General features: G+C 43.8%; 2 protein-coding genes and 1 pseudogene across 2 annotated transcripts; all 3 read left to right on the top strand.

Moving 5' to 3' along the window:
• The first annotated feature begins 9,619 nt into the window (after window positions 1-9,619).
• Window positions 9,620-10,343, top strand: LOC125549320 (glutathione transferase GST 23-like). The gene is made up of 2 exons (XM_048712761.1): window positions 9,620-9,787; window positions 9,869-10,343. The coding sequence occupies exons 1-2, from the start codon at window positions 9,752-9,754 to the stop codon at window positions 10,241-10,243; spliced, it is 411 nt and encodes a 136-aa protein (XP_048568718.1). The 5' UTR covers window positions 9,620-9,751; the 3' UTR covers window positions 10,244-10,343.
• Window positions 10,344-15,294: 4,951 nt separating this feature from the next.
• Window positions 15,295-16,915, top strand: LOC125547250 (annotated as a pseudogene).
• A 4,124-nt stretch (window positions 16,916-21,039) lies between these two features.
• On the top strand, window positions 21,040-23,164 carry LOC125547251 (glutathione transferase GST 23-like). The gene is made up of 2 exons (XM_048711202.1): window positions 21,040-21,354; window positions 22,784-23,164. Exons 1-2 carry the CDS (start codon window positions 21,040-21,042, stop codon window positions 23,162-23,164), a joined length of 696 nt encoding a protein of 231 aa, XP_048567159.1.
• The last annotated feature ends 48,925 nt before the right edge of the window (window positions 23,165-72,089 follow it).

Here is a 72,089-nt window from a genome sequence, read left to right on the forward strand (position 1 = left end):
TCTTTGAAATATGAACGTAGGAAATGTCGTACTTGGACGACGACAGTCTCCCGGGGGAGTGCAGCTGGTGCCACGACGATCGAGGTATGTGCGACAGGTTCGTTGAGCTGGACGAAGATCGGTGCTTCAGCATTAAGCTCGAGGAAACCTTCGATGTTGAAACGGTACGCAACAACGACAAGTGTTTTTTTTTCGTAATTAAGCATGACTTCAACTATTTCAACGTCTAATTTTCATCTTTTACAATTCGACTAGCTTATCCTATGCCATGCAAGACGCTATGCCTTGGAGAGGATGGGTTTTGAAGACCATGAAAATTTTCAAACAAAGAAAATACACCTAAGGACCCATCATGATATCGATTTTGAAGTAAATCTGTACAATTCTCAGAGCGTAACCCATTTTGGTTGCCAAAATTGGGAAGCACTTTGCAAAATGTATGGTTTTTATGAGGGTATGATTGTCACCATGGATCTTGGTGATCCTGACATCGAGCAAGACAATATGGAGATTTGGGTCTTTGTTGATACGCTTCCGATTCTACCGCAATGTGAGTTTCTCAAACATAGTTATTAACTAATTTATATTGTTTATTTTAAAATAGTTGACAACTTATTTCCATTGACAGCTTATTTTGAATCTTCAAAGAATGTGCAGAAGATGGTAGACAAAACCCACTACACTGATGGCTCCGAATTAACTTATAAGGAGAAAAGTCATCTGATTGCTTATTGTACTTATCTTGAGAATTACAATACCTATTATCGAACTCCTCCAAATTATGGTGAATACGTGCCACTAGTGCATATGTTGAACCACGGTAACTTCTATGAAGATACCCTGGTAAGATTTTTTTACTATTACGACATCCGTGCATCTTTTGCATACTTTTAAAACTAGTACATCATTGCTAACTACAAACTTATTACTATGTTTTTCAACAGGAAATCCCGATGGATTGTGTGCCTCATCTGATGTAGCAGAATGGTCGCCTTGCAGTTCTGAACATACAGCCAGGTCAATCTAAGGAGCTCACCTGTGCATATCGGATTTCTAAAACCGGTGAACACATGCTAATCAAAGAATGAAAAAAATGTTTGGACATTCGCAAGGAGGTTCTTGAAAGTAACATTAAGCGAAAGGCAAGACTTGAAGACAGGACAATCTCCATTCTCCATAATGGAGAGTCAGGGGCTATCTTGTTTTTTGCTATTTTACTTTAGAGAATATAGTAGGTCCTAAGAGAATGTAGTAGATCCTATGAGGTACAATATGTTTATTATGTGATACAATGTGTTAGAGTTGATGATGAGGAGTACTTGTGATTACGACTAGTGACCAATTTGCTATGTGATGTTTTATTGATGAAAACGATGATCTTGAGAAGGTGTTATATGACAATGATGTAGTATGATGATAAGTTGTTAATGATATGATGATGATGATGATGATATTTATTATATCATTGGGTGAAAGAACCGCGAATTAGTTTCAAGTGGATGGACATCCACTTGAAACTAGTCCACGGTTCTTTCACCCTGTGATGTAATAACTCATTATGATGTAAAAACAATTTCTAAATTTCTGTTGTATGAAAACTTGTGTAAAGGTGTACGAATACAACATGAAATAAAAAAGAAATAAAATACGAAATAATAGTAGCAGCGCGGGCAGGGAGAAGCGCTACTACTAATTACCAGTAGCGCTCCTCCGGGAAGTCGCTACTACTAAGTCGATTTAGCAGTAGCGTGGGCGGAGGCATGCTACTGCTATACGTTAGCTGTAGCGCCTTATCAGTAGCGCATCGCCCCGCGCTACTGATAGGCCTAAAACTCACGCTGCTGCTAGGCTTTTTCCTATTAGTGTATAAGTGAAGCAAGACAATCCTAATCTTTTTCTATATAAAGTACTTAATGGTATGACAAAAAAGATAAATAAGCTAGAAAATGCCAGAAAAATAGAAACATCTAGCCATTAATTTAGTGTATCCTCAATTAAATCTATATCTATATCTATATCTAATATTAAAAGATGGGTCCTTTCATAGTTTTTCATAAGTCACGCGTTTATATCCGTTGATTTTATTTTACCCATAAAGATTGACAGCTGAGATTTAAAAATAGATATACAAAACGGGACAGAAAAAAACATGCACCCACGGAATCGAACACAAACCTACCATCCTGATCCCTTTCTGTTTTTTGTTCGAATACTATGAGGAGTCCTAGCTGAACACAACATAATTGCCTCCAATTATACGCCCCAAACCAACGTTTCCTTGCATGAACCGTGTAGGACTTATAGAGACTAAATAACCGATCGCAAGGCGTACCGGAAGCATCCAAGTAACCACACGTGACTATTAAAATATACACCATCGTCGTGTGCCGCACAAACCAAACCAAACCCAACACAAACCGTCAAAGGGATCGACCAACAATGTGTCACCAATCGTTAAAAAGGAGTCGTCGTTGACTCAGGATTAAATCCAGCAACGATCGACTGTTTGTTCTGGAGGCAGCGACTCCAAGTTGCTCTGTTCCCCGAATCAACGTCGGCTTCCGTTCTCGCCGTGCCATCGCTGGATCCTGCGCACCTTCCGCTCCCATCTTCTTCTACGCGAGATTTTCGTCGGTCTCATCCGATCCGGCGCGTCATAGTGGGAGGGGGGCGTTGTTACGAGCGATCTCATCCTCGGAAGCGCCTGCGACAAGCGGATGGTCGCAGTACCGCTGGATCGCAGATCCCAGAGTACCCGGATGGGATGGCACCGCTGCTCCCCTCCCCTGGCGCCACCCCCTCTCCCTCCATGTCGGCCACATCGGCGTTGGGTCTCGAGAAACAGGGACGAGAAATGGCTTATATCAACACCGTGTGTTTCTGTACCAACAAAGATTGTATTGACGGCAAGCTGGCCATCCTAATGGCTACTGCAGAAAAAGAACGACAGCAGTGGAGATGGTAGTTGTGTTTCCAGATAAGTTTGTCTCTTTATTGCTTGACGAGGATGATCGAGGGAGTGGACGTCACCCAGCGGCCCCTGCTCTTCCCCATGATTTTGGGGAGTGGATGTCACCATGGATCGGGCCGCCGGCGTGGGTAGGCCGTTCGCTAAGCATGTGCCGAGGTCGTCCCCGCATGGAAGGGCAGCTGCCGCTGAGTTGTTTGCTGGGAGCTGGGCAGGAACTACGTTATCTGAAGCACGGCCACCGCTTGCCTGTGTAAACTGCAGTGTACAGGGACAAAAGGAATGAAAGAGATCACATGAAGGTTGTGATGGCTTGGCCGAAGAAGCTGCAGGTGATTGGCTACCGAAGCGTGTTGTATCCTGAAAGAACCAACACTGAGAGAGAGACAATAAGAAGAAGAAGAAAATGTGGGCCAAGATTGATAGTTTCTCATCTTGTCAGTGGTCTGACTGTATTATTTTTATGAAAGAAACAGGCACTATAATTTGCAAGACACGGGGAAGTGAAAAATATGAGCTCATGTTTCTTTAGAATTTTATAAAAAGTGTGTTTTATCTTGATGTTTAAAATTAGGGCAATGATTTTTTAGAAGTCCAATTGAGAAAGGTAACATGATGTTTTTTCAGCGGTCCACACAGATTGATGAGTTCACAAGGAATTTGCCTTTTGCAACCATAAGATTGATGAGGACCCGGAACGCATTCAGTGTAGAGCTGGTAGTATGACATCAAATCTTGAGTTAGTTAATTACATGCTATTTGAAATGTTTTGTTGTCCATACTTCACCCCTTTATATCCGCTGATTTTATGTTAATCACAAAGATTGAAGGTCGAGATTTTTTTTTCATCCGCCGTTTCCTTATGATAGACATAGACCAATTCATCCGATAATATTTTTGTTTGTGAAAAGCTAGACCCGAACCAGGATGACAAGTTCATAGACGGCAGCGCACCAACCAACTAACCCAAGAACTGTTTTTGAAAATTTTAAGGAAGATGACTTTTTATTGGTGACGCAAGTTTTCTTTAAAACAAAACTTCCCAGCCCAACGAAAACAAAGTTTGGGCTGACCTCCCGATACCCCAGTTTGGGCTGGACACGGTCGTTCTGCACTTTGTTCTCTTTCCTTTTTTTTTCTTTACTTTTTCTATTTCTTTTCTTTTCTTTTTCATTTTTCCATTTTTCTTTCTTTCTGCTTTCGTGTACTATACAAAGTTCATTGCATGTTTTATATACAAAAGTGTTCATCGTATTTTTAAGGGAATGTTCACCCTATATTGAGCAAATGTTCATCATATTTTTAAAAACTTCAATGTGTATCACAAAAAATGTCAATAAGTATTTGAATAGTTTTCAGAGTATATCACAAAAATATTCAATGTGCATTTTAAAATTGTTCAGCATATATTACTAAATTGTACAATACATTTGTAAAAAAAATATTATATATAAAACATTTCAACAAATGTTCGGGATTTCAAAACTTTGTTCATGTTTTTTGAAACTTTTGATCACTTTTTTCAACAATTGTTCATGTTTTAAAAGTTTTTCAAATTCGGAAGTTGTTCACATTTTTCAAATACTATTTCATATAAAATTAAAACACCTATTATTTTAATATTTGTCATCTGAGAGATTAGGGACAGGCACAAGCGACAAGGACTAATATAAAAAGTCTCTAATTGTCTGCACATAAATGGCGCGCCATGAGGTAGGTGATGGTTGGGCATGCGATACGCACGGGGATGTTTGCCAGTGAAACTAATAACAGCTGCTGGAGTAACTCCCAGACTCCCGTTGTAACGTGGGAAGAAAACCAATCTTCTCTGCCTGACCTTCCTTTGACCTAAACTAGCCACGACGCTCCAACCGTAGTCCGAAAAGAAAACCAATATTCTCCATATGACTCTGATTACATTTCATTCCTCTCTTATCCTCCGCCTACTATACGCAAAGTCTCCTTCAACATGCGGACGGCTGCGCCGCTGGTATTTTTTCCGTAATTGCTAGGTACTATCTGATGCTAGTTAATTGTGTTTCAGGATTTCATATGTTTAGTTCATGATTCAACAAAAATAATTGCTACCTTTGGATCTGCTAGCCAAAATGGTGCCATGCAAGCAAAATTCAGTGGTAGAACATACTGCCAAAGAAAATAAATGCTTATAAATTTTGTTTCCGGGCATTTTAGACCACTAGCGTGCAAGGTGAAGCGAACACTACCATGTTGAGAACTAATCAGCGGTGTGCATCCTGCCAGGCATGCTACAGGTTGAGTTGCGATTAGTGCTGTTCGGCCGTAACCGTTGCTGGAGTGCTACCGGTTAGCAGCGTTCGGCCCGAGTGCTGCTGGCTGTATACTACCAGCGGCGCGGTAGTAGCGTCGCTCCGGCCAAACGCTGCTACAAGGCACGTCTGGACGCCACTAATGAGGGGGTCTTGTACTACTGAGACACCGTCTCACCACCCCATCCCTCTAACCACGTCCCCACCTACCTCCTTTTCTCCAACGCTGGCAGCCTGTGCCCACTCTCCGCCGACCCTGCACCCCGAACAGTCAACCTCTTGTTAGAGTTTTTTTTTTGAAAAGGGGGATTTCCCGGCCTCTGCATCAGAAAGATGCATACGGCTATCTTATTAATCAAATAAAGTAGTGCCAACATGGTTTTAAAGGTTTTCAAAAGTAATAAAAAAGCATAGAAAACTCACACAGAGCCAATAAGGGCTAGAAACACCAACTAGCCAAGAAAAGACGCCACAACCGGCTGGCTAAAACTAGATAGGGAAACTAATTGCCTATCCTATTACATGACCGCCATCCAAACCGGTTGAAGATATCCCAAGCTACCATCTCCCAGCGGAAAGACCCAGTAACCAAATGCTCCCTGGCCTCCGTCTGGGTGAGTAGCGACCACGAACGGATCAGAGCCGTAGTTCGGAATATGACCTGCAAAAAATGTATACATGATATTCTGTTAAAAACCAAATCATTTCTGCAAGTCCAGATATTCCACAGCAAAGCACAAACTCCAACCCGAATATGTCTCGCTAAGTCAGGCTCAATCCCATTAAGCCATGTCCCAAATAACGCATTAACAGAATCCGGTGGATTGATATTAAAAGCAATGTGGACCGTCTGCCAAAGTACCTTGGCCAACGGGCAATCAAAAAAGAGGTGTTTGATAGTCTCATCCCGATCGCAGAAACTACACCTAGTAGGTCCTGTCCAATTACGCTTTATCAAGTTGTCCTTAGTTAAAATAACTTGTTTATGGACAAACCACATAAACACTTTTATTTTCAAAGAAACTTTGACATCCCAAACATGCTTGGACGTAGGAATGGAGTTCGAATTAATAACATCAATATACATTGATTTAACCGTGAATACTCCAGACTTAGTCAATTTCCAGTGTAATTCGTCGGGTTGTTGTGAAAGCTGGACCTCCATCAGTCTCCTAACTAGACGGAGCCATTCTTCCCAACGATTGCCCGCTAGCGTTCGTCGGAATTGAATTTAAGGGGGGTAGATCGAAAGACCGATGCGACGAACACCTCACGTTGTTGAACAATGCGGTATAAAGACGGATATTGGATGGCCAAGGGTGTCTCGCCGAGCCAAGTATCCTCCCAGAAACGTGTACTCATGCCGTTCCCAATAACAAACTTCGTCCTATTAAACATGTGAATCGGTCAGCCTGACTGTAACCTGGGACAAAGTTTTTGTCTGGAGGTACTTGCTGCGAAGGATTTGAGCCCACATAGCATCATTTTCCGATGAGAGCTTCCACAACCACTTGTTAGAGTTAATTGCTCACATTATGCTACTGGTAATCAGATCTTATGTAATACACATGAACACTATTTGATTTGATGCGGAAATTAGTGGACAGTAGAGTGATTATACCTCCGTTTGAAGAGGCCATCTCGGTGGAGGAAGTAGAGTCTGATGTTGGTGATGAATTGCAGCAGCGTAGTCGATCACAACTCCGGCACCTCACTAGAGTAAGGCCAAGCCTTCACGTTAACGTCCAATGCGGTCCTGATTAAAACAAAGTTGGAGTAATTATCGGAGTGCATTGTTACCCTAAGAGATACCATGATCAAATAGGTGCAGGGATGCCCTCATTTATATATAGCGTTGTATATGACGTGGGACCTAACCATCATCGTAATTAGGCCCCCCATCATAGGTGCAAATTGCTAATTACTGTTATTTACTGTTAATCCCATAATTAACTCATGGACCCACTTTAACTTACGGTAATTAACATATTAACCATTTAATCACTTAATATTTCTAATGTTCTTCCACTTGATTGAATCGTTAACATCATTAGTGCATACTTCGACAAAGGCATCACACCAAGATAATGTATTCACAACAATAGATAATCATTACTCGAACCCCCAAATATATAGCGTAAGACTTCATCTCGGAAGAGATAATTATTTATGGTTGGCAGTTTGTATGGGCATGCATCATGCTCCCTAATTATGGTCTTAATAGTTTGTTTCTTTATTAATCATTATTTGCACTTAGTATGCGAAACAAACTTCCTTATTCCAAGTTGAAATATTGAGATCTCATTATTTTAGTTACCCGGATAGTTATAGGCTTTCCATTAGACCGATGCTACCAATATGTTCTCAAAAGAGATTTGGTGGCAAGCCTTTAGTCAGGGGATCAGCAATCATCAATTTAGTACTTATATGCCGGAATTAATTGTTTCATCTTGGACTCTATCTTTCACAACAAGATACTTAAGGTCAATGTGTTTGGCAACACCACTTGACTTGTTACTCGAAAAGAAAACTGCAACTTAATTATCGCAGAATAATGTAAGTGGTTTATTTATGCTGTCTACCACTCTAAGTCTAGGAACAAAGTTCTTAAGGCATACAGCTTGCCCGGTAGCCTCAGAACATGGCACAAACTCTTCTTGCATCGTTGAAGATGCAGTAAGTGTCTGTTTGCAGCTTTTCCATTAAATTGATTCCCCTGCAAGTGTGAAGATATAGTCTGATCTGGTTTTCTTACTATCCTTAGAGCATGCAAAATCAGCGTTTGAGTAACTCGTAATTTCTGGGTTGTCAGTCTTTCTATATCTAAGCATATGATTTTTAGTCCCTTAAAGATAGCGCTTTACTTTCTTGACAGCTTTACAGTGATCTAAGTCTGAATTACACTGATATCTGCCAAGCATTCCAGTTACATTTGCTAAGTCAGGACGTGTATATACTTGAGCATACATAATGCTCCTGGAGTGGAAGGTGACATCATAAAGATCCCAATATACTATTGAATTGGACATGTGTGGCACCTACACAATTACTAGTGTCTGATAAAGTTAATAGAGATGATAAAGCTGAACTGCTGTGGTAGGTGGGCCATCTAATAATTGTACATGATCAAGTCGTAAATATAGGCATGCCCGCTCCACTTTTGAGCCCCTATCTAACGAGCACTCATGGAGCAGCTAGTATACATGAGACATGATGTTTTCCAAGGAGTTGCCGCTTTACCGAGAGCCAGCACGTCACTAGTAGAAAACGGACCATTAGTACCGGTTTGTAAGGGCCTTTAGTGCCGGTTATGGAACCGGCACTAAAGTTTCGGCACTAAAGCCCCCCCCCCCTTAGTACCGGTTTGGCACGAACCGGCGCTAAAGTGCCACCACGTGGCGTGAGCTCGCGCCCTGGTACGGGGGACCTTTAGTACCGGGTTTTTTTTAATTTTCTTTTTTGAAAATTTTGGAAAAAAAATTTGTTTTTTTATTTTTAATTTTTCTGAATTATTTGATGATTTAGTCTCTAATCACCTCTCTTAACTACTCAAGTGTGGATCACTCATTCCAAATCATCTAACTTCCCGACCGGTCACCCATCCCTCTCACTACTCCAGCCCGAGCACGCTTAACTTTCGGGTTCTATTCTCCCTCACTCCAAGTCTGCACTTGTTGTTTTCCTGACAATAGTAAGATGTCAATCCTATTAATCTTCAGGAATTTTGCTTGAGCATGAAGTGACACATTTCACTGTTTGAGTTTGAAACTATTGTTTTAAAAAACAATAATTATTTAGTAACACTAATATTTCTTGAATAATTAGTTTGACCACAGTTTGACCACAGTTTGACCAGATTTGACCAAAATTGAAATAACTAAAATAATTATTTAGTAACACTAATATTCTAGAATAATTAGTTTGACCATTGTTTGACCACAGTTTGCCCACTGTTTGAATATTTTTCAATTTTTTCCACTCTAGATCTTAAAAGCCCCGTAACTTTTTTCTATTAGGTTTTTGAGGATTTTGCAAATGTTTAAATTCGGATGTAACTTTTCGAGTAGATGATTTTTCATATAAAAAACTTTTTCATCCGAGTTAGTATGCAAAAGTTATGCCCATTTTTACAAATTTCAGAGAGAGTTTGCAAATAAAGTCAAAATTCACATTTGCAAATTTTCCCAACAACTAGACCACATATCACATGAGAAACTTATTTTCTTTTATTTTTTTGACATTTCCATTATTTTCTTTTATTTTTTTAAAACTGAAAAGGCGATCCGGGGGGGGGGGGGTAGAGTTTGAAAATGGGACCTTTAGTACCGGTTCGACCCCTTTAGTACCGGTTCATGGCAACAACCCCGTCCACAAGAAAGTTCCCGTGCTCCTCCACGGCGACCGCGCCGTCTGCGAGTCCCTCCTTATCGTCGAGTACGTCGACTAGGCCTTCCCCGGCCCACCCCTCCTCCCCGCCGACCCCTACGAGAGGGCCATGGCCCGCTTCTGGGCCAGCTTCATCGACGGCAAGGTAGGCAACCAACCCGACGGTGGCCGCACACCTCAGTCCTCGCCCAGCTTCATCCGCTGATTTTTTGCCTGCACCGTGCAGTGCTCGAAGGCGTACTGGTTGGCGCTGTGGGCGGAGGGCGAGGCACAGGAGGGGTTTGTGAAGGAGGCCAAGGAGAACTTCGCGCTGCTGGAGGCGCGGCTGGAGGGGAGGCGGTTCTTCGGCGGCGACGCCATCGGTCTTGTCGACATCGCCGCCTGCGGGTTCGCGCACTGGCTAGGCGTCTTCGAGGAGGTTGCCGAGGTGAGACTGGTCACCGAGGACGAGTTCCCTCGCTTCTGCCGCTGGGCCAAGGAGTACGTGTCCGACGAGAAGGTGAGGGCGTGCCTGCCGGACAGGTCGCACCTGCTCGCCCGCTTCGCTGCCAACAAGGGGATGTTCGTGGCCATCGCCAAGTCCATGCTGCCGCCCAAGTAGCTAGCCAGTGTGTCTATGCCCATCCATGGATGTGCACGAGAGCGCGCATGGGTGTGTCTATGCCCATCCAGCGATCGCCGCTGAGTCAGCTTGTGCTGTTCTGCTGGCCAGAATAAAAAAGGGGAACGTATTGGAGAGGAAGCAATGTGTAGGACAAAGTTTCGTGGGATCCCTGCCATGGTTGTGCTGCCCTTGGAGCATGCACTCCGCGACTTAGGGTGTGTTTGGTAGCATGTATGGACCTAGCCTAGCTGTTCTTTTCTAATACATGTTGAGTGTAGACATGCTGAGTCCATGCATTTGCTGTTGTTTGGCAGCGGTGTATGCATTGAGACATGCTGAGCTGAGACTTTATTTGGCAACCTGCATGTGTTTAGACATGCTGAACAATTTTGAATTTCGAAAAAAAATTGAATGGTGAACAAAATTTAAACAAATTTTGAACATTTTTTTGACAATTTAAACAAATTTTGAAATTCTGTTTTTAAAAAATTTAAACATATTTTGAACATTAAAAAATGAAATTCTGAACATTTTTTGAAAATTTAAACATAATTTGAAATTCTATTTTTTTTGAAATTTTGAACTTTTTTTGAAAATTTAAACAAAATTTGATATTCTAAATATTTTTTGGAAAATTTACATATATTTTGATATTATTAATAGTTTTTGAAATTTTTAATATTTTTTGAAAATTTAAACAAAATTTGAAATTTGAACTTTTTAAAAAATTAAAACAAAATTTGAAATTCCTAACTGCACCCTGTCTGGGGTGCATGAGATGGGCATAGCTGAGGGCCTTTTTTGCATCAGACGAAGGTCGGGGCGAGCATGGCTGCCTCCATGCACCCTGTCTGGGGTGCATGAGATGGGCATAGCTGAGGGCCTTTTTTGCATCAGATGAGCATAGCCCAAGTGAGCTCATGCACTCTACCAAACAGCCCAAGTGAGCTCATGCACTCTACCAAACAGCGAAAAGTGGGTCGAATAGGGAACTTTCAGGCTCATGCACCCTCCGTGCAGGCTACCAAACACACCCTTAAGGTAGGAGGAAGCCATGTCCTCCACGGTGCTACTGTTTGGTTCATAAGCCTAGAACTTTTTTTAGTCCCAACTTATAAGTCCTAAGTCCCTAAAAAGTCTCTATATGTTTGGTTTCCGGGACTTATAAGTCTCTATAAGACCATATTATAACTATAAGTCCCTATAAGTCCCTCCTTGAGAGTCTTATTCCATAAGTCTCAAATGCTCACTTTAAGTCCCTATAAGTCCCTCCTGTTTGGTTTAGATGGGACTTATTTAAGTCCCTAGACCAATAAGTCCCTGGAAACAAACACCCTCGCGTCCAGGCGATTCATTTAGCGCCGACGGCTGACGAGCCATGGACAAATCGCCATGCAATATGCCCCACAAGCATCCACTGAACGCGTTTTCAAAAAAAATCTCAATTTTTCAGACGTGCTGTTTATGCCACAAATGCAAGTGCACCGAATACAAATGCAGAACAACACATATCCTAGCTAGCAGCTTCACCAGCAACTCAAAACAAAAACTGTAGAATATTTTAGTATGGGTCCGTCTATGTTACATCTAGATGTGAGATTATGTTGTCATGTGTTTTGTAATCCTCTCTGCTGGACTTTTTTGTTGTTTGTTTGTTTTTTAGCCTTTTTCGCTTTTGTTTGCTGTCAGGTTGAACACACGCGGCTGCTTGGCCAGCGCTAGCTAGCTCGGCTCCCTCGCTGGCCTTGACTTGATTGATACTGTACAAGTCTGCATGCAATGAGAAGCAGCCCTATTGTTGATAACGCCCGTATCCTTCAGTTTTTTGCAAAGTGCCCTGCAGCTTGTCCCTAGGTTGACATCTTTTAGGTCAATTTACCCCATCCGCAAAACATGAAAAAAGTTTGTGATTTTTTTAAGAATTTGAAATAAAAATAGTGGTAGCTTAAAAAGTGTTCATCAATTCAAAAAATGTTCATCAAGTCAAAAAAGGTCACAAATTAGAAAAATATATTCACGATATAAAAGATGTTCAAGAATTTGAAAAATGTTCGCTAACTTCAAAAGTTTTCACCAATTCAATACGTATTGGTGAAATTAAATGATGCTCGTGAATTTGTTAAATTTTCATGATTTTCTAAAAATATTCATGAATAAAAGAAATGTTCATGAATTCAAAAAAAAGGTCATGAATTTTAAAAATGTACATCGGGACAGAAAAATGGTCGAACCTAGTTGCAAGTTGATGGTGGACTTGAAATTGGGTCAAGAAAATGTTGGGGCCAGTTGCGAGTCAAGGATGGACTTGCAACTGGGACAAATGAAAGGGTCAATGGCCGAGTTGCATGTCAATGATGGACTTTTAACTGGGACGGAAAATTGATTATAGCCCAGTTGCGAGTCAAGAGTGGACTTGTAACTAGGACAACTACACAAAACAACAATACCAGTTGCGAGTCGAGGATGGACTTACAGCTAGGAAAACTACACAAAACTACGCTAGAAGTTGCGAGTCGAGGGTGAACTTGCAACTAGGACAACAAAAAATCTATGTGCCTAGTTACGAGTCAAAGGTGGACTTGCAACTGGGACAACTACGAAATTACGAGCCCAGTTGCGAGTCAATGGAGGACTTGCAACTGGGGATGAAAACAAACTGTGCGTTTAGTTGTTGCAGGCTTAGTTGTGAGGGCAAACTTGTAACAAGGACAACTACACAAAAACTATGATACTATTTGCGAATCAAGGGTGGACTCGCAACTGGACAACAAGAAAATACGAGCCTGGTTGCGAGTCGAGCGCGGACTTGCAACTGGGATGAAAAATAAAATAACCCAGTTGCGAGTCAAGGGTGGACTTGCAACTGGGACAATAAAAACATAGCTTCAGTTGCAAGTCAAGGGTGGGCTTGCAACTCAGAAAATTATGAACCCGGTTGCGAGTCGATGGTTGACTTGCAACTGGGATGAAATAATCTATGGGCCAGTTGCGAGTTAAGGGTGTACCTGCAACTGCGATGAAACTGAAAATACATGTGGAGTTGCGATTCAACAATGAGCTTGCAGCTGGGATGAAACAAAAATGGGCCCAGTTGCGAGTGGAGGATGGACTTGCAACTGGGATGAAAAACAAAAACATAGGCTCCAGTTGCAAGTCGATGGCGGGCTTGCAACTCGGATAACTATGAGCCCACTTGCGAGTCAATGGCAGACTTACAACTGGGACAACTATGAAATCATGTGCTCAGTTGTGAGTCAAGGGTCGACTTGCAACTGGGATGAAACGGTCTACGAAATCGTACGTTTGAAAATTAGATGAGACATTGCCAAATCTCATCTCGGTGAGTAACAACTTTTGTGAAATAGAGGCCCATATACTAACACCGGCGCAAGCATGGGAGACAACGAGAATAACGGCCACCAGAGCGACACCAAAAATCGGCCTGACAACGCAAACACCAGCACGAGACAAGGCACATGCATGTGAACAAAAATAATTTTGCACAAAACATACATGTTTAATCACGTGGTGAACAACTTAAGTGTGACATAGCTAAAAACCATCTAGATGAGAATTAGCTAATCCAAAAAAATAAAAATAGAGATATGTAAAATAGATGTGAAAACAAAAAACTAAAATCATGAATTTAAAAAATGGAAAAATGGAAAAACAAAAACAAAAAACAATCCTGCCCTCGAATTGGTGTCAAGAATAGACTTGCACAAAGGACAAAAACTGATCAAGCCCAGTTACGTATCAAGCGCAAGCCAAAGCCTATCTCTCCACGGAGCTTGTCTCTTCGACATCGAACTTGAATGGAAATAGAAATACACAGCGACAAGCAATAGAGCATGCCACATCCACTTTTACAACGCATGTCAGAAGAAATGGGGCGCATGCAAAAAAAAAAGACCTGACAAGTGAACAAACAAAACAAGGTGACATAGGAATACATGGGTCGCCAACATGAGATCAAGAGTTTGCGGAAAAATTAAAACAATAAAATCCAACAAACAACATCTAGTATGCGCGGAAATTTGATCACGTGGTCTCACTAAGGATATTATTTGGGCGATAGAAAAAAGAAAAATAATAATATATGAAATGTTTTTTAACCTGAATATAAAATGAAATGTTAGTACAAGGAGATAGTGCAACTGCATGGTGCTTAAAAATGTAACAGAAATGGGAGACTAGAGAGTCAATCCATTCATGTGTTTTGAGTTAGACAAAAAAGGATTGGGACACATGGATACGTGGCACTCTCGTGACAAACCCTCGTACAGCCGTCGTGAGTCTTTTTTTTTTCTAAGGATCAACAGTCGCACGAGTCAAGCAAGAAAAGACAAACAAAACACAATCAGCCCATCTAACAATTCCTGCTGGGCCTCGCTACTAATAACATCACGAACCAGAACGCACCGCGACAAGCGACAAGCCAGGCGATCGACCAGAAACACGAATCTTAGCATGTGAAAAATCAACGGCAGGCAAGTTAGATGTGATATAACTAATTCATATCTAGATGTGAAATAGTAAATCTGTTTTAGTATATCTAAAGACAAATAAAAGGGGAGCAGCTCGAAACAAATGCAGAACACCATCGTGGAAAGCACGGATCCGGCTTGGAATCGTCTCACCTCTAGTACTCCTCATGTACTCCTCCAGCATTATATTCGCATTTCTTTACAAAGGGAGTATTATTTAGAAAACGAGACATAAATCTTGTTTTCAACATATACTTGAGCCTACTAATGTTATCTTTACTGCATGCGCTGCTAGACTCGTGGATTGTTCTACAGAAAAAAGAAGGAACGTAAAACATACTTAGTGACGTAGCTAGTTCTTTCAGGTGGCACAAGATATCTTCAGAAGGGTGCATGGCAGGGGAGCTAACGTTCGAAATGAAGCCACCACACCGCCTTCTAGCTAGAAAGATACGCCCGGCGAGGACGGTCGTTGGGCACTGTTGCAGATGAGCCGTTGTACCTACTGCGAAGTCACTAGTTCTAACGAGCCGAACACATATATCTCTTGCTGAACTGTCAATGCGCCGCCTAATGTATGGATACCCGCTTTCGCGCCCAGCCGCAGCGCGTAAATACTAGCATACGAAGTACGCACACAGCACACATCATAGTCAAGCCCACAAAAGCATCACAACAGCAAAACACCGACTACTCAAGGGAAATCCATGGCCTCTGCCGCGCTCTTCGTCGTCCTCCTCGCCCTGGCCACCATGCGGCCGCAGACCACGTCGTCCCAGAAGGAGACGCACCTCAAGGTGTACTGGCATGGCATGACGTGGTGAGCGGACCGGACCTGACGTCGGTGCCGGTGGCGCGCGCGGCCACGACCAACACCTCCAAGACAGCCTTCGGCGTCGTCATGGTCATGGACAACTCACTCACCGCGGGGCCGAGCCTCAACTCATCCAGGCTCATGGGCCACGCCGCCGGCAAGGACCAGCTGGCGCTGCTCATGCTTATGAACTTCGTCTTCACCGCCGGCAAGTACAACGGCAGCAGCGTCGCCATTATCGGTCGCAACGAGGTGTTCACCGAGGTTCGTGAGATGCTCTGGCTGCTGTTGAAACGTTCGCCTCACCACATTCTGCCTTCAGTTATTTTTCTTTATCGCCCTTCTCCACTTCTCTTTTAATTTTTTTTTTCTCCTCACACATCTCTCTCGCATATGTAAAACTCGCTCTTTCTATCTTCGGCGGCATCTAGTTTTCTCCTGTGTTTTTTCCTTACCAAATCAATCATCTCCTAGGCTGCCAACCGTGTCTTCTCCCTCGCCCCGCGATGGCTAGGTCCACTCCCGATTGAATACCTCCGTCATGGCCCCACTTAGACGCCATCGCCGCCTTGCTCACACGATCCTGCCACGACCACCTCGGTCGTGCAAGTGGCATCGACAGTGGAGGAGAGGAGGCATGACCATCGACATACATGGTCTGAAGAACCACAACGACAGGCAATGCTCGAGGGTGCAGGTGGGCGCGGTGGTGGCAGATCCAAGGTGGTGGAGGTTTCCAAGCTGGGCACATGCAGTGGCTCAACCTATTGACAAACAACTTCTGCCCCCTTGACCCAATCTTCATCTACCCATCCACGATCGCCGGGAATTGAAATCATATAGTTGGAGTATAATGTCCGGCCCTCTCTCTCAGATCGGTCTTTTGGTTGCATTGGCTAGAGCATGCACTTCTACATGGTATCGAAGCCAAGAGGTCTTGAGTTCAAGACCCGGCTGGTGCAATTAAAATTGCAGCCCACTTTCGGTTCACGTTTAAGCCTGAGGGAGCCACACGTGAGAGGGAGTGTTGACGTATAATGTGGTGTCTAGTCTTCCATCAGATCGGTTTTTTGATTGCATTGGCGAGAGCATGCACTTCTACACCTATCATCCATTTCATGCATGCAAATCAAATATTAAACAATTTATGAAACAATTATCATTTATACCAAGTCATAAGTCATAACCATGCCATAGCTAGGCAATCCTCGCTTTGGCTTTAAGGGTGTTCACTACGAGCTCATCCTCAAGGACCTCGAGAACGAGAGGGAACTGCCTTTCACGCACAACCCTGTCCACAAGAAGCTGTTGATGCTCCTCCACGGTGACTGGGGCGTCGTCTGCGCGTCACCCTCCATCGTGGAGTAATATGGACAAGACCTTTGACAGCCTGCCGTTCGTGCTGGCGACGTGCATGACTGAGCAATGACCCACTTATGGGCTTAGTTCGTCAATGACAAGGTGAGTATCTCGCTGACAATTATGAACCGTACGAAACAGCTCGCTTTACCGGTGATATTTACAATAAAAAATTTATCAAAAATGGAACAAGAATATATCAGAATAATATCTTCCACATTCTCATCGTGATATGCATTCTGGCTTCAGGGGAATGATTTTTGCTGAAAAATAATTAAAAAACAGTGATGCTGACGCATTGCATACTTGATGATGTGGATGGCTTCCATGTGTTTGATGATTTGTAGGGCTTGCATGTGCCGGAAAAGAAATATGAAGGGATTACATTTACCTGATGACATGGAGTGCTATCTGGCATGTGTGGTAAGGTGAGGTGTGTGCATGTTTAGAAAAATAGAAGTAGTGAGGATCAACTATTCAGGCATATATAATTTATTAACAATCAAGGTTTGTTTTTAACTTTCTACCCATTTTGTTAATTGCTATACGCATATATGGAGTGCTTTATTAATATGGTGGGGGTGCTGATCTGGATGGACCTTGGCGAGGTTGGTGATGCAGAACCTCACACTGCTGGAGGGATGGCCGCTGCAACGGACCAAAAGGTTCTTCGAGGGCGACACCATTGGCTTCCTCGACTTAGGTGCCATCACAATTACACTATGGCTGGAAGTGTTTGAAGAGGTGACTGTGGTGCGCCTGCTCACCGAGGAGAAACAATGTATTATAGACGGTGGGCAAAGGGCTACCGGCGGACCAAACGATGAGGCAATGCCTGCCAGACCGAGACCTCATGGCTGTCGATCTCTACCCCCTCCACTAACTTTGCTACAATTACAGATTGTTTGTTACAAACCACAATCTACAAGCCAATATGCCCGAGGCAGGGTAGTTGAAATGAGTAAACTACAGGGTGTTCATTATGAAGATTAAATATGGGTTGAGGTGGAGGCCTATGGTTAGTTACAGGGTGGAACCCGCAATAAAATACCAGGACGTTAGTGGGATTAGGGAAGGAAATCACGCTCGTAAGTTAATTTTGTAATCTGTTGCCCATAACTTTAGCAATTTCACACCTCAAAAACAAAGGGGGCCGCGAGGTGATGGTGCGGGGGGAGGGGCCGTAATCCTATAATGTCCTATGTACCCCCATTTATAGTTCTGATTCGTCTTTTTGTTCATGAATCATAAAATATATGTGTCCCAACCGATGTAAGTTGCTCGTGATAACGTACCATTTAAACATTTTCAGTAAGGCAATTCTCAATTCTGAGGGGAAAACTAGGAGGTGGTAGCTAGAATCCATTTCACAAACGTGGTTCTTGATATAATCAATTTAGTCAGCACTGCTCTCCTCTGTTTCTTGTGGAAAAACAGGAATAACTTTGAATTTTGGTTGTTGTTTTCTTGGGTGGTTGGGGGCGGGGGTGGGGGGAGGGGGCTAGGTTTGCATTTAACAGTGTGCAATGTATTAAATTAAAGTTTGTGCGGTGGCCCATGGCATTCTATCTTTTGTGTGACCTAGAAAATATTTGTCAAAGATAAGCGCCAGCTTTCTAATTTCAATACTGAAGCCCCCTTCGTGCTGATGGAAATATGCGAGGAGATGTCTCATGCACGATCTGCGCATGCCAGCTGGATGGATCTTAATGGTATGGTGATGGAAACTGACAATCCATCGTCTCTACCAGGAAGGCAGTGTCTTTTTGCGAGATGGCTTAATATTTTTCTTGCTTATTTCAGTTTCACATGCTATATGCGCTGTTATTGTAGATTTTTCTGTTTTTTTTGCTGCTAGGAACATACACTTTGGAGAGATGTTTTTTCTACGCAGTTCTGTTATTTTAATGTGTGTATTTTCATCTATTTTCTCTGTTTTTTTTATTTTGATCTTGTTAAAAATACATGTCGAATTTTCAATACAAGTAGTACATTTTTTTATACACACGTAACATCTTTTTATATGTGTGGAATGTTTTTCAGATACAAGATTAACATTTTTTCAAATACATGTTGAACATTTTCTTAATAAATTTTAACCATTTTCAAATACACGATGAACATTCTTTTGAATCATACGAAACTTTTTTATACTATGCAAACATTTTTTAAATTCTATATATATGAATAGTATCACTATACTAATCGACACCCTGGGTGAGGAATAGTTATTCTTCATCCCTCTATTTTACCGTCAATGCACCGTAATTTTACGTTCCTTAAGTTTTTTCTTATTTCCGAAGAAAAAAAAAGACCGTAAGAAAATATATTATCATTTTAAAATATATGTTAGGTTATGTAAAATTACAAACGTAAAAACATAGTGTAAAATACACATAAACTGCAAAAACAATTGTCTTATGACCTATATTTTTATTTTCTTATGGCAAATTTTACATAGTGAATCAATAGAAATGTAACTATTTGAATTCCAATCATAATTTAATTATGAAATGTTCGTAAGATTACCTCGGGTGAAGCATAACTTATTCTGCACCCTGGGTGAGGAATAGTTATTCTTCACTCCCCTCTATTTTACCATCAATGCACCGTAAATTTACGTTCCGTAAGTTTTATTTTATTTTATACGTAAAAATAGACCATAAGAAAAATATATAGTCATCGTAAAGAATATTTATGTTACGTAAAATTACAAACGTAAAACATAGTGTAAATTATACATGAAATGCATTTTTCCTGATCTTATGACCTATATTTTAACTTTTTATGCCAAATTTTATGTAGTGAATCAATATGAATGTAACTATTTGTATTGCAAACATAATTTATTTATGAAATGGCCGTAAAATTACCTCGGATGAAGAATAACTTATTCCGCACCCTGGATGATGAATAGTAACACTATATGTCATGAACATATTTTAGAAACATGCGAATATTTTTTAGATGTCTTATACATATTTTTGGATGGTATGAAATATTATATTTTTAAGACTTATGTATTTTTTACATTTATGAACATTATTTTTAAAATATCACATACAATTCTTTGAAAACATGTTACCATTTTTTAACGGAACAAAACTTATTTTAAAAGTTACATGGAAATTTTTACATTGTATTCAAATTCTATGAAAATATATAATAAACAATATTTTGAAACACGTGAACAATTTCTAAATGTCATTAATATTTTTTCAATGGTACACATATTTTTTAGAATTGCACGAATAATATTTTAACACTGCTTTAACATCTTTTAAATGCACAGCGAACTTTTTTAGACTTTTTTTAAAAACATGTTAACACTGCTTTAACATTAATATTTTGAGATATAGACGAAAGTTAAAAGAAAGAACGAATGAAAACCAACCAATGAAATAAACAAACGAAGCAAAGCAACAGCTTCCGACTGGGTCGTCCCACTACAGTGGTCTTTGGGGCGAGACAAAGACGCTCCTAGTCATCCTTCGCACTAGTTATTTCCTCATTTTGATTTTCATTTCATGATTTCTTGTGGCTTTTGTCTCCTTGGCGTTTGGCCATATTGTGATTTCGCTTATTGCAAGTTATTATGGAGCAATCCAGTATGGGCCGCACCATGAAGGCCAGTAATTTAAACCCTTTCTTTTGTTGTTTCTTTTCTTTTTTATCTTTTCTTTTTTATATTTCTAATGTTTTACATGATTGTATATTTTATGGTTTTAATAAATCCTTATTACTTTTTAATCAAAAAGAGAACTTCTGTTGACAGCAAATGAGAACTTATTTGTAACACGTAAACCTTTTTTGAAAAATATGAGCATCACTGTAAAATAGTTGTGCATCCTGGATAAGAACGGACACACACACACACACACACACACACAAGGCCACAAATGCACATTCGTTGGATTAAGGTGACATGTAGCGCTACGTTATCTAGTTCTCTGTTGTGTCCGCAATTGTTTAGAGCCGGGCCGTAGCTTTCAGTCGTGAAAAAACATGCGACAAACAAACTTCGTTGCGGAGCTACCAAGATGTGTGTCATCCGAACACACAAGCACGCAATGCATATATTAAGTTTCTCATGAAGATGAAGCCCGGCCGGAGCTAGCTATCTTCCTTCAGACATGTCTGAACCGCTTAAGCTCATCGGCTCCTTCGGCAGCCCGATGGTCCACCGGGCGGAGGTGGCCCTCCTTCTGAAGGGAGTCCCCTACGAGTTCATCCAAGAAGACCTCGCAAACAAAAGCAAGCTGCTGCTGAAGCACAACCCCGTCCACAAGAAGGTCCCCGTGCTCCTCCATGGCGACCGGCCTGCGGTATGTGAGTCGCTTGTCGTTGTTGAGTATGTTGATGAGGCCTTCGATGGCCCGCCGCTCCTCCCCTCCGACCCCTTCGCCCGTGCCTCCGCCCGCTTCTGGGCTCGCTTCGTCAACGAGAAGGTGGGTAAACATATTATCAGCGGGCAGTACTAAGTTCGTTTAGTGGTGTTGCTATTTCTCGGTTCATGTTTCACTTTTGTTAATCCTAAGTCGACAGATATTTTTTTGATGTCTAAGTTAATACCGGTAAATACACTTTTGGTTAAGCAAAAATTTATGATTACAATTTTTTTAATAGTAAAATACAACTTGGTGAAAAAGTGCATTTTTTCCACCACGGCGTGCATATCGCGTTATTGCTCTTGGTCCTGCTTCTATCTGTCCTACCGTGATCCAAGCAGGTTCAAGTGCATGAAGAGGATATCTACCAAAGCAAATATGAGTGCCTCACAGGATTTTCCTTTCATTATTCCTCTATGTTGTTTGTGAAATCTGGTTCTTTTGGGGCCTTAGTCGATGGTTCTCTTTCTTACTTCCATCTCTACTGCAAAACTGCACATGAGAGTTTCTTGTCATCCGGCTCCTCGCGAATGGAATGAGAAAGCATATAAATTTCCCTAATTCATAATATTCAAAAATATTACGGTACGGATAGATACACATTAGTGACAACTTATGATTACAATTTTTTAAATAGTAAAATACAACTTGGTGAAAAAGTGCATTCGCCGACTGAAATTGTGTTTTTCACCAAGTTTTCTCACGTTTATACTTTCATTCATAAATTGTGCTTCATGGACAAATGATTTACTAGCTACTATTGCTGGCAAGGCGAACTGGGACAAGGTCGGTAGGCCAGCCAAAACGATAGGCTAGGATATCATTGGTCGCTAAGATTCGAAGAACTTTGCCATCATTGAAGTTAGTCATATTGGATTTGATTTTTGGCTAGGCCAGCAAAGATCGGAGATTGGAGGAGGGGTATAGGAGATGAGAGGAAACATGGGAAAGAGATAGGGGAGGTAACAGGGGTAGACCAGCCAAATTTGTGAGTGGGATTTGCATGACCCCAGTTATCATGGCTAAAACGACGGATTATATATACTTAAGAGAGTGACCTCACTAACTTATTTATCTCATCAACACGCAAGCATGCCACATCATCACGACCCACCTCAACATGCAACCATGCATCGGAAAAAACCATCACCGCCTGCAACCATGCATGGGAAAAAATTTTCATTCTATTATTCTATTTTTAATCAATAAACATTTTGTCAATATACATAATCAAATATACTATGTCGTGTGTATTTTTAGTTTTGGTCACGTCTTATTAATCTAAATATTTATATTTCACACAATCAAATCTCAGTGAAATATATTGCAACCGATTCCCATAGCAAGGCTCGAGATATCATCTAGTATTAGTAAATGTGGGAACACCTGACTACCAACTCAAATATTTATAACTGTATTTTCTAATAATTATTTACATAAAAGAGAACCTCAGATGACATTGACATGGAAGGGATTTATATATGTGCAGTGCTGGAGGTCTGTATGGATGGCACTCTGGACGGACGGTCAAGTGCAAGCTTCATCAGCGAGGGAGGCGGCAAAGAACCTAAAGCTTCTTGAGGGACAGTTGCCAGAGGGGAAGAGGTTTTTCGGAGGTGATACTATTGGCTTCCTCGACATAGCCATGGGCGGGATCGCGCATTGGTTAGGAGTCTTTGAGGAGATGGCCGGGGTAAGGCTGCTCACCGAGGAGGACCACCCATTGTTGTGCAAGTGGGCGAGGGACTACAAGGCTGACGACATTGTGAGGCAATGCCTTTCGGAGAGGGGTCGTGTGCTTGCCGAGTTGACGGCGAGGAAGGATCGGTATGTGTCCATAGCTATGACGATGGCCGCAAAGAACTACTAGCGCGCTATGTGTTGGACCTGTTGTAATAATGCATATGTAAGTTGCATGTGAGAATTTATATATTGCAATAAAGTGTGTGCACCATAGGAAGATACAAATGGATGTCGAGTTGCCTGGAGCCCGTTTTAGGAATAAGACGAAGTCAAGAAAACTAATATTTTTCCTGATCACCTGCAAAATGTTATAAAGGAATATATATTTTTGCGAGGTGTCATAAGAAAGAATATGCTTATTTTTATTTGATTTTTGTTGTTGCTCATATATAAAAATATTTGTCAATCAATTTTTAACAGGTATAGAAATGAACAAAAAATGGTAAAACAAATTCTACATGCTAATATAGATGTGTATTACGAGCGTGCAAAGTCACGTGATGAAAAAGGTTATTATATAAGCTAAAAAAGGACAATTACGTGGATAGTGGTAAACAGTGAGTGTATTGTTTGTTCTTTCAAAATCATAAATTTGTCTTCAATTTGTGTAATTGTGTCGGGTGTAAGATCGAGTGATCTATCTTCTTTCGTCTATGAGCTGTGCAGTATGAATGTGTTAGAGCACCTAAGCTGGGCGCCTCAAACCGCCACTGTACGCCTCGGTAGATGGCCTGATTACTGACAGGCTCAGAAAACTTACCCAACGGGCTTCTCAAACCGGCACTAGACGCCTGTCCGACACCCCTCATATTTAGCATAAATCTAAGACGGATCTGGGGAGGACCAGAAGCGCCCAAACGCACCCGTCACATCAGCCCGGCGCATCATGGCCCGCAACGACCCCACATAAACCCCAAAGCCTGACGAACCCTAGACCGCAGTCCACTCCACTATCTCTCGTTCTTTTTCCTCCTCTTACCGTCCGTCCACGTACGATCTATGGTGAGCGACAGCAACAGCGCTGCATCCGGTGGCGGATCCGATGCCGACGACGACATGGAGGAGATCGCCGTCCGCATCGCGTTGCACCAGTCAATCATGGACCGGGGCGGCAGCAGCGAAAGCTCATGTTCCGCGACGGCACGTGACGCCCGGCGTCGCATTGTGGGCGACGTCGTCAGCCCCTCGCGTCGGGCGCTAGCTCCAGTCGCTCCGCCACAATATGTAGGTACACACTAACTGTCTTCTCCTACTCTACTAATGCCAGGGTGTCCCCGGCCACCGCTGGGTACTCGTGCCCTCGCTGAGGCCTCCGCGGACGAGGACGCCTGAATCTGAGGCGTCGACCGCTCACCGCGAGAGAGAGAGAGAGAGAGAGAGAGAGAGAGAGAGAGAGAGAGAGAGAGAGAGAGGCGCTCGCATCACGTCGGGCAAGCATGCGCTAGTGGTCCGGGAAGACGCGCTTCTCGTGTCTGTCCTCCGACGCTCCTTCACATCGACAGACAGACGTGTAGCAGCTCTGCCACAAAAAAGCCAAAGTGCTCCGGCTAGCCATCAAGCTGTCGAAGTGCAAGGCAACGACGTAGTCGGCAGCCAAGGCAAGGGCACTCCAGCTGGCCCAGGTGCAGGAGCGCGTTGTACGGAGGCTGACAATTGGCAAAATCTCCTCTAGTGAGGCCTCGGACAACAGCGGCGGATCCAGCGATGACGACAACGATGCCCGTCTGGCTGTGGACGCCTACACGAAGGGGATACAACCACATCGACAACCGCAAAGGGAAGGGGCCGGTGAGGAAAAGGTGATTTCCTCCGCCATTCTCCGTTTTATCTATATTTTAGTAATTTTGAAGTATGAATTTGCGCTGTTCAGTGATGAGCTTTGATCCTTTTGTGTGAGATGACTAATGTAGTTGCTAGTAGTATGTGAACTCGTTCCTTTGTTGCCATCAAGCGTCTTCATGTTATTCATCTACGTAGCATTGCATTTCTTGCATGGATTTGAGGATTTGGATATGAGACACACAGTTGTGTAAGCAACGAAATAAGAGATGCCCAGTCAGTGCCCGTGGACAGGCCTGTGCACAACCACGTGTGTTTGAGAGGCCGTATTAGATACATTCGGCTAAGGATACTCTAAGGGCATGAACTATGGAGGCACTGAAAAATGTTAATCAAGCACTTGGAAAATGCCAAATGTTTATAGAAAAATGTTTGTCATACATACAAAAATATTAAAAAGTACAGGAAAAATGTTAATGTGTATGTAAAAATGTTGATCATGTATATAAAAAAAATTGTAAACGTGTATAAAAGATGTTCCTGATGTACAGGAAAAATTTACAATTGAGATTAGTTAAAGTATACATAAAAATGAAAATTTGGAAAAAAGACAATACTATATTAAAAAATATTGAACATTACATACAAATGTTCCTAATGTATATGTAAAATTTACATTCTGTGTGAAAAAAATGTTAATTTTGATTAAAAACTGCTAACCATATATTTAAAATGTTGACAATGTTTTGCATATTTTTTATCTTGTATATTAAACATGTTAAAGTTTTCTTAAAAAATGTATTAGATATATGCCAAAAAAAGGACCATGTGTATGGAAAAAAGGACACATATTTTTTTTCAAAAAATGTATATCATATATTTTAAAAGCATGTATGTAAAATATGCTTTGGATATATACGAAAAATGTTGAATTTGTACTAGAAAAATTGACATGTGTCGAACAAAAAAGAAACCGATAAAAATCAACAAAGAAACCAATAAGAACCAAAAGGAAAAATAAATAAACCAAGAAAACCATTTCAGAAGAATGGAAATAGAGAAAGCCAAGAAGAAAAAAAGAAAAATGAAGAAAACCGATGAAAGAAACGAAGGAAAATGAAGACAGAAAAGAAAAAATCCAGCAAAATCCAAGAAAGAAACAAAGGAAAATGAAAAGAAAAAGAAAACACAGTGAAAACCTTGAAATTAATGAAGAAACCCGATGGAAAAACTAAGAAACATAGGAAAAAATAGGATGAAGAAACAGAAAAAACTAAAAGAAGGCATAAAGGAAAAGAAAAAAGAAAAAAAAAGAACCAAACCAAACCTGTACGTCCATGGCACGCTAGGCTACCAACGATAGTAGAACCTAGGGCGATTGAAAAATAAAACAAACAAATGGGCGGGCCCGTCTATGTCGTGCGAGAAAAAAAAAGCTTCAGGCATGACTGAAGGATCACTCGCTATAAGGGCGATATATGTTTCGTGGTCCAGGCATATGATAAAGGTTATCCTAGGATACTAGCAATGACGCGAATCAACCTGTGGTTGAGTTGGTTAGGTGGATAGTGGTATCCCCAACCCACTAGGGTTCAAATCCTGGTGCTTGCATTATTCCTGAATTTATTTCAGGATTTCCGGCGATGCACTTTCAGTGGGAGGAGACGTTCCCATCGACGACCAGGCGCTTACGGTGACTTCGTAAATCTCAAGATGATATGCCGGCTCAGTCTCTTGAAGATGCTTATAGGGGTAGGGTGTGCGTGTGTGCGTTCATAGGGGTGAGTGTATGCGCATGTATATGAGCGCTTGTGTCTGTACTGATGCTCAAAAAAAAATAGCAATGGCGGTGGACTGTAATGGAATGATTGGGTTTGATCCAGAAAAAATATATTTAAAATGGTTGTATTATGATTTATGATTTTATATGAACGATTCAAGATGCCCCAATGATGCCTACGGTGACTTCGTAAATCTCAAGATGATATGTCGGCTCAGTCTCTTGAAGATGCTCATAGGGGTAGGGTGTGCGTGTGTGCGTTCATAGGGGTGAGTGTATGCGCATGTATATGAGCGCTTGTGTCTGTACTGATGCTCAAAAAAAAATAGCAATGGCGGTGGACTGTAATGGAATGATTGGGTTTGAGCCAGAAAAAATATATTTAAAATGGTTGTATTATGATATATGATTTTATATGAACGATTCAAGATGCCCCAATGATCATGCGAGATCAAATGGTGCATACGGTTTTGCTTACGTGGACAAACATGGCAAACTATACATAACCCCACAATATGCTAGAGAAAGTGGGAAAATTGTCAGGCCTTCCTGTTACGAAATAAAGGCTGCCAATATTAGTGATCTCAACAACTTTTACATAAACGTTGATCATGGTTACTTGACTGATTTCATCAGGGTAATGCGCAATTCGTGTTACTAGTGGTGATTATTTTTCAGTTATTCGAATGTGATGTTGATCTATTGTCAAGGTAGAAATTGTTATAAATGTCACAGAGATATACATGATTGCCAGTTAAGAACCCGCAGCAATTTTCAGACCCCGCATTTCTTGATTTGTTAGTAATTGCGCAATAGTATCATAGAAATTCAGAGAGGGTTACTGCAGATGAGATGACACGTTGATATCTAGAGATGATGAAATTCTAGAGATAATACTTTCTCTCTGGATTATTGTCTAGAAATGGAACCAACTAATGAAGTTTAGGGTATGTTGTTGCTCTTAATTCATGGAAACAATCAAGCCACTTTTTCAGGTACAACAACTGTGCTATGTTTGGTCACGCTAGCTCTAGGCTGAAGTTGAGTTTCAGTTGACAATGAGATGAGTCCGAGAAGTTGCTCGCAACCAGTGAGCCAAAATGATGCTCACATCATCCTGACCGTTCCTCTGCCGTAGCAAGTTTTCATCTCATAGTTAGAAGCAGACAAAGAATCTGTTGACCAATTTGCACATTTTCTTCCTCTCGCCCATCCATACACCGCTGCTAAAGTTGCTCTTTTGTAACATGCACCGCATCTATCCTCTCCATGGTTTCGGGCGCCATTCGTCTTGGATCGAAACCCGGTCTTCACAAGTCACTTTGGCAAGAGTTGTTCAGGTATGCCGGCACGAAACTCCGCATGAGCACGGCGAATCATCCGAGATGGACCGGGCAAACCGAGCGTGTGAATCAGTGCTTGGAGACATTTCACCGGTGCTTCACCCAAGCCTGTCTGCGAAGATGGATCCACTGGCTTCCTCTAGCCCAGTTTTGGTACAACTCTGCACACCACTTTGCCATTTGGGATGTCGCCATTCCGTGCGATATATGGGTACGAGCCTCGTCAGCGGGGGATCATCTCTTAAACTGCTACTCTCTCGTGGATGGACCGATCATGCAGTCATCCAAGACCTCCTCAAACAGCACTTGCAGCATGCTCGACTCTGTATGAAGCAGAGCGCAGACAAGAAATGCTCCTTCTATGTCTTTGAGGTGGGCGGCATGGCGTTCCTGAAGCTGCAGCTGTATGTTCAAACATCCGTCGCCCGACGTGCCAATCACAAGCTCTCCTTCTGCTACTACGGATCGTACAAGATCGTCGGGAAGATCAACGAGGTGGCGTACAAGCTGCAACTGCCGGAGCATGCGGATGTGCACCCTGTGTTCCACGTCTCACAACTACAACACGCTCTGTCCACAGGTACAAGTTCAGAACAACAACTTCCTCGCTTCAGCGACATTCTGCTGGTTCTAACAGCTACCATGGACACAAGACGTAGGAAGAAGAACGGACGCATGGTGGAACATGTACTTGTTCGATGGTCTGATAGTGTGGCCGTAGCTAACACCTGGGAGGACAAGACTGCCTTGTGAGCCCGCTTTCCGACAGCGAAGGCTTGGGGGCAAGCCTATTCGAAAGAAAATAGGCATGGATCGCGCAAGGAAATAATCAGTAACATTTAGGTGTTATTAGCGCAGGAGTCCAAGATTACATGCATGAGCAGTTCAAAAAAAGTTATTAAAAGGAAAGGTGACAAGTGCGCGGTCAAGGGACAAGCCTACCTACACAAAAGGTTATGATTAAATCAGGACGTACGTGCGTATACATGTTTGGGTCTATGCCGGTTTGGCGTTTGGACTTGATTTGAAGATTCTGTGCAAACTGTGAAAATTCTGGACATGATTTCCGTGAGACTCAACGAAAAGACAATGTCGGGTGATCCAACGTAGATAAAAGGCTGAGGTAAAAGCCTACTCCTGCTAGATAGCTATTGATGATGATGATCTCGATTACAAGGGTCATGTTTCACCATCTAGTCTCGAGAGCTAAAAAAACCCCTCCCCCCTTATATACCAGTCGGGTCCCCGGTTTTCCAACATATCCTGGTTCTACTCAAATTAGGAGTCCTACTCCAAGTACCGCGTGCCTTCCATGTAAGGCGGCTGTCCTACCGCTCAAGGTTATGTAAGTCGGCCCTTCTCCCTTGGGCGGAGTCTCCTTCCTGCCCGCAGTAAGCTGGTGCGTAGTTATCCCTTTACGCAGCCCTATCTGGGCCCCCTTGATGTTTTGGTGGGTCTCGTCCCAGACCGGGTCATACCCTTAGGCCAGGTCCTTCTCTGGCCGGGTCTCGCCCCTGGGGAATATCCCCAACAAGATGCGTGGGCCTCTTTCCTTGGAGCTATGGCCACCCATTTTTAGATTGATATGCTTTTATTGTATGTAGGTATATGCTAGAAAGGTGCTGCTAGGCAAGCCTGTGAAACTTGAAGTTCCAACTCATATCCATTTTGAATTGAAAAAAAAACTCATATCCATTTGGTAGGCAAGAAAAACAATGGTCACTTGGTGATGTTATACTGTTTGGCAGTTTGGTGCTAAAGGCTCATGAATAGTAAAGTTATACCGTTTGGGATTGTTCGTTGCTGCTAAAAGAAGAAAATAAAAAGCTGGCATCGGAAGGGGAGTTGAGATGAGCGAACCCACATACACATGGATGGCCGGATGGGATAACCATCCAGAAGTTGGGCTTCGACTGGGAGCATAACCCCGCAGCGCATATAACCAGTAGAAGGTCGGGCCAACAACCCGGCCTACTTAACTTTCAGGCCACTTTTAACACGACCCCTCGATCGGAGATGTCATGTCGTGTTTACACGCATCTCTTTTGGGCCACTTTTTACTCTTATAGTGGACGATCGATCGACCCGGAGAAGTCCGTCGTGTTAAAGAATATGCAGGCTCGAGAGCCCAAACCCAGAGCCCGCCCCCAAATGCCAGCCCGCCCTCCGAAGCTGGAGTCACAGGCGTGCACCACCACCCCCGGCTGGTGCACAAGACCAGAGGCACGGCTATATACTGGTGCACGCCGTCCACGGCTAGCGGTATGGTACTATATTTATTTTAGCGCCGACGGGAGGCTTTCAACGCCCGAGCGATGCCTGCCTTGAGCTGCAGCTAGCGTCGCTGCGTCGTGCGGGCTCGCCGACCTGTGCCGGCGGCGGCGGGGCTAGTACACCGCCAACGAGGCCGTTCGGCCGAGCCGGGAACAACTCGTCGCCTACTACGCCGACAAGAAGGACGGCTTCGTCATCACATGCAAATCACTGTAGGAGCAATTATGCGACATATTGTAGATACCACTGCTGCTAATCCCCTACTGATCATGCTGTTTCTCTGTGCCCTTGTGAGTCTTGTGACTCAAATAATCGCCTTGCCGATGAATGTGACTTCGATTCCTCGGTTGAGATTTCAGACGTGAGAGTACCAATTTGAGTACATGATTAGTGCTATATACTTGGGGGTAAAGCAAACTATCTGAAATAGGCGCCTACGGAGTAAACAACATTCAGATATCCCCGACATACTTGTAGAACATCACCTCTCCAACATACTGTGCTTTTTTTTCAGAATTTTTACAAACTTTCAAGCATAGTTTTCCCTTAGCTTCACAGGTTCCATCGGATATTAATTTTTCACGTCTCACCTAACAAGGGAGTAATCTTTATATATAATATAAGTAGTTTGTATTATGATTTATGATTTTATATGAATGATTCAAGATGCCCCAATGATCATGCGAGATCAAATGGTGCATACGGTTTTGCTTACGTGGACAAACATGGCAAACTATACATAACCCCACAATATGCTAGAGAAAGTGGGAAAATTGTCAGGCCTTCCTGTTACGAAATCAAGGCTGCCAATATTAGTGATCTCAACAACTTTTACATAAACGTTGATCATGGTTACTTGACTGATTTCATCAGGGTAATGCGCAATTCGTGTTACTAGTGGTGATTATTTTTCAGTTATTCGAATGTGATGTTGATCTATTGTCAAGGTAGAAATTGTTATAAATGTCACAGAGAGATACATGATTGCCAGTTAAGAACCCGCAGTAATTTTCAGACCCCGCATTTCTTGATTTGTTAGTAATTGCGCAATAGTATCGTAGAAATTCAGAGAGGGTTACTGCAGATGAGATGACACGTTGATATCTAGAGATGATGAAATTCTAGAGATAATACTTTCTCTCTGGATTATTGTCTAGAATGGAACCAACTAATGAAGTTTAGGGTATGTTGTTGCTCTTAATTCATGGAAACAATCAAGCCACTTTTTCAGGTACAACAACTGTGCTATGTTTGGTCACGCTAGCTCTAGGCTGAAGTTGAGTTTCAGTTGAGAATGAGATGAGTCCGAGAAGTCGCTCGCAACCAGTGAGCCAAAATGATGCTCACATCATCCTGACCGTTCCTCTGCCGTAGCAAGTTTTCATCTCATAGTTAGAAGCAGACAAAGAATCTGTTGACCAAATTTGCACATTTTCTTCCTCTCGCCCATCCGTACACCGCTGCTAAAGTTGCTCTTTTGTACATGCACTGCATCTATCCTCTCCATGGATTTCCGGGCGCCATCGTCTTAGATCGAAACCCGGTCTTCACAAGTCACTTTTGGCAAGAGTTGTTCAGGTATGCCGGCACGAAACTCCGCATGAGCACGGCGAATCATCCGAGATGGACGGGCAAACCGAGCGTGTGAATCAGTGCTTGGAGACATTTCACCGGTGCTTCACCCAAGCCTGTCTGCGAAGATGGATCCACTGGCTTCCTCTAGCCCAGTTTTGGTACAACTCTGCACACCACTTTGCCATTTGGGATGTCGCCATTCCGTGCGATATATGGGTACGAGCCTCGTCAGCGGGGGATCATCTCTTAAACTGCTACTCTCTCGTGGATGGACGATCATGCAGTCATCCAAGACCTCCTCCAACAGCACTTGCAGCATGCTCGACTCTGTATGAAGCAGAGCGCAGACAAGAAATGCTCCTTCTATGTCTTTGAGGTGGGCGGCATGGCGTTCCTGAAGCTGCAGCTGTATGTTCAAACATCCGTCGCCCGACGTGCCAATCACAAGCTCTCCTTCTGCTACTACGGATCGTACAAGATCGTCGGGAAGATCAACGAGGTGGCGTACAAGCTGCAACTGCCGGAGCATGCGGATGTGCACCCTGTGTTCCACGTCTCACAACTACAACACGCTCCGTCCCCAGGTACAAGTTCAGAACAACAACTTCCTCGCTTCAGCGACATTCTGCTGGTTCCAACAGCTACCATGGACACAAGACTTAGGAAGAAGAATGGACGCATGGTGGAACATGTACTTGTTCGATGGTCTGATAGTGTGGCCGTAGCTAACACCTGGGAGGACAAGACTGCCTTGTGAGCCCGCTTTCCGACAGCGAAGGCTTGGGGGCAAGCCTATTCGAAAGAAAATAGGCATGGATCGCGCAAGGAAATAATCAGTAACATTTAGGTGTTATTAGCGCAGGAGTCCAAGGATACATGCATGAGCGGTTCAAAAAAAGTTATTAAAAGGAAATGTGACAAGTGCGCGGTCAAGGGACAAGCCTACCTACACAAAAGGTTATGATTAAATCAGGAAGTGCGTGCGTATACATGTTTGGGTCTATTCCGGTTTGGCGTTTGGACTTGATTTGAAGATTCTGTGCAAACTGTGAAAATTCTGGACATGATTTCCGTGAGACTCAACGAAAAGACAATGTCGGGTGATCCAACGTAGATAAAAGGCTGAGGTAAAAGCCTACTCCTGCTAGATAGCTATTGATGATGATGATCTCGATTACAAGGGTCATGTTTCACCATCTAGTCTCGAGAGCTAAAAAAACCCCTCCCCCCTTATATACCAGTCGGGTCCCCGGTTTCACAACATATCTTGGTTCTACTCAAATTAGGAGTCCTACTCCAAGTACCGCGTGCCTTCCATGTAAGGCGGCTGTCCTACCGCTCAAGGTTATGTAAGTCGGCCCTTCTCCCTTGGGCGGAGTCTCCTTCCTGCCCGCAGTAAGCTGGCGCGTAGTTATCCCTTTACGCAGCCCTATCTGGGCCCCCTTGATGTTTTGGTGGGTCTCGTCCCAGACCGGGTCATACCCTTAGGCCAGGTCTTTCTCTGGCCGGGTCTCGCCCCTGGGGAATATCCCCAACAAGATGCGTGGGCCTCTTTCCTTGGAGCTATGGCCACCCATTTGTAGATTGGTATGCTTTTTATTGTATGTAGGTATATGCTAGAAAGGTGCTGCTAGGCAAGCATGTGAAACTTGAAGTTCCAACTCATATCCATTTTGAATTGAAAAAAAAAACTCATGTCCATTTGGTAGGCAAGAAAAACAATGGTCACTTGGTGATGTTATACTGTTTGGCAGTTTGGTGCTAAAGGCTCATGAATAGTGAAGTTATACCGTTTGGGATAGTTCGTTGCTGCTAAAAGAAGAAAATAAAAAGCTGGCATCGGAAGGGGAGTTGAGATGAGCGAACCCACATACACATGGATGGTCGGATGGGATAACTAATATAACATTCATCTAACATTAACATTCTAACATTCTTATCTACGTAATTTATCTAACATTAATCTAAACAATAGAAAACAGGAAATAAGTAAAAACAATGTGTGTGTGTGTGTGTATGTGTGTGTACGAGCGGGGGGCGGCGGCGTACGGGCGGCGGCGCGAGACGGCGATGCGACGGGGACGGTGCGACGACGAGCGGCGGGCCGGGGGAGACGGTGCGAACGAGACGACGACGTAGTACGGGGCGGCGGTGATGGGCGGCGGGGGCGACGGCGGTGACGACGACGACGGGTGGCGGGGGCGACGGTGGTGATGGCGATGATGGGCGGCGGGGGCGATGGTGCGCGGCGGGGGCGGCGGGGCCTGCGAGGGCGGCGCGCGATGGGCGACGGCGCGGCGACGGCGGCAATGTCACACGAAGAAGTTGGAGAAGAAGTGGTGGTCGATGAAACTGAATTTTTCGTAAGTGCCATATATGTAGGAGGGGCCTTTAGTACCGGTTGAAGCCACCAACCGGTACTAAAGACCAATTTTTGCCAGGCCAAGGGGCGGGAAACGGCCCCTTTAGTACCGGTTCGTGCCACGAACCGATACTAAAGTCCCAATTATTAGTACCGGTTGGAGCCATCAACCGGTACTAATGGTTGTGCGCTGCCACTGGCGGTGCACAATGTTTAGTCCCACCTCGCCGAGCGAAGGGCAGTCGCACTGATTTATAAACCCAGCCGCGGCTGCTCCTTCAAACTTCTCTATATAGCAGGCTTCTGGGCCTAACTATGGCGCGCTGCCCTGTGAGCCTACTGTGCCTTCTGGGCCTACATTTGCACACCCTAAGTCTGGCAGTGTAAGTGCATCTAGTGCCACCCCTAGTTGGTTTTGGAGTATTGACGACAAACCTAGTTGAGGGACTAACGTGTTTGTGAGAATTGCAGGAAAACACAGGTAGAAGTCCCTCATTGATTCAGTTTTATTACCAGAGATGACCCCTAAAAATGTACGAAGACATTGAAGACAATGGTGGTTTATGAAGATATTCATATTGAAGACAATGACATCTGAAGACTCCCTATGAAGCTTATGGAACTCGAAGATTTAGATCCTTCGTAGTTTCATTTCATTTATGTTGTGTCGTAGGAACCACCGTACTGTTAAGTGAGGTCCAAGAGAACCAGTCAGAATGACTGAAGTGATGCCTAATTCAAATCCTATGTCTTCGAGCGAAGACTTTGAGAGAAAATCTTGTCCAGAGTCAGACAAGTCAGCTTTACTTGTAGCCCAAGTAAAGTTGCCGTGTGAGTTCAAAATTCGACCGTTGGTACACGTGTCAGTTCCTTAGTGACCCAGGGTCATTTCGGACAGATCAGGTCGGGTTGCCAAGTGGCTATAAATAGTCCACCCCCCACAACCATAAACGGTTGGCTGCTCAGATTTCAGTGCACGACTTTTGTCGTTTGAGAGCAACCCACCTCGAAGCCTTTGAAAGAAAAATTCCTAGTGAGGAGAAAAGCCCTAACCACCCAGAGCCAGAGTAAATTGGGCATCACTTAAGTCTTCGTGTCTGTGTGATTTGAAGACTTATTACACTTGAGGACTGTGCATCCTCCAGACGGTTAGGCGTCGCGTTCTGAGCATCCAAGAGAAATTGTGGATTGCCAGTGAACGAAGTCTGTGAAGGTTTGGGAGTCTACCTTGAAGACTTACCTGAGTGATTGGGCGAGGTCTGTGTGACCTTAGCTCAAGGAGAAAACGGTGAGGACTGGGTGTCTTGGACTAAGTGTCCTTGACTGGGTGTCCGGAACTGTGTGTCCTTTGGTTTAAATACCTAGCCGCTCCAACCAGACGTACAGTTGTCACAGCAACTGGAACTGGTCCAACAAATCATTGTCTTCAACGTGTCACTGGTTTCATCTTCACTTCCTTTCAATTACAGTTATTCATTGTGAAGCCATCGCATGCTTGCTTTATCTTTTGTCTTCACAACATGAATGTATGATCTGTTCGGCTTCATAACTTCTTCCTACCTGATCCTTATTACACTGAAGCTGTTTGTCATTGCGCTCTCACTCTATTGAATACATGACCATGGCTGGCCTAGTGTAATCTAACTTCCGCTGCATAGTAATAGGCATGATCTTCACTGCTTGTCTTCACAACTCTCACGTTTTGAAGACTTTCATAAAAATCGCCTATTCACCCCCCCTCTAATCGATATAACGCACTTTCAGGCAGGCCCACTGGGCAGCGCCCTAACAAATTTTTTATATAGTTTTTTCTTTTCTGCATTATTTATTTTCTTCTATTTATTTTTGAGTAATTTTTTATATAGTTTTTTCTTTTCTGCATTATTTATTTTCTTCTATTTATTTTTGAGTAATTTTTTATATAGTTTTTTCTTTTCTGCTTTATTTATTTTCTTCTATTTATTTCTGAGTAGTTTTTTATCTGTATTTAGTTTCTTTGTGACCCTCTCTACTCTTTCGCGCATGCTATGCGGGTGAAATGATAATACCATTGCAAGTTTCAACATTTTCAGAGTTTATTTTGTAGTGATTTTCAATTTCACGGTCATTTAGCTCTCTAAACAATTAGGTAAATGACTGAAAAACAAAAAATGATGTCAGAACATGTTGGAAATCGATGACGTCGCTTTGAATGCTGCATACTGAACACAAAAGAAGTCCGGAGTTCAAATAAGTTTAAAAAACATTGAAGTGCCCGTGTAACAGATGAGTTCTCGTCCGTAACCCTGATACTCGGAAAGAGATTGTCCAGTTTGTACACGAAGTGCGTCCAGTTTTTGCCGTGACCCTCTCTACTCTTTCGCACATGCTATGCGGGTGAAATGATGATACCATGCTAAATTTCAACATTTTCAGAGTTTATTTTGTAGTGATTTTCAATTTCTCGGTCATTTAGCTCTTTAAACAATTCGGTAAATGACTGAAAAACAGCAAATGATGTCAGATCATGTTGGAAATTGATGACATCGCTTTGAATACTGCATACTGAACACAAGAAGTCCGAAGTTCAAATAAGTTATTAAAAATAAAAAAGAGATGCAATGCTGGTTAATGTGCTTCAAGCCTTTCGGAATAGTGTAGACTGCACTGCACATAGCTCAGTGCAATCTATGCTATTCCGAAAGGCTTGAAGCCAATCAACATGCAGGTGAGCATTGCGCCTCTTCATCATTGCCTCTGCACTCACGGCTTATAAACCGCTCATACTGCCTCTCTCTTGGCGAGGTGGGACTAAAAATCAGCTTACTAAGAAACTCTAGTACCAGTTCATGCCAGGAACCGGTACTAAAGGTCTTCCTGGGGGCCCCAACCTGACCACAGCCGCACTGGCCTCATTAGTACCGGTTCGTGGCATGAACCGGTACTAAAGGTTGCCCACGAACTGGTACTAATGATGTCCGCCCGTCTAGCCGTTGGAACCGGCACTAATGGTCACATTAGTGCCGGCTAGAATTCAAACCGGCACTAATGTGCTTCACATTTGACCCTTTTTCTACTAGTGACAGTAAATTCAGAAAAAAAATGAAAACAAATTTAGGAAAAGTTCTGATTTTTTTGTGATAAACTTTAACAAAAAATAAAGAGCCTGTAAATTTTCACTTTGAAATGACAATCGTGGAAGTCGCAACAAAAACATCACTTCAAAATGCTTTTGAAAATGGCATTTTTTGGAGCATCGATTTCTTTTTGCCACCACTTCCGCAAATGTGATTTCCTGATGAAATGTTGCACGCACTTAGAAATTTTGTCAATGTTTCACGTGAAAAAAATTCAGGATTTTCTGAATTTTTTACAATTTACTATTCATGCATGCTCATTTGAGCTTGAGCTCAGAATAGCTGTGTCCCCTTGAGGCTTAATCTTATCTTTTTCTTCAATAATTACAGTTGTGTTGGATGAACCACACCCCGAGTTTGCCCCTATTAGCCTGCACTTGTGCAACACAGGTTGTCTCCCATTGATTTTTGTATTTTGCATCCTGAGTTATAAACTCCAAACTTTAAAAAAAATTATAGTTACTTCTATTTTCTTACCTTATACATATTCTAGTGTTATATCGACTTCAAAAGTATTCTATTTTTAAAATATATGTTGGCTTTAAACCAAGACCGTCTAGTCACATTTCCTTCCCGGGAAACCTAGCTGGAAAAGAACTTAGCCCATCACCTTTCCCCACAATTTTCTCAATTTTCTAATTTTTTAACCATTTTAGGCCTTTCCTGTCCCTGAAAGCCCAATAAATTTTGTTTTCCTCAAAAGGCTAACTTGCTACCGCTGCTCTCGCATGGGATGACCAAAGATTGTTAAATCTTAATCATTATGATCTGAAAAATGGTATGTGTTGCTCTCTGTGCTAGCATATATATCGTCATGATCACCCACTACGCGCTACTAGTAACCTCGCCCAAGCAAACTGACAGAGGATGTATACACCAGTTTTCGGAATCTTTTCCAACCTTCTGCCTTATTTTGGGGAAGGTTCCAGCAGGTTTTTTTTCACCATTTTTATGTTTTTATTTAAACCAGTTCTACATAGGTTTTTTTAGATAACTTTGGTAGGACAAATATGTAGCTTCCCAGTTGCAAAAGTCAGAGCTATACTGTAGTCATTCTTCTCGATGAACTTGTGTTCTCCTTTTGTGGGAAAAATAAATTTTGTCCTTGATATGTGTATAAGTTGTAGTTTGAAAACTGAATTAATATATTCCTCTTTTTTCTGAATTTTTGTGCGTTTACAAAACTAGATTAACATATTAGTCATTTTTATGAACACCAATTGACTTATGTTTGTTCGATAACTTAGTCATTTAGGTTTGTTTTTTAGATAACTTTTGTAGACAAAATGTGTAACTACTACTTGCAAAAGTCAGACTGTCAAAGTTACACAGTAGTTGTTCTTCTTTTGTGAGAAAAATAACTTTTGTTCTTCTTATTAATATATACTTTTTATTTTCTGAATTTATGTTCTGCGTTTACAAACCTTGAGTACATAATAGTCATTTTTATGAACAACTTTTGTATATCAGATGTGTAACTCCTAGTTTAATTACATGGTTTTATCTTTTCGTATATCTTAATATGCTTAACTTGTGCAACTATTAGGTTCGAAAACTAGAGTAACGTAGTAATCCTTTTTCGTTTTGAAATTATTGTTGCATATCAAATTGTTGTCGCAAAATATGGCAGGCATGCACCACATGGGAGGTGACAACTATTGCCATGCGCATCGATCCCTTGAACAGTGACAACCTCACGCTCTCATTCTTCGCACAGCCATAGGGCTGCCGGGGTGCAAGTACAAATACCTCTGACAAGAATCGCATTTTCATGACGCTGCAGTGGAATACTTGAGAGTTTTCACCGTCAATCTCGTCATGTTAGAGGCAGAGCTCGTGCACGAGAGGAACGAGGACCCGTAACCGTACGAGCTACCGCGGCCACCGCCTTGCAGGAGGAGACCCGAGAAAGGATCATGCCATCATTGCCCTCACGGTTCTTACAGCAACTCTAACAGACCCCGCAAAACGCCCCGGTCCATAAAATAATCGTCAAATTGCGGTTCGGAGTCAGAAAATCTGCACAAGCAGACCCCGCATCCCGTCCCGACCCGCAAATACTTTTGCGGGGCGCGGCAAATCTTCTCTCCCAACCTCTATCTTCACGGGCTGGGAGGCCGACCCGAGCTCAACCCCTATCCCGCGCAAGATTTGGCGGGAGGGACATTTTCGCGCGGCCCTTCCCGCTCCCCGCACCCTCCGCCACCATTGCCCCCAGTCTGCAAGCTCCGGCTGCTCCTCCCCGGCCGTCTGTCGCCGCCATGGACGACCCCCTGCTGTCCCCCGTCACCGTCGAGGTCGAGCACGTCCCTTCCGCTCGGGCGGATCTCGTGGCCGGCCATGTTGGCCCCGCCGCCGTTGCCCAAGCCCACGCCGTGCCTGCCCACAAGCGGCAGGGCAACGTGGTCATGCAGGGAGGGAATCCGGCCGCCCCCGCCGCGATGGCCCGCGCTCCGGGCGCCAACGCGGCAGCGCGATCCCGGCCGGCGGCGGAGAAGGTCAGCAAGGTCGCGGGCGTAAAGCGGAGGAAGGTTCCGGCTTCAAAGAAGTCATCTTCTTCAACCTCTCGCTCCATCCCGCCGCAGGGAGGTGCTCCGGCGATGCCGTTCAACGGTGCCACTCCCCCCGCGAGCGAGGTGTTCGACGAAATGGCCGGAAGGTATGCGCCTTCGATCTTGGTGATTCCCTTTCATTTTTCACCATTATTCTCGATAGCGCGTGACTTGTTATCGTTCGCTATAGCGGTGGTTCGAACAATGCAACAACCGAGTTCTGAACTTGTTGGACACGAACACGGTTGACATTTATCAAGCCCCTTTCGAACCATTCGAGTACAATGAAACGGAGGGCGGCGTGGGTGATCATGGTTGTGCGAACGAATTGGAGGAGATCGAAGCGGAAGCGTTTGAGCAATCGCAAGCAAAAACAGGGAAAAGCATTAGATCGAAGAACTACACGATCTTGGAAGATCAAGCTTTGATTCAAGCATGGAGTGCGGTGTCTCTTGATGCATGCACGGGTACATCTCAAACTTCCAAGAGATATTGGCAAATGATCGAAGATCAATACTTCCGCATTATGGCAAAGTATCCCAATAGGACTCCACGCACATTTCGGTCGCTTCAAGGGCGTTGGGAGAACATCAAGCCTATGTGCAGCCTTGGGCATCTTGCTTGGAGCAAGTACGCAATGCACCTTCAAGTGGCACCGTGGAGTCCGACTATGTGAGTTTGTTTTGCCTTTGTTCAAATTGTGCATCATCATATTGCATCATGAGAAATGATTGAATCACTTTGTTCACATTGTGTAGGACAAGATTCCTCAACATAGATACAAGGACATGAAAGCTTCAGAAGGCAAATTTTTCAAACTAGAGCATTGTTGGGAGTTACTCCAAAAGTGCGAGAAGTGGAAGTTGATCGACAAAGAATCCCCACCAAAGAGAGACTCACTTACAAACATGGATGAAGATGAGGATGATGATGGCCCAAGAAATTTGCACAAGCCCGATGGTGACAAGAAGACCAACAAGAGAAGATGAAGAGAGAACAAGAAGCATCAAGCTTGAGGGAGAAGATTGATGCCATGTTTTTTTTAGAAAAGGAGGATGACCCCCGGTCTCTGCATCTGGGAGATGCATATGGCCACTTTATTGATTATTCTCGAGGACCTTACAAAATATTACAACAATGTGCCTGAATCCACCATCTTGGCAACATATGCCGCTACTCCTATCCAAAATGATGAAGGGGTTCTAGCTGGGCCACTACCCAGACCACTCACCTAAGCCTAACATCAAAAGCCGGAAGCCGAAACACATTCCGAAGCCCCAGCCGAGCCACATACCGGGTCTGGGGCACAATCCGGTCAGACGCACTCGTGTCGTCGCCGCCATCTTCCACAGGTCCGTCTTCAGATCAAATTGAGGCTTTTACCTTGTGTGGCCACTCAGCCATCGACGTCACCACGACACCAGACAACTTCGCCCTCCTGCGCGAGTCCATCGCCACACATCGGACGCCGAATCTCCACTGCGCCGCGCCGCCGAGATACGCCGCCATCAATGAGTAGGATGAAGCACCGCTCCGCCAAGACCGTCAGGGCTGCTGAAGACCAATCCACCGCCAAGCAACCAAAGCATCACATCCACCCCAAGCTCACCACAAACGACACCCCCAAAAGGGTGACGACGTCCGGAGCGCCGCTGTCGCTCGATCCGGCAAGGATTTGGGCTTTCGCCCGGCATACGAGCTGGGTGGAAGGAAGAGGGGAAGGAGGCAACCTGGACGGCGCCTACAAGAAGGGTACGGCGCCCTCGGGCGTCGCCGCCGTCGTGACCAGCACTGCTGGCCTGGGATTTCTCCGGAGCCATCTCCCACCTCCAGCCGCCAAACAGGTACAACTTCAGATTGATGCCATGTTGCAATCCAACGAGTCGATGTTGTTGAAATCGTTGGAGATCAAGAAAGAGTTGGCCGAGAAGAAGGTGAAGGAGAAGCAAGAAAAGTGGCAGTTGCTCAAGGAAGAGGGGTTGCGCAAAGCTGCCATCGAGGAGAGAAGAGCACGCGCCGCCGAAAACAAATCTATGTCCATGTTGCTCGCCGAAGAGAACAAGATCATGTCAATGAATCGCAATGACATGGACGACCTCACCAAAACATGGCATGATATGGCAAGGAGAGAAATCTTGAAGAGAAGAATGGTGGCGTTGGCCGGTCCGTGCTACAGCTCCGGTGATGTTTTCTCCGCTCCATATGGTGGCAATGTGGATGATTTCGATGCGGAAGTTGGAACAAGTGCCGGAGGTGGATTCGGTGGCGCCGATGAAATCCAAGGTGGACTCGATGGCGCGAGTGAAGATCGATCCAGATGATGCCGGAAATGGGCGCAAACCTTTTGCAGGGCCCTTTTTTGCGTTAGCTGTAATGAACTTGGCTTCTATTTGAGCGTAAAACTGTTTATGTCATTTGAATTTGAACTTGTTTGTGAAATCCTATGTCAAATGCAAAATTTGCAATTTATCTGTTTGCGGGTCGTCACGGTGGTGTCCGAACAGAACCCGTATAGCCGACTCGTAAAAAAACATATTCCGCGAATATACTTATTTACGGATCCGTTTGGGGGTCTACATCTGTGCCAGCCCGCGCCGACCCGCAAAATCAATTTTGCATGAACTGCAAACGCGTTTTGCGGGCCGATGTTTTGCGGGGTCCGCTATAGTTGCTCTTAGGGTCCTCAAGTAGGGTGCTCAAGCGGCCATCGTCGTAGGTGTGGATGGTGCAGGCCATTTTCACCTTGTGCTAGCTAGCTCCGGTGCATGGGAGGCTTTGTTCACCGTATAGTAAAATTTTAAAGTGCTAACAGGAAATGAAAGCACCACGTCGCTTGCTTGCTTGAAAGTTACGCACCACGAGGACGGTGGTTGGTCACTATTGGAGATGGGCCGTTGTACTACATCTACTTCCTCCCCTATTGCAAGTCCCTATCTCTTGCTGAATTGAAACAACACGCCGTGCATAAATCCCTTGCTGAAGTGTAAATGCGACTCGTAATGGAGTAGGGTGTTTCCAGTGTCCAGGCTCATCTGCACCCGGTTAGAAAAAATTCAGTAAATATTCAAATCAAATTCAAAAAATTCCAATTATCTTTGCGTGGTAGAAAATGTGATGCGTGAGGCCCGCTTCAAATTTCAAGTCATTTGGACTTCTGAGCAGCTCACAGCAAAAAAAGACAAATCGGATGAAAACAGTACATGAACATTAAACATTTTTACAGACCCTTAATTTGTCTTTTTTGCTGAAAGCTTCTCAGATGTCCAAATAATTTTAAAATTGGAGCGGACCTCACCTAACAAATTATCTCCCGCACAAAAAATTGGAGTTTTTTGAATTTTTCTACTATTTGTTTGATTTTTTTCATCAGCGGGGTGCATAGAGCTCGGGTGCAGAGATGAATTTTCCGTCGTAACGCACGTACACATACTTGCTTCCGCGGCCAAACGCATAATAAATACTTCCTCCATGTCAAAATAAGTGACTCAATTTTATACTAACTTTGTATTAAAATTAGTATAAAGTTGAGTCACTTATTTAAAGACGAAAGTTAGTATAAATTTGAGTCACTTATTTTAGGACGGAGAAAGTAGTAGCCTACGCAAGGCACATACTACAGCCAAGCCCACACACGCATCACAGCAGCAAAGCACCGACTACTCAGAAGAAAAACCATAGCCTCTGCGGCGCTCTTGGTCCTCCTCGCCTTGGCCATCATGCAGCCACAGACCGCGTCATCCGAGAAGGAGACACACTTTAAGGTGTATTGGCACGACGTGATGAGCGGACTAACGTAGGCGCTGGTAACGTGCGCGGCCACGACCAACACCTCAAAATAGCCTTCGGCGTTGTGGTGGTCATCGACAACCTGCTCACCGAGAGGCCCAGCCTCAACTCATCAGGCTCATGGGCACATATCTCGCCGTCGGCAAGGACCAGCTAGTGATGCTCATTTGCCTCAAAAGAAAAAAAAAGCTAGTGATGCTCATGCACATGAACTTTGTCTTCACCGCCGGGAAGTACAATGGCCGCAGTGTCGTCATTATTGGTCGCAATGTCGCGTTCACCAAGGCCCGTGAGATGACTGTCGTCGGCGGTACCGGCATCTTCAGGTGGGCTCACGGGTACGCGCAGGCAAGGACGCACACCATAGTTCTCAAGGCCGACGACGCCACTGTCGAGTACAACATATTCATCAGGCACTAGTCTCGGCCATAGCCCACGGTACTTAAATATACCATGAGTAAGAGCTTTATACCCAAGCTGTAGTTATATATTTATTTACAAGCAAAAGAGCCCGTGCGTTGCAACCGGAAAGAATATAACACACACTCTTAGCCCAATAATCATGACTTAAGATCCTAATAGGTTCACATCCTTTATTTTCACTTGGCATCACATTTGTGTTGCCGACAGTAGCCTCAGTGCTCACACAATGAAAACACGTTTCAATGTGGTCAGTCCTAAGGCGTCTCTCTCTCTCACACACACACACAATCGCGCAGAATAAGATGAGAAACATGTTGTTTTCCTCGCGAGGTTTTTTAGATGTTTGCATGTGTTATTATCAATGCTTTCTTTTATCTCAATCTGGTTCTAATGGGTGTTTATTTGCAATTCGGATCGCCGCTGGTACGAAAGAAAACCGGATCATGCACTATATATTAAGTTTGCACTAAAAATAATATTTTAGAAATATTTAACAGCTAAAAATAATATCATATTTAGATTTTACATATTTTCCTAATCAAATTTCATATATAACATGTTAGAATCGGATTTATGGTTTAAAAGATATGTATAATTTTGTTTTAGATAAACCTTGAATTGATTAACCGAATAGTTAGGGGGTTTTCTGTTAAAACAAAAAAAATCGGTTGACTTAAATACAAACAGCGGGTTGATTAGTATAAAAGTCAGGGGTTTTAAAATGCGAAAAAACAATTTGTTTCCACTTAAAGATGGACTGCGGGTTAATTAACAGAAAAGGCAGGGGGTTTTCTGTAAAAAGAGGCGACAGACGACCCGAAGCACTTCGTGCTTTATTATTAGGGGAAGATTTGCGTTTCTTTCGGACAATCTTTCTCAGAATTCGTATTTTACATGCGCATTTTCTAGTATTTTATGAAATTCAAAAATCATTTAAATTTCTAAATCTATTTAACCTCAGCCCTTCTAGTCACATTTTCCATCATTCCAACCTAACTGAAAAAGATATTCTCCGATCCATTTTCCCTGTTTCCCCTCACTGTTCTTTGTTTTCTCTTTTAGGTTCTTGAATATGTGTGGGATTTCCTGTCCCTTAAAGCTCACTAAGATGTTCTTTACAAGCTAACTTGGTGCTGCTTTCCCGTGGGCTGAAAATTGTTTGTTAAATCTAGACCATTATAGTCCATTTCACCTATATATGTTTGTCTAAAAAAACCTAGATTATTTTTTCCTAATAAAACCTATAATCTATTTTTTTTTCTCAAACAATAAACCTATATTCTACTTTTTTAGGTGGGAAATGCTTAGGGATTCCAGTATAGTAATCTTTATTTCTACCTAATATTAAACGTCTTCGTCTGTAATTGCCCGCAACTGAAAAAGGCTTTCTCCCCGCTTTATAGATAAAGCAACAACCACCAACAAATGAAACCAATACAAACCACAACACCACACCACATGAGACACACACTCACCTAGGGCCAGATACATAGGTGCCAAATGGCTACAACAACACCACACTGACAAACTCGACGTAGACTATAAGAGAAGACAATAAGAATCACTATGGAGTCGCCTGTGCCCTTGTGGTGAGATACCACGAAGAGGTGAAGATATGAATCAACGAAACCGTGCGCTCCAGGACGGTGCCGTAGCACCGCCACTGCCTGATCCAGAGATCGGATTTCCACGACAGGAGGGAGCAACCATAATGGAGACTCTAGGAAGATGACAATGCCCAAAGACGTCGCCTTTGTCGGTCTTGCCTAGACCAGACAGGGTTTTAACCCCGGTAAGCATACTCCGCCTTCAACTGTGGTGGAGCACTACTAGGGAAAACCCTAGTAGTAGCGCTTGTTTTATAGCTAGTAGTAGCGCTTGTACCAGCGCTACCATTAAGGCGCTACAGCTAACTAGTAGCAGTAGCGCTAGAAAGGGAGCGCTACTGCTATACCTAGTTAGCAGTAGCGCTTTCTTTGGACCAGTGCTTGTTCTAAAAAGCGTTGCTGCTAACTTTTCCTGTATTTTTAAAAATACAACTTATTTTCATTGTGTGGTTTTATATACAATACTTTCATCATATGCTTTTATGACCATGATTAGTTATTATATATAACAGTGGGTGAAATAAACGTGTAGTAGATTCTAGTGGAGACAACATGTGGTGCATGTCGAAAATAGTACTCTAATCCAAACTTGATCTAGTTTGGATTAGTAGTACTTTCGATATGCACCACATGTTGGCTCCACTTGAATCTAATCCAGGTTCATTTCATCGACTGATATATATATATATATATAAAATAACTCATCATGCTCATATAACAACTTAGCATCATGCATCATCGATCATAATAATAAATAACTCATCATTGGTATCATAATAACGAGTCATACTCATCATCATCGATCATACAACTTCTACTTGATACCACATCATCATCATAGTCATCTAACTAATCCTACTTAGTTGTTCTTAGCACATGATCATGAGTATTATTAACTAGGACGTACTACCTTCTCTTAGGTAAAATAGCATAAAATAAGATAGGCCATGACTCTCCATTATGGAGAATGGAGATTATTCTGTTTCCAATTCTTGCGTTTCGCACAATGTTGCTTCCAAGTACCTCCTTACGACTGTCCATACATTTTTTCCATTATGTGATTTTTCATGTCTCCATTTCTTTTAGAAATCCGATATGGACAGGTGAGATTCGTAGGATGACCTGGCCGTATGTTCAAAACATCAAGGCGACCATTCTGATGCATCAGATGAGGCACACAATCATTCGGGATTTTCTGTTGAAAAACATTGTAATAACTTCGTAGTTAGCAATGTAGTTAAGTTTTAAAAGAATTTATGCAAAAGATGCACGGATGTCGTAATAGTAAAAAATCTTACCATGACATCTCCATGGATGTTACCGTAGTTCAGCACATGCACTAGTGGCACGTATTGACCATAATGTGGAGGTGTTTTATAATAGATATTGTAATTCTCAAGATCAGTACAAAATGCGACACTGGTAGAAAAAGGGCCTATAGTCCCGGTTCGTAAGGGCCTTTAGTCCCGGTTCCTGAACCGGGACTAAAGTGTCGGTACTAATGCCCCAACCCTTTAGTCCCGGTTCAATCCAGAACCGGGACTGATGGGCCTCCACGTGGGCAGTGCGCGGAGCCCAGGCAGGAGACCCTTTGGTCCCGGTTGGTGGCACCAACCGGGACCAATAGGCATCCACGCGTCAGCATTTCTGTGGCTGGTGTTTTTGTTTTTTTGAAGGGGGGGGGGGTTTGGTGGTTTTGGGGGGTTAATTTAGGTGTTTCATATATTGTTAGCTAGCTATAATTAATAGAGAGAAGTGTCCTCTCTTATGTACGTGCTTGGTCGACGCTACGTACTATACATACGTATAGAGAGGACTAGACACGCTGGCTAGCTAGTAAGCAAACGAAGGAAACAGAAGATCGTCATGAACATATATGCATACAGAGAGAACTGATATCGACCACCTCTCCTTCTCCGAGAGATTGGTCGAACAACAAGTTCTCGTATATCTATCTGACACTACCGGCTACATATATACAATAATTATCTCTTACAAATATAATCATACGGACTCAGGGTCTACATAGAATTCTCCGTCTTCAGGGATCACGTGGTCAAGAAAGAATGCCACCAATTCCTCTTGAATTGCTCGCATGCGAGCTGGTGCTAGGAGTTCATCCCGCTTCCGAAACATCTAATTTGAAGAAGGGGGTCAATACATATATATATGAATGAATGAAACTCAACACAAATGATGGTAATAAAATAAAATTGTGAATGTTGTTATTTACGTACTTGATATTGTTCGTTAGAGTACCCGCCCCGCTCACAGGTCGTGTGGCGGATGGACTCGCAGATGTAGTATCCACAGAAATCATTCCCTTGTTCCTGCCACAACCACTTTACAAGAAATAGAGGTCAATCAAACTGATAAGCAAGAATGCTAAATGGTATTGATGAAACTAGCGCTTGAATCACTAGGAGATGTGCGGAACATGGTACTATAGTACTTACTTTCGGGTGTCTAAATTCCAGCTCCTTCGGCAGTCCCGGAACTGTTTTGGTGAATTTTCTCCAAACCCTGCCGGACAAAGAAAACAATTACTTGATATCAGGAAATGAACAAAGTTGCTGATATGGTGGATAATGATCGATTTAACTTACTTCTTGAGGATTTCAGTCATGTCTGCATAGTCCTGGGGATCTTTTCGTTTTGAGTCTAAGACGGTTACTAGAAGAAGAAGAAAAAAGAAGAGAAGAAAGAATAGAGGAGAAGACTTCCTGTTCTTCCTCTCCTCTTCTTCTCCCTCTTCTTCCCCTTCTTCCTCGCCTCTCTCATGAATGTCCGGCGTTCTCGACCCCCCCCCCCACGTGTCGAAGAAAAAAAAGAAGAAAAAAAGAGGAGAAGAAGAAAGGAATAGAGGAGAAGAAGAGAAAAATAGAATATATATATTCTATTTTTCTCTTCTTCTCCTCTATTCCTTTCTTCTTCTCCTCTTCTTTTTCTTCTTTTTTCTTCTTCTTACTTATTTCTCCTCGTCTTCCTCTCCCCTCTCGGCGACCCTAGACCCCCTCTCGACCCTCGACCCCTAGGCGACCGTCGACCCCCTCTCGACCCTCGACCCCTAGGCGACCGTCGACCCCTCCCGATAAAAAAAAGATGAAGAAGAAGAAAAAAAAGAGGAGAAGAAAGAATAGAGGAGAAGCTCCTCTATTCTTTCTTCTCCTCTTTTTTTTCTTCTTCCTCTTCTTTTTTATCCTCTTCCTCTCATGTTCGACGACCCTCGACCCCGATAACATTTTTTCCCCGATAACATTTTTTTCTCCGAGATAGTTAGTGTTCCCGAGTGAACCGGAGGGGGACATTGGTCATATCGGATTCGTCATATTTTCTACGAATGTTCTATATACATACATCCATCGATATCATTCCATACATACATATACATCTACATTATATATGAACAAAAAAATATCAAAATTCATCATACATACATCTACAGTATATATGAACAAAAATTATAAACTTTCTCCCCAACTCATACATACATACATACATACATCTACATCATATCAATATTTTGCAAATTAAGGAGTAGGGAAGGAAGGAAGGGGGGAGGATGGGGCGGTAGCTACCTCTCCCGGAGGGATCGGGGAGGAAACGCTGGCGGCCGGCGTCGGGGGCGACGGCGACGAGGACGGGCTCGGGGTCGGCGAGGGCGAGGGCGACGGCGGGGCGCGCTCGGCGGCGGCGGACGGGCTCGGGGGCGCTGGGGGTGCTCGGGGGCGGCAGATGGGCTCGGCGGCGCAGGGGGTGCTTGGGGGCGGTGGACGGGCGGCCGGCGATGACGGCGAGGCAGGGCGCACTCGGGGGCAGGGCAGGGGCAACGGCGGCGACGGCGAGGCGAGCAGAGGGGCAGCCTGGCGGCGACGTCGGGGCGGGATCGAAGAAACTGAACCAAATTTTTCACAAGTGTGGCTTATATAGATGGAGCATTGGTCCCGTTGGTGGCACAAACCGGGACTAATGCCCCCTTTAGTCCCGGTTGGTGCCACCAACCGAGACCAAAGGCCTCTTTTCGGCAGCCCAAAGGGCGGGAAGCGGAGGCCATTGGTCCCGGTTGGTGGCACCAACCGGGACTAAAGGGGGGCATTGGTCCCGTTGGTGGCACAAACCGGGACTAATGCCCCCTTTAGTCCCGGTTGGTGCCACCAACCGGGACCAAAGGCCTGTGCTGCCCCGCACCCAAAAGTTTAGTCCCACATCGCTAGCTGAAGGGCGCCGGCACTGGTTTATAAGCGAGGCCCATTGGTCCCGGTTCGTCCCACCAACCGGGACCAAAAGGTCCAGACGAACCGGGACCAATGGCCCACGTGGCCCGGCCGGCCCCCTGGGCTCATGAACTGGGACCAATGCCCACATTGGTCCCGGTTCTAGACTGAACCGGGACTAATGGGCTGAGCCGGCCTGGACCATAGCCCTATTTTCTACTAGTGCGACCAGATGATTTTTCTCCTGATAAGTTAACTCAGATCCGTCGGTGTAGTAGGTTTTGTCTACCATGTTCCGCACATTGTTTGAACAATAAAAATAAGCTGTCAACTATTTTGAAATGAACAATATAAATTAGTTAATAACTATGTTTGAGAAACTCACATAGCGGTAGAATTGGAAGCGTATCAACAAGGACCCAAATGTCCATATTGTCTTGGTCGATGTCAGGATCACCAAGATCCATGGTGACAAGCATACCCTCATAAAAACCATACATCTTGCAAAGTGCTTCCCAATTTTTGCAACCAAAATGGGTTACGCTCTCAGAATTATACAGATTTACTTCAAAATCCACATCATGATGGGTCCTTAGGTGAATTTTCTTTGTTTCGAAATTTTCATGGTATTCAAAATCCATCCTCTCCAAGACATAGCGTTTTGCATGGCATGTGATAAGCTACTCGAATTGTAAAAGACGAAAATTACACCTTGAAATAGTTGAAGTCATGCTTAATTACGAAAAAACACTTTTCATCGCTGCGTACCGTTTCAACATAGAAGGTCTCCTGGAGCTTAATGCTGAAGCTCCGATCTTCGTCCAGGTGAGGCATGTCGCACAGAGCTCGGTCGTCGTTGCACCAGCTACGGTCCCCCTGGAGACTTTCGTCGTCCGATGACGACATTTCCTACGTTCATAATTCAAAGATTAAACTTGTACAATTCAATATATGTACTATAAAAATTAAATTAGATCATTATTATTCATCACGGGTTGACTATCGGTCTACCGAGTCTATATGGTGAAGACTCTCCCTCACTGATTCTTCTCTGACATTTGCGACCATCGTTGATGGTCGTTACTCCTCCTTCCCCTAGTGCATAACAAAGGTCTAGCACAAGGAGAAGAAGGAGAAACGACCCCCACGACAACAGTCGGGATTCTTCGTCCTCTCTCATATATGGTGGATACACTCCCTCATTGATTTTTCAACCGTCGGTGATGGTCGTTATTCCTCCTTCCCCTAGTGCATAACAAAGGTCTAGCATAAGGAGAAGAAGGAAAAAGACCCCCACGACAACAGTCGGGCTTCTTCGTACTCTCTCATATATGGTGGATACACTCCCTCACTGATTTTTCGACCTTCGGTGATGGATCCTCGACAGACTTAAAGTCAACCCGAAATGTCTTTAATTATTTTTCAAGAAAATCCAGGCCACTCGATATTTCCTACATATTTTAGCACAAGTCATGCCAGAATTCACGAAAAAATCCGGCATGACCTTTGCTAAATAAGGACATATCGAGCGCCTGAAATTTGCCAGAAAGAAAATTAATCAACACTCCGGCAAAACATAGGCCACTATAGGAGGTGTAACCTGCAAACATGGCCGACCACTTGGGTAAGCACATATCCTATTTGAGCAACACAAGATATTCATGTTTATATCTACATCATATGAGCATTCAAACTTGATGGAGTAGTTTTCCAATTTGGGCATTCAATAAGCAAAATCAAATCATAAAGTAAATTAGTATTCAAATTAGCATTCATTCAATAAGCAAAACTAAACCATCTCTTTCGTCCGTACATCGTCGAATATTATCACTAATAGATCTCAAATAGTATCATACATATAACATCACTAATACAGCTAAAACCATAGCGAACGACGGGTATCGGCACCGCAGTGGACACCCAAAGAGAAGGAACCATCACAGGATCATAGCTCCAGTGAGATCCCTGAAGAACGTCCCAGGTATTGGAGAACATGCCCTCCAACGCAACCATGTAGCGACGGACGTGCTCGTCCTCCTCGCTGACACGGTGACGTACCACCTCCGCGGGGTCCTCAAGCCTCCGCACCATCACTGGCCCACTCGACCGCCACCAAAGAAGGTTCGGGTCAACGACGGGCTGGCTCCTCACCAAGCTACGCCCCCCGGAAGGTAGCACCTCCTAGTACTAGCCCGGCGGAGCCCAGTCCCGGACATGGCTCCTCACCAAGTCCAAGCCTCCTCCGCCGAGTCGACGACGTGGATGCAGGATAGGCATCAAAGACGTCGATGCGGGAATAATTGGTTTAACTAAAAAAATAAACTAGTTCTATTAGTTTTCTTACTAAAAATAAACTAGTTCTATAGTAAACTTTTATTAGATCATCAAATCTCATATACCTAAATTTTGTAACTAAAAATAAACTAGTTTTATTAATTCAACTAGTTAAACTAAGCACTTACTATAAATAAAATAAACTAGTACTTACTAAAAATAAACTAGTTTAACTAGTTCTATTAATTTTCTAACTAATTCTATTAAACACTTACTAAAAACAGTAAAAACCTATATAGAATTTTTCTATAAACTAAACACCACTTCCTAAATTGGCATCTACTTAATTAGTTACCTAACCTACTTCCATAACTAAAAAACATCAAAGTTAATTAACTAAATCCACTTAAGTTACCTAACCTAATGAACTAAATGGAGGGAGGAGGAGTACCTCACGGTGGTGGAGGAGGCCGGCAGGGGAGGAGGCCGACGTGGGGAGGAGGCCAACGGGGGAGCAGAGCCGACACGGGTGAGGGTGGCCGGCGGGGGAGCAGAGCCGGCGCAAGTGAGGGTGGCCGGTGGGGGAGGAGGCCGGCGCGGGGGAGCACTAGTAGAAAAAGGGCCACACTACAAAAAAAGACACATCCATGACATTTTGGGTCGAACGAATTTTTTTTCTGTCATACATATGACACTTCTATGACGATAATTGTGACAAAACCCGGTATCATCATAGATGTGGTGGGCTCCTACTTCTATGACAAAAAATCATGACAGAAAATGGGATTTTCGTCCTGGGCGGGCCGGAGACGCAGCTGCATGACATTCTTTGGGCCGTCCATGACGGAAAAAACCATGGTAGAAGCGAGGGGGAGGAAAATTTCGAGGAGTTCCTGGTTACGGTGGGAGGTCGGGGGCCGAGCGATGCGCGTTTCTCTCGTACACGTGCGCGTGTGTGTGCGAGGCGTTGGCTCTAACTGAACCCGAGTGAGGCGTTGGGGCTTTAACTGAACCCGAGCGATTGCACTGCAGGCTACGCGTTACTGAACCCGAGCGATCGATCGATGGTTGTTAACTGAACTCGATCGAGCGATTCCTTCGCTACTGCTGCTAACTGAAGCCGATCGATGGGATGAACAGTGAGCGTTGCGGGGGGGTTTGGATGAACAGTGAGCGGTGGCGTTGCCTCTGGATGAACATGACCCCGTGGTGTGGTGGAGGGCTGAATGAACAGTAGACGGTGGAGGGGTGCCCGTGGAGGGGTAGATGAACAGGACCCCATGGTGTGGAGGGCTGGATGAACAGTAGATGGTGGAGGGGTGGTTGAATAGGACCCCGCGGTGTGGAGGGCTGGATGAACAGTAGACGGTGGAGGGGTGGTTGAACAGGACCCCGTGGTGTGGAGGGATGGATGAACAGTAGACGATGGAGGGTTGGTTGAACAGTAGACGGTGGAGGGGTGGTTGAATAGTAGAGGGCTGGATGAACAGTAGACGGTGGAGGGATGGTCATAAAAATCTAGGAAATGAGAGGAACATATAGCAATGATGTGGTTATAGACATGCTATGCATTCTAAATTTGTAACAAATGAACAGGCAGTCGTATTCATAAGGTAAATATGAGATGAGATAGAACAATTACACGACGATAGATTCCACCAATATAGGTAGCCAATCTATGCGTCGACCGCGTAAACGATGCCATCGTGCACTATAGCATCAGACAGAAATGTTTCCTCAACTAGATTGATGATGAGCCATAACCATGTATGGCGACCGGATTGTAGATAGGCTAATCCCTTGTTGAACAAGGGAATGAGCTTGTAATCCATGTAGTCTTCTGATGGTGTGGGCACGCTACAAGAAATATGTTAATCCATGACGGATTTGAACTTTCACATATGTGTGCAAATACGTCATGATAGGTCGTTCTTGACGGTTTTAAAATCCGTCATGATAGGTCGTTCTTGACGGTTTTAAAATCCGTCATGTATATCGCGTCATAATTTGACCACCATGCACTGCATGATGGATCTCTAGAACCGTCATGGATCCATGACGGTTCTTGACCGTCACAATTTACTATCAAATAACGGCGTTAATCATGCATTCCATGTCATCATCTGACATGGCGGCCAACAAGGATCAAACATGGCGGCCCATGTTATAGTCGGCCTAATCAGAGTTTTGGCCCACTAAATTTCAACTCTATCCAAGACTGTCGGCCCATCATAATTTTGGTCCATCAAATTTCAGATCCGTTCAAAGCCCATTAATTTTAGTCGAGATATTAGCCAATCCAGTTGTTTCTTTTGGTCCATGGAAACTTGTCGATAAGAATTTTTCTGATTACGTATACTCACTATCTTATATAGATAAAAAGGAAAATTGCATAAACATATCAGATAACTAAATTTTATTTTTACCAAAAGGAAGAAATACACAACAAAAATCTTGGAATTACAGTTTTTTTTCCAGATCTGGCCTACTACTTTTGGCCGGAGCTATTCTGCAGCCACCACATCAAGCGCCGCCGACCCTTCGCGGGATGTCAATCGGATTTCATTGCCATTGTTTTTCTGGCACGGATGTGGCAAACTTCTTTAAAACAATGTGCAAGAAAAAGACACCACCGGAGACACCACCGGAGACGACTTTAGCGAGGTGTTCGCTGCTGCTGCTCGTGTGGGGAGGTGCCAATGTGGGGGCGTCTCCTCCAGATGAGGAAGTGGCCAGCCAGCGGTGGCGCTAGATCCCGAAAGCGGTATGACATCGTCGAGGTGGCCGACGACCCAAGCGAGGCGGGCAGGTAGGAACGGGGCGCTGGCGTCCGGATCCAGCCGGATCCCGACGAATCTGAAGGAGAACGACGGCTGGGAGGTGAGCTCGGGTGATGCCATGGGCGCTCGCCCTCCATTGCTGCAAGGAGGAGAGAGATTAGAGAGGGGAACGTAGGAGAGAGAGAGGGGCGGCGCAAGGCGCGGCTCACCGGCGTGCTGCGGTAGGAGGCGCGGGCGGCGGCCCTTTGCGCGGACGGCGGCATCCGACGGCTGCGAGCACTGGAGTTGTTCGGGCGCGGTTGCTGCTGGCATGATGCTCGTGTTTGTGTGGTTGTGTGAGAGGATAAGAATAGGGGGAAAGCACAGGTAGTGAGTAGAAGAAGCAGGGACCGTTGGATCAGCTAAGGATGGACGGTGGAGAGGCGTGATCCGTGGGAGGTCTGGTTCAGCCAATCAGAAGGCAGCAGGCTAGAAAAAAAATCATCTACTACTATAAGAACGTCCGGTGTGTGTTTAGATTAAAACTGTAGCTTAATATAGTTGTTTTGTGGCCTTAGAAATGCAAATGAGGTCTTGGGTCAAAACCCACGTACGTACCTCTTTTTGTTGTTTTTCCCCTTATTTTCTTAGTTTTATTTTACTAAACTTAATTTGTTCTTGGACATGGATAAATGAAATGGAATTTATTTTTTTGTACTTTATTTGGAGACAAACATCTGAACATATTTTCCAACTGAATTTTCATGCATTTCAGAGTTTGTTTGCATTTTGAAATTTAAAAAAAGAAAACTCCATGTTCGAGACGTCTTAGATTTGGCTCGCAAAGGAAATGGACATGAACAGTGGGAAAAAGCTAATAACTGACAATGTCCATAAATCATAGTGGACTAACTGAAAAGGCACGGTGGTGAAGGATATAGAGGTTGGGAAGGGGAGGCGTGTATGTTTGCCGAGTTGGCATGCAGTGCAAATCATGGAGTCACAGACATCTCTGTTACATGAGTCCAAGAAATCAAGGGGAGAATGAGCTTAAGTAGATGAGCTGGGGGTGGGCAAGTCTGCGATGCCACAAGTAGGATGACTGGACGGTGAGGACCATCGGAGAGGAGCGCACCATGAGTGCTTGAAAACGATAGAGATGGCCTCCACTATTGCACCTCAAGAGAAGGGCCCTGCTGACCAGATCCATCACGAAAAAACCAGCAGGGGCAGATTCCACAGAAACAAGGTTTTCACGAGTAAATTGTCGGATTGAAATAAGGTTCTTAACAATATTAGGCGGGATAAGGATTTTGGAAAAGATGAAACGGGCGAGGGGAAGGAGAGCGCTACCGATGCCAACAATAGGAAGGCAGGCCCCATTACCGACTATTATCGAACGAGAATTAAACGCTCATGGAGAATGAGACAAGGTGAGGCTACCTGAGTCTGAGGTGACGTGAGATGCAGCTCATGTGTCAATTATCCACTCCGACGCCGGGGGAACGCGACGCCGTAGCTGGGCGCGGCGTGCAGCGTGGTGTTAGCGTCCCCCGTGTAGGAAGGGGTGGCGTACGGAGCAAGCGGCACTCTAGAGTAAATAACTAGGTACGCCTACATCTGCGCACCAAGCCGGGACCCGAGGATGCATGCAGAGTTCAGGGGGCACCTAGGGCGCGCGAGGGGGTGGGAACGACGCACACCAGGGGGTGAAGTACCCCAACCAAGGGTGGTGGCCACGACCGCCGGACGCCTCACCACACTCGCCATCTTTTCGGCCATGATCGCCGCGGACACGGCCGCGGTGCGCATTGAGTTCGGTGCGCATTGAGTTCGGGGTTGAGTCTTGCCATTCTCACACTCTTCTACTATGATTTTCTGGTGATTATTTCTAATATTTGCAGTTCAAAATCAAGTTGTATTCAGTAAATGCCCAGAAATATAACAAACTAACCTTAAAAAATATCAAATGAAATCATTTATTAATACTTGGGATTAAATTAATTTCTAGCTTAAATTCCTAATCTTACCGAGTAAGTTTCATGGATGTCATTTGTATATTTTTTATTTAAATTAATTTATGCACTTTATTTATTGAAAAAGATTTCCCATTCAATTAGTTCCCAGGCCAAGCTCACAGTTTTTGTTTTGCTGCAAAAGAACTCACGATTTTCTTTGTGTTTCTATTATTGGTTTTATGTGTTTTACAATATTCATCATTATTTTGGTTTTTGATTTTATGCCCATTTTTTATTTTTTATTTTGAATTTCGTTTTTCTTTTTATTCAATTTTATTTTATTTTAGAAAAATACATCTGAACTTTATCCAATAGTTGTTGTACAATTTTTCTGTGCACACGTAACATTGTTTTATACACGTTGACAATTTTTTTAATACATGATGATTTATTTTTCAAAATACATGTTTGAATTTGTTTTCCGAAAAATGTTAACCATTTTTTTAAATACATGTGGCCAAGTTCGAAGGTGTTAACCTCTTAAAATTCATGTCTCGGGTTTGAGTTCCATTCATGTCTTGTTCTTTTTTTTAATTAAAATGTGCGACTACCTCTATAGAATTGTCACATGTACTATAATACATATATTTTGTTTTATAGGAGTTTCGATAATTTTTTAGATGATTTAATATTTTCTATGGTTTAAGTGAATTTGTGTGTGCTTACAGAAGGTAGTGCCATTTTCTTGTATATGTAAGTCAAATAAGGTTTAAACATTTCAAAAAGATATTTAAGGAATTATGTTGTCTTTTCCGAAAAGAAAAAAACATGTTGTTGCCTCCGCATAAAAAGTACTAAAAAACTTGGCTCGTTAGAACGTAGAGGTTAGTGCTACGCGGTTCAAATCCCCGTTCAATCACCTTTTTTATACTAAAAAACTTGGCTTGTTTTATCTGTAAGTAAGACCTTAAACATTGCGGTAGCGACCTAGGTTATATAAGCGTGAGGTCCCCTAGTTCAATGCCTTCTAGTTTTTTCCGTCGCAGTTTCGCTGAAGCCGAGCGAAGCGAGCGAGCGACACGGGCCGGCCCACTTGCAGCGAGGAAGCGTTTTTTTTTCTCGTTTTGTTTTACAGGTTTTCAATATAATTTTTTTCATTTTATTTTTCCTTTTTTCTGTTTATTTATTGCTTTTCTTTCCATTTCTACTTTTTTTATTTTTCATAATTCAAAATTCCCAGAAATTCTTCAGATTTTTCAAATATTGTTTGAATTTTCAGAAAATGCATGAAATTCCAAAATGTGTTCATGTTTTAAAAAAAATCATGCTTCAAAAAAGTTCGGCATTCCTATTTTGTTCACCGTATCGAAGAAATATGTTCACCATACACTGAAAAAATGTTCATTGTGTATAAAATGTTCATCTACAATTTTTGTTTAACGTGCATTTGAAAAAAAATCCTATATTTTAAAAGTGTTCAGTGTATTTGAATAATGTTCACGGTATACTAAGAGAATGTTCAGTGTATATTCCCTTTTTGTTCAAAAACCTTGTTCAGATTTTGAAAATTTGTTCAAAATTTTAGAAAATGTTTATGTTTTAAAAATGAATATTCGATCTTTTAAACGATTGCCAAACATTGATCGCATTTTAAAGAAATTTTATTCACAATTTTTTCCAAGAAATTTTGAAACACCTCGGATCTGCCGCTTTTCTCATTGGTACTTTTAAATATGGTGCTACATATGAGACGTAGTCCTTCCCTAGCTCAGCTGGCTAGCATCGCTCGGAATAGGAATCATTTTGAGGGTTGGAGTTCGACTCCGATCGCGTTCGTTATGCTTTTCGATTTGCTCGGCACCTGCCAATTGGGCCAACCCATTTATGCACCACCTTTAGTGAAGGCTGCTCGTTTTTTGATGCTAACGAGCGTCGAGCAGGAGCTCTCTAACAGAGCAACGCTGGGACATGCATCAGCAGCATTCCATTTCCTTAGAAAAGGCACAAGAAGGCCCGTCATGTTTTCATGTAAAAAAAGACTTAGAGCAGCCCAACCTCAAGACGGCACAGTAGTAGTCCCTTTGTTTTAGGAAAACGGAAAGCAACGGCGGGACATGCACCACATTCCGCTTTCCTAAAAAACACCAGAAGGCCGTCCTTACGATTTAAACAACTTAAAAAAACTAAGGCTACCGTACGTGGGCCGAACACGCGTGACACATCAGCATGAGCCATCCATGACGGTATGTTTAGTGTACAGGTGGTCGAGTCGTGACGGTATCCGTGACGGTCCATCATAAGGGCGCCATTGTTGTTGGGTTTTGTGCTCATCCCATTAATCTGTGACGAATTTCATGACGAACAAGACGAATTTGTCATCGATCATGACGGTTCCTGAGAACGTCATCAGATATCCGTCATGGATTAACACATTTCTTGTAGTGGCACTTCGCAGATTATAACTTTCTGCAAACAGAGGTCGAGCCAAAAGCTTGACGCGTCTCGTGCGTAGTAGGCAGGAGTGTCCGGCGGGCCGCGAGGCTCGATGGCGGCGGTATCCAACGATGGAAGGGTGATCTCTTGTTGGGTGTAGATATCCATTTAGACGCCACGGACTACCGGTGTGGTGGATGAGGATGATCCAGTTGGCCTTCATGCCCGCCCAGTAGTGGCTGCGCATGAAGGACAGGTGGACGGGTAGTGGTAGCATGTCGGGGGGCACCACGGCAACCTCCCTAGGATCGTCAAGTCGGTGTCTGGGCCACCTGCGAGGATCAGGCATCAGCAAGCAGGGTGTCTTCAAAAGAGTCGGCTGGTTGCAGACGAGTGGACGGTACAAAGACACCGAGCATGCGGCCAGACGGACGGTGCTGAGTAGGTCCATACAACTATAGATCTGCTCCAAGAGAACATCGGGGAGGGAATTCCAATCGCGGCTCTACGTGTCAGTCGGTTCTGCCATTGGGGTTTTCGGTGCCTGCGAGCCAGCGGGGAAGTGGATTCGGGCGGGCGAGCGAAGAAGTTTCTCCTCGTGTGGCCGAGCAGTGAGCGGGGGGATATGGTACGCGCGAGTTACCAAGGAAAATGGCGCGGGCGGGCGAGCAGTGAGCGGGGGTAAATGGTGTGCGGCCGACGATGGGGAAGAGAGGAGGAAGAAGAAGAGAGGAGGAAGAAGAGTGGAAGACGGGGAAGAAAGTGCATTCAATCTCAATTCTACTACTCCCTCCGTCTAGGTGTGTAAGTCACCTTACGAAAACCAAATAATCCCAAAACACTTAGGCACCGTACATTAACTCCCTTCTTGTTTTTTGTTTTGTGGCATATCAACCAATAAGATATGTGGGCTGTGCATGCTTTCAATGACTTGAGACTACCAAACATAACCGACTGATTTAGTAACACCAACACGCTGGTTCAGCTTATTAATTACGTGTCCCATCTGCTGCAGTGTGTATTGTCACTTCACTGCGAAGACTAGTTGAATAGTTCTCTCTGACCGAGATGGGGAATAAATGGATCGCGAGGACTTCCTTTCTACAGTATCCCTATGCCTCTACGCTCACTTCACTAATTTTTCTCCGTACCTAGTCACTTGTTGAAATCTGTAGAAAGACAAATACTCTATATTTGGAAACAGAGGGAGGCTTTTACTCCGTACTATTTGGGAACAGAGGGAGTATCACCATATGGAGGGAACAGGGGAAGCTTGAAATATGAACATGTTAATGGGAGGGAGTAAGCCCCATGCATGCATGCATACAACATGCAACACTCACACGTACACATGGACGCACGCAACACTCACGCACCCATGCGGCACATAGCACACGACGCAACACACACGCTCACGCTCAAGTGCTCAACCTACCCCCTACGTCTGTGAAAGACTGTACATTTAGAGATTTACACATTGACCAGGGCATAATTAACGCCCAAAAGTAGCAGACTTATGTGTGCATGCGACCATTGAGATAAAAAGATTAAATGAAGGTCGTTGCATGCTGTAATTAAGGATAGACATGTAGCCTATACCTACAGCACAAGTTGGTGCATTAGTCAATCAATATCGATTTAGATTAAAGGCTAAACCCATTGGAAGTGTAGATGTACATCATGTAGTACACTCTTTGTTGGAAGACCGAGGGAGGACACGTGCATGCACTCACATACACAGCCAGGGCGGTTCGCGCGCAAGGGTTGGACTCGTGTCGCACCTGCGTAAAGTTTTGTTTAACTGATTTCTTTGCTCTGCCAACTGACAGGTGGGACCCAGAAACCAGGTGACAATTTGACCAGTCAACAAAGTGCCACGTCGACTATGTGGCCGGTCAGTAGGGTGCAATACGGTGCTCTACGATGAGCTAGTGATCGCATAATCGCCGCAAAACTATATATAGTGACCGTAAAGAGCGTATTGTTACATACGTTGACCGCTAGTGTATTTTTCTCGTTTCAAATTAAGCCATATTAATCGGAAAGGACGCAGTATGGACTACTACTAGTAGTACTAGTACTGCTTTGATGTGTCCCGTCAACTCGCCGAATGAGGAGAAGCTTGCTTACTGCGCCTCTCCCTCGCCCACGCGCGCGGTGGTTCGCAGGATGAGGAGAGGGTTTTGACTACAACGCCCTCTCCCTCTCCCTCTCCCTCGCCCTCGCGGTGGACGTGCAGCAGTTCAATCGGTGTCAGATTGCCAGAAGCATATTGTACTATAGTATCATCATTGTTGGACCTTCTGAAGAGGCGAAGAGCCAAGTGCAAGGTTCACACGAGTACGAACTGTTGAACCTCCCGAAGAGGCAAAGAGCCAAGCACAAGGTTTTATAGGAGTTGTCGTCCTAGTAGGTGTGTACTAGTACAACTATAGCGAACGATGCTACTGTATGATGTCGTCACGTCACGTATATCCAAAGTTGTGCCATCTTTTTTTCTCAAAGAGCGTGTTGGAGCCCGTGCAACAACCACACAAGTTGCACGTACACATAACACATTTACTAGTAATAAATTCTAAAGGACAAATGCTAGTATGCCACACAAGTTCATCTCCAACTCATGTGATAAATTTGTGCACGACTAGTCTACATATATTCACAGCGCTACCATCCACAATTACCGTACTCCACATACCACTATTAGGAAAAGGGCTATAGATGGAAATGACACTAATGGCGCACCAGACATGTGGTGCGCCATTAGTGTCCAAATACTAATGGCGCACCACATCCACGGTGCGCCATTAGTAACAATTTTTTTTTCACCTTTTTTCAAAACTAGTAATGGCGCACCGTCGGAGTGGTGCCATTACTAGTTAAACTAGTAATGGCGCACCACATCCACGATGCGCCACTAGTAAGTTATTTTTAAAAAAAATTCCAAATTTTTTATTTATTTTTTCAAAACTAGTAATGGCGCATCAGTGGACAGTCAACTAGTAATGGCGCACCACTCCAACGGTGCGCCATTACTAACTTGGCCCAAAACGTACCGAATGCACCCCGCCCTGTGGACCGCCTTTTCAGTTTTTAAAAAAAGAAAAGAAAATGATGGAAATGTCAAAAAAATAAAAGAAAATAAGTTTCCTATGTGATATGTGGTCTAGTTGTTGGGAAAATTTACAAATACGAATTTTGACTTTATTTGCAAAATCTCTCTCAAATTTGTAAAATGGGCATAACTTTTGCATATGAACTCGGATTAAAAAGTTTTTTATATGAAAAATCATCTACTCGAAAAGTTACATCCAAATTTAACAGGCCTTCCGTGTCGTGCACGGAAGGTGGCATCCGCTTCACAATGGGGTAGCTGTCCCCGATGAAAAGCGAGTACTCTCCAAGGGGGTCGAACTCGGCGCCGTTCATCTGGTACACGCGCATCCCAGATCTGGACACATGGTGACGTACATAGTCAAGGTCCATGCATAATAATGTTGCGCTCAAATATGGCGGCCAGTAATACTGTGCAACAAATAGTACTACTCTGGTATATAGGAAGTAAAATAACCGGCTTATTATATATAGCCACTCTTGGCTACATGGATGAGATAGTAATACATGGAAAAACAAAAATGGTGGCAGCTAGTGGGTTCAAGTCTTCAAGGGCCTAGCTAGCTATACGCGTCCTCCAAGGTAAAAAGTACTCCTACTAGTACTACAAAGTCTACTACTAGTACAACAATGAAAGAGAAGGCGAGAGGGTTAAAAAATGGAATACCTGGGTAGATGGTGACGGTCCAATCGTGGTAGATTACGTGACCATGTTGCACATCAGTGGTACCATGGGTAACGACTGCTAAGATAGTTGATCCCAATATGCCAAAGTCAGCTACAAGGTTCTAGGTTAGACCGAATCGCGGATGCAAATGCACATCCATGATCGGCGATCTTATTTTGATCGGGGGATGACTGGTCCCTGCAAAATAATGGAGTACCATTAGGGATGCAAATGATGGTTTGTGCATTCCGTTTGTAATCTCCCGTACCGTAGGATGTCAACCAGATGAAACAAGTCCCCTGGCTTGTCACCGCGAAGATGCGGCCTAGATGGCGCACGGCGTCTTCGAACGTGTAGGGGTACAAATCTGCCGCCGCCAACATGCGCCAGCCTCTGCCGTTACTGCCTCCTGCATTGATGGCAATCCTTATGTCAAACACCGCGATGAGATAGTAATCGTCGTAGCTGCGTCGCTTTGTCGGCGGGTCCGTAATTGCTATCTTCTTCAATCTCATGTAGGCATCATCATACGTATTCTTGCCCAGCCAGTCCGGAAGGCCGATCCCAATGGTGGAGAAGGGGTCTACTGGAATGGCCACACTGCTATGGATGTTGTGCAAAATGATGGTGGTATCCGGCCGGAGGTATGGATGCCAACCTTCGTTGGCACCGACCCAGACCTATATATAAGACGGTGGGCAGCGGAGAAATTACGGGATGGAAATGGAATAACTATGTACTACATGATCAAACTCCATTACTGACCTGCTCATCGGACAAAATCTGACTACCTCTCAACGTCGGCAACTCTAGCGGAGTCAACGTGCAACCATGGTCAGGGAGCGATGGACTGTTCGAAGGATTGTCCCATAGAAGAACCTTCTCCTCGAGGATGCATGGAAGACCAACAAGCATGGCCTGTTTAAGCAGCATCTTGAAAAAGTTGGTGCAGGAACCATCGAGTCTTGCGGCGATGAGGACGTCGGAGTGGCGTGCGATTTCTCCCACAGGATCGTCGTCCAAGGTCTCCCAGCCCCGACGAGGAGGAGAACCGCCTGGCGAATCCTTGGGAGCAGCGACGAACTGCCTTCTCTTCGGGGGGAGGGGAACTGGCGAGGAGGAGATAAGAGCGTAGTGTTGGGGAACGTAGCAGAAATTCAAAATTTTCTACGCATCACCAAGATCAATCTATGGAGTAATCTAGCAACGAGGGGAAGGAGAGTGCATCTACATACCCTTGTAGATCGCTAAGCGGAAGCGTTCAAGTGAACGGGGTTGATGGAGTCATACTCGTCGTGATCCAAATCACCGATGATCCTAGTGCCGAACGGACGACACCTCCGTGTTCAACACACGTACAGCCCGGTGACGTCTCCTACGCCTTGATCTAGCAAGGGGAGAAGGAGAGGTTGGGGAAGACTCCATCCAGCAGCAGCACGACGGCGTGGTGGTGGTGGAGGAGTGTGGTACTCCAGCAGGGCTTCGCCAAGCACCGCAAGAGACGAGGAGGGAGAGGGGTAGGGCTGTGCCAAGAAGGAGATGTTCTCGTGTGTATGGCAGCCCAAAACCTCAAGTATATATAGGGGAGGGGAGGGGCTGCGCCCCCACCTAGGTTTCCACCCCTAGGGGTGGCAGCCAGCCCTAGATCCCATCTAGGGGGGCGGCCAAGGGGGGAGAGAGGGGGGGCGCACCACTAGGTGGGCCTTAGGCCCATCTGAGCCTAGGGTTTCCCCTTTTTCCCTTCTCTCTTCGCCTTGGGCCCTGGTGGGGGGGGGGGCGCACCAGCCCACCTGGGGCTGGTCCCCTCTCACACTTGGCCCACGCAACCCTCTGGGGCAGGTAGCCCCACCTGGTGGACCCCCGGGACCCTCCCGGTGGTCCCGATACGTTACCGATAGCACCCGAAACTTTTCCGGTGACCAAAACAGGACTTCCCATATATAAATCTTTACCTTCGGACCATTCCGGAACTCCTCGTGACGTCCGGGATCTCATCCGGGACTCCGAACAACATTTGGTAACCACGTATATCTATTCCCTATAACCCTAGCGTCATCGAACCTTAAGTGTGTAGACCCTACGGGTTCGGGAGTCATGCAGACATGGCCGAGACAACTCTCCGGTCAATAACCAACAGCGGGATCTGGATACCCATGTTGGCTCCCACATGTTCCACGATGATTTCATCGGATGAACCACGATGTCAAGGACTTAATCAATCCCGTATACAATTCCCTTTGTCTAGCGGTACGATACTTGCCCGAGATTCGATCGTCGGTATCCCGATACCTTGTTCAATCTCGTTACCGGCAAGTCTCTTTACTCGTTTCGTAACACATCATCCCGTGATCAACCCCTTGGTCACATTGTGCACACTATGATGATGTCCTACCGAGTGGGCCCAGAGATACCTCTCCGTTTACACGGAGTGACAAATCCCAGTCTCGATTCATGCCAACCCAACAGACACTTTTGGAGATACCTGTAGTGTACCTTTATAGCCACCCAGTTACGTTGTGACGTTTGGTACACCCAAAGCACTCCTACGGTATCCGGGAGTTGCACAATCTCATGGTCTAAGGAAATGATACTTGACATTAGAAAAGCTTTAGCATACGAACTACACGATCTTTGTGCTAGGCTTAGGATTGGGTCTTGTCCATCACATCATTCTCCTAATGATGTGATCCCGTTATCAACGACATCCAATGTCCATGGTCAGGAAACCGTAACCATCTATTGATCAACGAGCTAGTCAACTAGAGGCTTACTAGGGACATGGTGTTGTCTACGTATCCACACATGTATCTGAGTTTCCTATCAATACAATTCTAGCATGGATAATAAACGATTATGATGAACAATGAAATATATAATAATAACTAATTTATTATTGCCTCTAGGGCATATTTCCAACAGTCTCCCACTTGCACTAGAGTCAATAATCTAGTTCACATCGCCATGTGATTAACACTCACAGGTCACATCGCCATGTGACCAACATCCAAAGAGTTTACTAGAGTCACTAATCTAGTTCACATCACTATGTGATTAATACTCAATGAGTTCTGGGTTTGATCATGTTATGCTTGTGAGAGAGGTTGTAGTCAACGGGTCTTGCCATATTCAGATCCCAATGTATTTCGCAAAACTTTATGTCATATCGTAGATGCTGCTACCACGTTCCACTTGGAGCTATTCCAAATTGTTGCTCCATTATATGTATCCGGTATCTCTACTCAGAGCTATCCGGATAGGTGTTAAGCTTGCATCGACGTAACTCTTCATGTCGAAATCTTTATCACCTCCATAACCGAGAACCATTTCCTTATTCCTCTATGGATAATTTTGACCGCTATCTCGTGATCTACTCCTAGATCACCTTTGTACCCTCTTGCCAGACATGTGGCAAGGCACACATCAGGTGCGGTACTCAGCATGGCATACCGTATAGAGCCTATGACAAGAGCATAGGGGACGACCTTCGTCCCTCCTCTTTCTTCTGCCGTGGTCAATCTTTGAGTCTTACTCATCTTCATGTTGGAAATATGCCCTAGAGGCAATAATAAATTAGTTATTATTATATTTCCTTGTTCATGATAATCGTTTATTATCCATGCTATAATTGTATTGATAGGAAACTCAGATACATGTGTGGATACATAGACAACACCATGTCCCTAGTAAGCCTCTAGTTGACTAGCTCGTTGATCAATAGATGGTTACGGTTTCCTAACCATGGACATTGGATGTCGTTGATAACGGGATCACATCATTAGGAGAATGATGTGATGGACAAGACCCAATCCTAAGCTTAGCTCAAAGATCATGTAGTTCGTATGCTAAAGCTTTTCTAATGTCAAGTATCATTTCCTTAGACCATGAGATTGTGCAACTCCCGGATACCGTAGGAGTGCTCTGGGTGTGCCAAACGTCACAACGTAACTGGGTGGCTATAAAGGTACACTACAGGTATCTCCGAAAGTGTCTGTTGGGTTGGCACGAATCAAGACTGGGATTTGTCACTCCGTGTAAACGGAGAGGTATCTCTAGGCCCACTCGGTAGGACATCATCATAATGCGCACAATGTGATCAAGGAGTTGATCACGGGATGATGTGTTACGGAACGTGTAAAGAGACTTGCCGGTAACGAGATTGAACAAGGTATAGGGATACCGACGATCGAATCTCGGGCAAGTACAATACTGCTAGACAAAGGGAATTGCATACGGGATTGATTAAGTCCTTGACATCGTGGTTCATCCGATGAGATCATCGTGGAACATGTGGGAGCCAACATGGGTATCCAGATCCCGCTGTTGGTTATTGACCGGAGAGTCGTCTTGGTCATGTCTGCTTGTCTCCCGAACCCGTAGGGTCTACACACTTAAGGTTCGGTGACGCTAGGGTTATAGAGATATTAGTATGGGGTAACCCGAAAGTTGTTCGGAGTCCCGGATGAGATCCCGGACGTCACGAGGAGTTCCGGAATGGTCCGGAGGTAAAGAATTATATATAGGAAGTGCTATTTCGGCCATCGGGACAAGTTTCGGGGTCATCGGTGATTTGCATCACGACGAGTACGACTCCATCAACCCCGTTCTCTTGAACGCTTCCGCTTAGCGATCTACAAGGGTATGTAGATGCACTCTCCTTCCCTTCGTTGCTGGTCTCTCCATAGATAGATCTTGGTGACACGTAGGAAAATTTTGAATTTCTGCTACGTTCCGCAACAGTGGCATCATGAGCTAGGTCTATGCGTAGTTACTATGCACGAGTAGAACACAAAGTAGTTGTGGGCGTTGATTTTGTTCAATATGCTTGCCGTTACTAGTATTATCTTGATTCGACAGCATCGTGGGATGAAGCGGCCCGGACCAACCTTACACGTACTCTTACGTGAGACCGGTTCCACCGACAAATATGCACTAGTTGCATAAGGTGGCTGGCGGGTGTCTGTCTCTCCCACTTTAGTAGGATCGGATTCGATGAAAAGGGTCCTTATGAAGGGTAAATAGCAATTGGCATATCACGTTGTGGTTTTTGCGTAGGTAAGAAACGTTCTTGCTAGAAACCCATAGCAGCCACGTAAAACATGCAAACAACAATTAGAGGACGTCTAACTTGTTTTTGCAGGGTATGCTATGTGATGTGATATGGCCAAAAGGATGTGATGAATGATATATGTGATGTATGAGATTGATCATGTTATTGTCAAGGGAATCACGACTTGCATGTCGATGACGAGACAACTTCAAGAAGACACGATGATGGAGATCATGGTGTCATACCGGTGACAAGAGGATCATGGAGCCCCAAGATGGAGATCAAAGGAGCTATATGATATTGGCCATATCATGTCACTATTATTTGATTACATGTGATGTTTATCATGTTTATACATCTTATTTGCTTAGAACGATGGTAGTAAGTAAGATGATCCCTCATTAAAATTTCGAGAAGTGTTCTCCCCTAACTGTGCACCGTTGCTACAGTTCGTCGTTTCGAAGCACCACGTGATGATCGGGTGTGATAGATCCTTACGTTCACATACAACGGGTGTAAGATAGTTTTACACATGCAAAAACACTTAGGTTTAACTTGACGAGCCTAGCATGTGCATAGACATGGCCTCGGAACACAGAAGACCGAAAGGTCGAGCATGAGTCGTATGGTAGATACGATCAACATGAAGATGTTCACCGATGATGACTAGTCCGTCTCACGTGATGATCGGACACGGCCTAGTTGACTCGGATCATGTAATCACTTAGATGACTAGAGGGATGTCTATCTGAGTGGGAGTTCATAAGATGAACTTAATTATCCTGAACATAGTCAAAAGGTCTTCGCAAATTATGTCGTAGCTCGCGCTTCAGTTCTACTGTTTAGATATGTTCCTAGAGAAAATTTAGTTGAAAGTTGATAGTAGCAATTATGCGGACTAGGTCCGTAAACCGAGGATTGTCCTCATTGCTTCATAGAAGGCTTATGTCCTTAATGCACCGCTCAGTGTGCTAAACCTCGAACGTTGTCTGTGGATGTTGCGAACATCTGACATACACGTTTTGATAACTACGTGATAGTTTAGTTAAACGGTTTAGAATTGAGGCACCAAAGATGTTTTTTGAAACGTCGTGGAACATATGAGATGTTTTGAGAGATGAAATTGGGATTTCAGGCTCGTGCCCACGTCAAGAGGTATAAGACCTCCGATGATTTTCTTAGCCTGCAAACTAAGGGAGAAAAGCTCAATTGTTGAGCTTGTGCTCAGATTGTCTGAGTACAACAATCATTTGAATCAAGTGGGAGTTGATCTTCCAGATGAAATAGTGATGGTTCTCCGAAGTCATTACCACCAAGCTGCTAGAGCTTCGTGATGAACTATAATGTATCGGGGACATATATGATGATCCTTGAGATATTCGCGATGTTTGACACTGCGAAAGTAGAAATCAAGAAGAAGCATCAATTGTTGATGGTTGGTGAAACCACTAGTTTCAAGAAGGGCAAGGGAACAAAGGGATACTTCATGAAACGGCAATTCAGCTGCTGCTCTAGTGAAGAAACCCAAGGTTGAACCCAAACCCGAGACTAAGTGCTTCTGTAATAAGAGGAACAACCACTGGAGCAGATTTACCCTAGATACTTGGTAGATGAGAAGGCTGGCAAGGTCGATAGAAGTATATTGGATATACATTGTGTTGATGTGTACTTTACTAGTACTCCTAGTAGCACCAGGGTATTAGATACCGGTTCGGTTGCTAAGTGTTAGTAACTCGAAATAAAAGCTACGGAATAAACGGAGACTAGCTAAAGGTGAGCTGATGATATGTGTTGGAAGTGTTTCCAATGTTTATATGATCAAGCATCGCACGCTCCCTCTACCATCGAGATTGGTGTTTGCGTTGAGCATAGACATGATTGGATTATGTCTATCACAATACGGTTATTCATTTAAGGAGAATAACGGTTACTCTGTTTATTTGAATAATACCTTCAATGGTCTTACACCTAAAATGAATGGTTCATTGAATCTCGATCGTAGTGATACACATGTTCATGCCAAAAGATATAAGATAGTAATGATAGTACCACCTACTTGTGGCGCTGCCACTTAAGTCATATCGGTATAAAATGCATGAAGAAGCTCCATGTTGATGGATCTTTGGGCTCACTCGTTTTTGAAAGGTTTGAGACATGCGAACCATGTCTATTGGTGTATATGCATGAAGAAACTCCATGCAAATGGATCGTTTGGACTCACTTGATTTGGAATCACTTGAGACATGCAAATCATACCACATGGGCAAGATGACTGAAAGCCTTGTTTTCAGTAAAATGGAACTAGAAAGCAACTTATTGGAAGTAATACATTTTGATGTGTGCAGTCCAATGAGTGCTGAGGCGAGTAGTGGATATCGTTATGTTCTTACTTCACAGATGATTTGAGTAGATGTTGAGTATATTTACTTGATAAATGACGAGTCTGAATTATTGAAAGGTTCAAGTAATTTCAGGGTGAAGTTGAAAGATCGTCGTGACAAGAGGATAAAATATCTATAATATGATCATAGAGATGAATATCTGAATTACGAGTTTGGCACAGAATTAAGACATTGTGGAAATTGTTTCACAACTAATACAGCCTGGAACACCATAGTGTGATGGTGTGTCCGAACATCATAACTGCACCTTATTGGATATGATGCATACCATGATGTCTCTTATCGAGTTACCACGATAGTTTATGGGTTAGGCATTAGAGACAACCACATTCACTTTAAATAGGGCACCATGTAATTCCGTTGAGACGATACCAAATGAACTATGGTTTAGAGAAACCTAAGCTATCGGTTCTTAAAAATTTGGGGCTGCGACGCTTATGTGAAAAAGTTTCAGGCTGATAAGCTCGAACCCAAAGCGGATGAATGCATCTTCATAGGACACCCAAAACAGTTGGGTATACCTCCTGTCTCAGATCCGAAAACAATAAAGGATTGTTTCTAGAATCGGGTCCTTTCTCGAGGAAAAGTTTATCTCGAAAGAATTGAGTGGGAGGATGGTGGAGACTTGATGAGGTTATTGAACCGTCTCTTCAACTAGTGTGTGGCAGGGCACATGAAGTTGTTCCTGTGGCACCTACACCAATTGAAGTGGAAGCTTATGATATTGATCATGAAACTTCATATCAAGTCACTACCAAACCTCGTGGGATGACAAGGATGTGTACTACTTCAGAGTGGTACGTAATCCTGTCTTGGAAGTCATGTTGCTAGAAAACAATGAACCTACGAGCTATGGAGAAGCGATGGTGGGCCTGGATTCCGATAAATGGCTCGAGGCCATAAAATTCGAGAGAGGATCCATGTATGAAAACAAAGTATAGACTTTGGCAGAACGGCTCGATGGTCGTAAGGCTATTGAGTACAGATGGATTTTAAAAGGAAGACGGACAATGATGGTAAGTATCACCATTAAGAAAGCTCGACTTGTCGTTAAGATGTTTTCCGACAAGTTCAAGGAGTTGACTACGATGAGACTTTCTCACTCGTAGCGATGCTAATAGTCTGTTGGAATTATATTAGCGATTACTGCATTATTTATGAAATCTTGCAGATAGGATGTCAAAACATTGTTTCCTCGACGTTTTTTTGAGGAAAGGTTGTATGTGATACAACCAGAAGGTTTTTTCAATCCTAAAAGATGCTAATAAGTATGCAAAGCTCCAGCAATCCTTCTAAAGACTGGAGTAAGCATCTCGGAGTTGGAATGTATGCTTTGATGAGATGATCAAAGATTTTGGTGTATACAGAGTTTATGAGAAACTTGTATATCCAAAGAAGTGAGTGGGAGCACTATAGAATTTCCGATGAGTATATGTTGTTGATCGGAAATGACGCAGAATTTCTGGAAAGCATATAGGGTTATTTGGAAAGTGTTTTTCAATGGAAAGCCTGGATTAAGCTACTTGAACATTGAGCATCAAGATCTATAAGGATAGATCAAAACGCTTAATGGTACTTTCAAATGAGCAC

The sequence above is a fragment of the Triticum urartu genome, chromosome 3 (genome assembly GCF_003073215.2).
Source record: "Triticum urartu cultivar G1812 chromosome 3, Tu2.1, whole genome shotgun sequence".
NCBI classification, from domain to species: Eukaryota; Viridiplantae; Streptophyta; class Magnoliopsida; order Poales; family Poaceae; genus Triticum; species Triticum urartu.

Excerpts from the sequence above, each read along its gene's own strand:
- LOC125549320 (XM_048712761.1), top strand. The coding sequence starts at position 9,752 with ATGGCCCGCTTCTGGGCCAGCTTCATCGACGGCAAG. Across the intron at positions 9,788-9,868 it reads CCAGCTTCATCGACGGCAAG|TGCTCGAAGGCGTACTGGTT; the intron begins GTAGGCAACCAA and ends TGCACCGTGCAG.
- LOC125547251 (XM_048711202.1), top strand. The coding sequence starts at position 21,040 with ATGTCTGAACCGCTTAAGCTCATCGGCTCCTTCGGCAGCCCGATGGTC. Across the intron at positions 21,355-22,783 it reads CTCGCTTCGTCAACGAGAAG|TGCTGGAGGTCTGTATGGAT; the intron begins GTGGGTAAACAT and ends ATATATGTGCAG.